General features: G+C 33.3%; 2 protein-coding genes across 4 annotated transcripts in view; one reads left to right on the forward strand and one right to left on the reverse strand.

The window, feature by feature from the left end:
* Positions 1-27,718: 27,718 nt before the first annotated feature.
* LOC111373529 (DBF4-type zinc finger-containing protein 2 homolog) lies at positions 27,719-28,543 on the reverse strand. The gene has a single exon (XM_022996068.1). It carries the CDS (start codon positions 28,541-28,543, stop codon positions 27,719-27,721), a length of 825 nt encoding a protein of 274 aa, XP_022851836.1.
* Positions 28,544-63,871: 35,328 nt separating this feature from the next.
* Positions 63,872-72,089, forward strand: part of LOC111373533 (serine/threonine-protein phosphatase PP1 isozyme 3-like) — a 14,182-nt gene continuing 5,964 nt past the window's right edge. For all 3 annotated transcript variants that reach the window (XM_022996076.1, XM_022996077.1, XM_022996075.1), the window contains exons 1-3: positions 63,872-64,281; positions 70,244-70,803; positions 70,882-71,103. In XM_022996076.1, the coding sequence (XP_022851844.1) occupies positions 64,107-64,281; positions 70,244-70,803; positions 70,882-71,103 (957 nt within the window). In that variant the 5' untranslated portion in view covers positions 63,872-64,106. The remainder of the gene's footprint in view (positions 64,282-70,243; positions 70,804-70,881; positions 71,104-72,089) is intronic.

The following is a 72,089-nucleotide window of genomic DNA, read 5'->3' on the forward strand; positions in this document are numbered from 1 at the left end:
TACTTGTTCGATGGGTAACTAATAACCTATGTTTTCTATATGACTCCACTCAGTTAAATGGTTTAGGTTTGAGTGTTCAGTTACCTATAGAGAACTTTCAGGACTTAATTGGATGTTTAGAGGTAGTACTGTGGAAAAATTGGGAAAATATATTGAGTATTTTCTGGAGTTGCTGATTTTTTTAGTCTCTTGATCTTGTTGTACTGTTGTAGCTGGTGAATTAGTGGTTACTACATCGTTAAGTATTGTTGGAGGTTGCTCATACTATTTAGAAACTTGGATGATTTGATTCTAAGTGTCTTTTGCAAAGATAGAACCTTGATTCTATGTGTTTTTGCAAAGATAGATCTCTCCTCCTGTAGGAGATGCTCAGGATCTCCCACTAAGTAGTAGAATTCACTCTTGAGAAAAGTAATATCTATAGTGACATAAAATGCCTCAGTAAAAGGGTGGAAACATTTATACCCCTTTAGAGTCTCCTATACCCAATGAAGACACAATGTAACGTACACAGATCGAGTTTGTGGGAATATTCCTGAACATAGGAAACACAACCAAAGACATGAGGTTCAAAGTTTGGTCTAGACGGTACAGTAAGAAGAATGGACAATGTCTGAAATGGAGTTTGACACTGAAGGGTACTAGATGGTGTTCTATTAATTAGGTAAGCTGTGGAACATAGAAATTCTCTCTAAAAATGATGTGGCATGTGGGCTACAAATAAAGAGGCGCAAACAACTTTCATGAGGTATTGATTCTTACGTAATGCTGCACCATTCTGTTGTGGTACGTAGGCACATGTAGTTTGAAGAATAAAACTACTATGACTTAAAAAAATTGGAGATTATTGTTGACATACTCTCCTCTATTGTAAGATTTAAATACTAAAATTTTCTAATCAAATTAAGTAGCAATATATTGATAAAATTGTTTGAAATTTGGAGTGACTTCACTTTTATGTTTCACGGGAAGAATCCAAGTCATTCGAGATCAGTCATTTATAAACCTCACAAACCACTTCAAGTCATGAATAGTGAAAACTCTTGACAGTCCCCAAACATCAGAATAGACAAACATAAACGGCATAAACTTTATTTAATCATAATGGGTGAGAAATATGATGGCCTTTTGCCAAAATGCAAGTTTTACAACGAAAATTTGATTCAGTAAATTGAGAAAATTAATAAGGAAATAAAAGTTTCAAATAACTAGGCATGTCCTAATCGTCTATGCTACAGCTAAATCTTTTTCATCCAAATAGGCATGTCCCCTCTTACATGATGAGCTTCACTTAATCTTTTACTGCAATCTTTTCTTAAGTCTAGATAATTCAACTTTCCCTTTCTAGTACCACATCCAATCACAATCTTGGTGAGGAGATCATGGAAAAGATAATACAATGGCAAAAACACATAGTAAAATTTAGAAAATCAATTGTTTGAGGAATAGATCACAATTCATAGTCAAGCGGCGAGACAACTAAGACATGATCTAAGCTTAATGATTATGTAAGAGATAGGAACCCTTATACCAAAATTGGAAAGGTAATTCTATTAGCACTGGTAACATAAGTTTGGCTAGATGGTTTTCATAGAGTGTAAACCAGTAAAATTGGAAGTCATGTGATTGGTGGTACCAGTGTCAATAATCCATTATCTATTACGAGTATGTGAAGATGTGCAAGAGAAAATACCTGAGGTTGCCACGGCCTTGGAGCCAAATAAACCTATGAAGGTTCTAATATGGTTTCTTGAGATAACTCGGCAAATATGCATCAGACTTTGCTTGAATCCCTCTATCATCCTTCATGGACCCATCCTTCTCGATAACCAATAATCTTATAACAACCCTTAACTGTATGGTTGTTTAGACCACAATTGGCACACTTCATTGGGGATCGATTTTGAGTTGTAATTGATTTCAGATTGGATGGTTAAGATTCCTTTAGCCTTGTTGTAACTAAGGCTACTACTTCAGATTTAACATTAACTTCAGACATGATTCCATGTCTCTCTCTCTCTCTTAATATAAGCATAGGTTGCCTCAAGTTCTGATTTAGGCTCTATTCTCAAAATTTCTCCTTGAATTTGATCAAAATTGTTGTCCAATATAGCAACAAAATATAAACTCAAAGGCAATCCATCTCCTTACATCTAGTTTCAATTGCTGATGGATGTTTCATTTGGCTCGGATTTAATTGGTCAAGTTCTTGGAAAATCTCTAAGAGTTCACTGTAGTAGTTGGCAATGGTCACTCCATACTGCTTTATGGTGAATGATCTTTTATGTAGATCATAAATCACTGCCTCATTAGAACCATCAGAATATGTTTTCTTGATTGCATCCCATACTTACTTGGCTAAGAACCATTAGAATATGTTTTTTCGATTGCATCCCATACCTACTTGGCTATGTCAACAACGAATAAACTGTTTCATCTAATTGGGTTGCATGGCGTCGAATACTTGTTACACCTTTTCCAATGAGGCTCTAAAGGGCCCAGGCTAGCTCTTCATGTCATCTACACATGTGGCAGCAGGCCAAACCCTCATGGATGAGGTGAGCAGAGCCAGATATAGGCACAAAAGTGAAGATCTTCATACAAGATCTTGTAGCAAGTGAGTAATGTGACAACTCAAAAAATTGGCAGCTCTACTCAATCAACAAGTCAAGTTTAGTCTAACATGTTAGGCTTAGGACTGCAGATGGTCATAACATTAAATGGATTGATGCCTATGACAAGAGGCCTCAGCTGCTAGGATGAGGCCGCATGTCTTTTCATCTAACGACTTATGCTCACCATCTTCTATTATAAAGCTCACACTTAGTGTCACTCAGGAGGTAATGTGAGTTTAGACTCTTAAACTTTAACTTTCTCATATCACTATTTGTTATTTCCAAAATCGATCCTTTTTCTTATATTGAAGGCTCATGCCCAGAGCCCTCCCACACTCGTATAACTATCTATATCTCTATGACAGATGCAAATATACAAGAATGCATGTGATTTTGTGAACACTTAAAGATTCACGTAAGGCATAGCGATATATCTCTATCTTCTATCGGACTCTACGATGATTTATTCCATGTCGAACCTATTCCACTACTCTCGAATGCAAGAACAAGTCACCAAACTCACACAAATTACGTGCACAATAATTGTGGAGAAAATAAGTGCATATAAATCATTCAAATTCCAAACACATGTTTTAATTGCCAAAAATGTAAAACTAAAGATTAAAAATTTATATCACAAAGTTCATCATTTTTGTAGCCCAGAAATATTTAGCCTAACATGGTGGAAAGAAGAAAACAAACTAAATCATAAAGGAAAGACATTACCGCTTTAAATCTTGAATTGAATCCTTGCATCTCAATGTCAATTTTCACATTCTTGCCTTGTTCTCTTTCTGAAAACCCTTATAAATGTGTTATAATGCGTGGTCCGAATCAACTATTGAATTGTTGCAATTTAATCCTCATACTTTGAATTTCCTTCCTTTTTTTTTTATCCTTTTTCGTTTCTTTTCTCTTGAATTCCGTCACATTAATCAATATAGTCCTACAAAACATAATTACATAGAATTAAGCCACAATGCAAATGCTTTGACCAATAATTAGTAATGTTTTGTGGCCAAATAAGTTTGTAAAAATGCACTTATCATGTGGTGTGAATGAAAGAAGAGAGCGAGTGGATGTAGGGTTAATGTTTTTCTTTTCTTAATTTTGGTATGAGTAAATTGGGTTAACTGATTTTGGGCTAGTTAATTGGAAGGGGATTTCTCTTCAGCAATGGTTAAATTGAATGTTGCAAATGCTATGAATGAGCATGCTTCAACAACGTTCATGTAAACATTGCAAAATGTTTAGTTTTTGCAATTTTCAACAAAACGTTGTAAAAAGTGTAGGTTTTCGCGAGAGGCAATGACCGTTGCAGAAAAAGTGAATTTTCGCAACGTTAAATAGTTAGTTTTTGCAATGTTTGAACATTTAACCAAGCATTGCAAAATGTGTAGGTTTCACAAGAGGCAATGACTGTTGCAGATAACAAGAAATATGTAAACTTTTTGCAACATTCATTAAAAAGCGATATTAACTACATGCATTTAAAAATTGTTGCCAAAACTCAATTATCTTCACCAACGGCAACATTCACTCATGAGAATGTTGCTATAGACCTCTTTAGTAACATTCAAGCAATGAATATTGCAAAAGGCCATTTTTGTTGTAATGAAACCATTAACCACTATAATCAACGAAAGGATCGCAACATGTTACTATAATAGTTGAAGGACCAAAGCATATGATCTTGAAAGTTGAACGACCCATGTAGCTTTTCTAATAGTTAAAGGTCCCAAATAGATGGTCCTGAAAGCTGAAGGTTCAAAATAGTGTACTGCAATAGTTGAAGGACTGAAATAGATAGTCTAGAAATTAGAAGGATCCAAATAGCTTTTTTAGTAGTTGAAGTTTCGAAATAGAAGATCCTGAAAGTTGAAGATCTAAATAGCTTTTTATTTTTCCATTGATTCATTTCAGAACTCAAAAGTCTTTTATTCCGTAATTTATGATGAAATATTCCTTGTGTTCCGAAGAATCCTTTATCTCAAATTGGATTGCAAAATTAAAACATGGATTTCTATACAAAAAATTTCAATATGACAGTTGGTTGCTCATATTCGAGCTCAGAATTAGTCTAATGGAGTAGATAATTTCCTTACTTAAAATGGATGTACATATCCCCCAATAATTTATAATGGAATATAAATAGCTCCCAGTTCACTCAATTTTTGGTTCACTATCTGAAGAACCAAAATGGGTGATCATGAAAGTTGAATGATCAAAATAGGTTACAAATAATAGTTGAAGATGATAATGAAAGTTGAAGGATCGAAATAGCTTTTAATATAGATGAAGGATCAAAATGAATTATCCTAAAAGTTGAAGGATCTAAATAGCTTATCATAGTATCTGAATGACCGAAATAGCTTTTCTAATAGTTTAAGGTTCAAATTAGATGATCAAGAAAGTGGAAGAATCGAAATAGCTTTATTTAATAGTTGAAGGACCAAATTTGATTATCCTAAAAGTTGAAGGATCTAATAAATTTTTTTTATAGTAGGTGGAGTATAAAAAAATAGCTCTATTTAAAAGTTTAAGGAGCGAAATTGATGATCCAGAAAGTTGAACCTTTATATAATAGTTGAAGGATTAAAATAGATTATCCTAAAACATGAAGGATCAATTTAGCTTTATATAAAAGTTGAAGGAATCAAATTGATGATCCTAAAAGTAGAAGGACCAAAATAGCTTTATAATAGTCAAAAAGCTTTATATTATAGTTGAAGGATTGAGAAAAATTATTGTGAAACTTGAAGGACCGAAATAGCTTTTTCATAATCAAAAAGCTTTATATTATAGTTGACAGATCGAGATAGATTATCATGAACGTAGGAGGACCGGAATAGATTAGCATGAAAGTTGAAGGATCGAATTAGCTTGTATAATAGTTGAAGATTAAAGTCAATTATCCTGAAAGTTGAAGAATCGGAATAGTTTATTTTTTAATAGTTGAAGGACCAAAATACGTTATCTTGAAAGTTAAAGGATCAATATATCTTGTTATATTAGTTGAAGGATCGAAATAGACGATTTTGAAAGTTGGGTTCGGATTAGATTTTTGTATTAGTAGAATAACTAGAATAGATGATAAAGAAAGCTAATCTAATTGAATGATTATGAAAGTCGAAGAATTGAATGGACTTTAGGTAAAAGTCCAAGGATCGAAATAGATGATCCAGAATGTTGAAGGATGGAATTATATTATTAAAATAGTTTAAAGGATGGAAATAGATTATTTAAGGGTTCGGATTAGATTTTCATAATAGTAGAAGAACCGAAATAGATGATAAGGAAAGCTAATCTAATTGAATGATTATGAAGGTTGAAAGATTGAATTGTATTTATGTTATAATCTAATGTCATCTCCAGCGTTGCACCAAAATTTGTTCAATTTTGTACCAAATCTTTCATCAAACTAAAATTCATTTCCAACCATTACATCAAAACTTACACCAAATGAACAGTATTTAACCATTTTCTTCTCTTTTTTATTATTAATAATTTATTTATTTGAAATGTTATTTATTTAATTATTTTATAAATACATAAATTACTAAATAAATAATTGCGTTAAATAAGGAAAAAATTAAATTCATTAATAAATATAAAAATTCATTATTTATTTAATTATCTATTATATTTCATGTTAACTTTAAGAATTAATTGTGTTTGTTATATTTTCAATTTTTTCTCCTTTTAATTGATTTATCAATTATTATTTTTTACATTTAAAATTTATTTTAAATGATGATGATGATGATGATGATGATGATGATCATAATAATAATAATAATAATAATAATAATTTATTGTATTAAAAAATATATAGCACAAACAACACAAATATCCTTAATCAGTTTATTCAGGAAATGAAAAGAAAGGGTAAAAATGACTTTGGACAAATTTGGTGCAACACTATTCACTTTGCAAGTATGGTGTTGCATTGGAGATGGCCTATGGATCGAAATAGGTGATACAAAATGTTGAAGGATGGAATTATATTATTGGAGTTGTTTTACACCAAAAATGATGCATTTTAGTATTTTAGGGATGCATTGGAGATGGCCTACGGATCAAAATAGATGATCCAAAATGTTGAAGGATGGAATTATATTATTAAAATAGTTTAAGGGTGGAAATAGATGATAAAGAAAGTTGAAGGATTGCATTGGATGATTCTGAAAGTTGAATGATTACAACTATTATTTGAATAGTTTAGTTGATCCTTTAACTTTCTTTATCATCTATTTCGGTCCTTATTATTACAATATAATTCAATCCTTCAACTTCAGTATCATTTATTTCGATCCTTCAGCTATCAGAAATAATTAATTTTCACTTTCAACTAATAGAAACATCAAATTCCATCCTCAAATTATTGGTAATATCTAATTTGATTTTCAACTATGTGAAAATTCTAACTCGTGGATTTTGATCATCAAATTTGTAGAAACATCTAATTTGACCCTCAACTTACTTAAACTATCTAATTTGATCTTTAAACTATGTGAAATATCTAAATTGATCCTTCAACTATTATAAATAACTAAATTGATCCTTGGATGATTAGAAACATTTAGCTTGATCCTTCACAAACTAGTACAATTTTAGAAGTTTCTGTTTTTGGTCCTTACAAAAAATCAACAATTTTATCTAACTAATGGTTGATGTCAATTTTATCTTCTTACCATAAACAAAATATATTCCAGTCCTCCAACCATGCTAAGGGGCAGTTTGGCAAAATGCTTATACAAAGGCAATAAATTTGTTCTCAAACTACTTGAAAGAGACAATTTTGGATCTACAACTATTTAAAATTTAAAAGTTGGTCCTCCAACTAATGCATGGACAAATTAAAATCCTCCATCTATTCTCAAGCGACATTTTGGTACTACAACTATTCAAAAGCAAAAGGAGGTTCTCCAACTAATGAAATACAACAAATTTATCCTCCAACTATTCCAACATGTCAATTTCATCCCCCAACTATGCTAAACTGGCAATTTTTGTCTCGAACTATTCAAGGGTGACAATTTGATCCTTCAACTATTTTGAAGCATACATTACAGGAACAAAATATAAATTACATAGATATTAGGTCCTCCAAGTCATAAATAAAGCATCAGATTGGATTAAATATATAAAAACAGAATGAACACAAATGCATGTAAGTTAAATTTTCAAAATGAATATAAAATTATTACTTAGTTATCATATTAAAATTGTTTGTAAGTGGATAAATTTATATTCTTACACTAGAATGCACACGCAATTAGAAAATTGGTCACAATCTTGAGTTACTAAAAATGTAGGAAAATTGAACGTAACAAAAAAATATTTAGGTCAAGGTAAGAATTGAATTTTTTTTTTCTAAAAATGATAATGACCCATACAGTTAGTAAAAGTTTTCCATACTTATTTGTAGAGACACAATCATCACATTTTGTAATAAAAGCACTTCAAATTACGAAAATTAGTGAATTTATTGATATTTTTAACTCTGTTCGAAACTATCCTTCTAATGGATGCAAAAATAACTTATGGACTATAATGATATATGCAAAAAGTTGACAACACAAGATCCAAAATGAAGTGATCATATAATATTGCACGCATATGGGACCTATATATAATAAATGTAAAGTGTTGAAAGGACACAACTTTATGGAACGACATATATGAAAATGTACATATCTAAAAAGACATGCCTCTGAAATGAAAATACATGGATTTCTGGAATGGTCACGTCCGAAAAGACATGACTTCTCACTCACAAACAATTACTAGAATTCTACTTTAAATATCCAACCATTTTCATGTCATAAGCGGCTCGAGTATGGCCCTAATTTCTCATTCAATCAAAATTAGTAAGTAATAAAGCTCATCCATGACACCACTAAACTCTCTGTTGGCTTTCTATCCGTCCAACACATTCAAAATATGATTGCAGGCAACATTCATGCCTAGTATGGTGGCTCATTACAATCTTCATTAGTATATGTCAAGCCTTATAGCCATTGAATCGATAAAATAAAGATGCCACTCGGTTACTAAGCTCTGAAATTCCAGTGTTTAGATGGGAAGGGCAATTCAAAGCAATATGTTGCTCATTTATGAGATGTGTAATAATACAGGTACTTACAATGACACGATGGTGAAGTAGTTTGTACGCTCCCTTAAAGGTGCTACATTTGAACGGCATACAAATTTACGAGCTGGATCAATTGAAAATTGGGATCAACTCGAGCGAAAAATCCTAACAAGCCTTCCAAAACTTGGTTGAACAAAATAGAGCAAGGAAGAGCCTGTTGTAGAGTATATCAAATGCTGGGGAAATCTCGTGCCTAATTGTAAAGAACAACTCAGGAAGCATCTTCCATCGATATCTGTATATAAGGCATGCATTGGGGATTATTCTATAATCTCCAAGCAAATATGCTCACTCCTTTGAAGAGTTGGCAACACGTGTTTATGACATAGAGCTCCAAATTGTCAGACATGGAAGTTACTTACCAAGTGATGACAAGAAAGACCTAAGATGGAAATAAAAAAGGACGTCGAGGCAGGTAAGTCCAAAGAAGCTATGACAATCTCCACTATCTCTGTAAAGAAAGGCTTCCAAAATTGGGGGTCAAATCTAAAATCAAAGCCAAAGTTCAGACCTAATAAAGGACAAGTCCAAAAGCAAAGGTCATGTAACCCTGAAAGAACTAGAAGAGAAGAAGTACCCATTCTCAGAATCTGAAATTTCTAGAATGCAAGATCAACTCCTTGAATAGAAAATAATCGAACTTCCAGCATCAAAAAGACCTGAGGAAGTTTGTGAGATTAATCATCCTAAGTATTATAAATTCCATAGAATCGTCATTTCCCCAATGAAAAAAATGTTTCGTCCTAAAAGATCTTATCGTTCGCTTGGATACAGAAATAAAATCAAACTTGAAAACAGGAAAAATCTAGCAATCGCTTGCTCAATGGTTTCATTTGGATTAAGAAAGAACGGACATTTTCTCGTATACTCGATTATAGTAAATAATCGATTGAAGAGTTCGGACCTCAACTTCCAAAAAGAGTCATCCTGGTGGAATTTAAGATAGACTGAGAAATCACCATCAATTACATCTATCCAGGGATGGATGGACCACATGTATCCAATCGTCCAACATTTTATGTAATTATGATAGATGACTCGGATGTTTGGAATTTCGATTTAGAGTCTGAAAATGTGGTAGTCCACCTTCAGAAGCAATAAGGAAAAATATAGACAAAATAGGTAAAATATCACATTTTATTCCTCTTGCAGAACCAAAATTATGAGCATTGAGTACAAAAGTCCAACCAAATAAAGATTTAACACTAGAAGAAAATCAGGAAACATGGAATCTTGTAAAAAAATGTCATCGAAAGGCTCTATGATTCCCAAGTTCTAGTGTTTATAATGAAAAGTCAAGACCAAGAAGGAGACTAAGAAACAACCAAATTAAAAGGTCTAAAGTCAAATCAAGAATATATACTGACTACTAAATCAAAGAATTAGAATTGGCTTCACAGGCTATTTCTGGACTACCAACCTTGGGTGATTATTTTTCCAAGGATTGTTTTGCCAAAGAATGTTTTACCTCCAATTTTATCAATTTAGAGGAGAAAAATGAAATGAAAAACGTATCAGGATAGAGATTAAAGCAGAATAAAACTATCTCATAACTCAACAATATTCCTTCCAATACGAGTTTAGTAGAGCCTCTTAGTCTTTCTTTTGATGATCAAATGGCTTTAATCATAGCATTGATCAATCCGAAAGAGTACGAAGGTAAAGTCTTTTAACATATTGAATCCACAACTTGACAAGACTTTATGGCTACGATCAAAGCTCTGCATATCTAGCTCATCCAAACATGATGGGCACTAAAGGAGCCGATAAATTAAAGTAGACTTTCAAAAGATGTTACAATCCTCAAGTCAAAAAATTATTTAAAAATGCCAGATTTGGGAAAGAAGAGCCTCGCAAATTAGGCAATCTTGAAGTTGTCATTTTGAATGGGCGTATCTCTTTTGATTCTAATGGATACCTCATGTCGCGACCTAAGTACGATTTCTAGATATGATCTAAATCTACCGAGAAAGATAAAAGTCAAGAAGGTTTTCTCAAGCCAATCATGATTCAAATATATGAAGTTACATAAAAGAAAACGGAAGAGCCAAAACTTTTAGAGTTCAATCAAATTAAAAATGAGAATGCTAGAGTTTCGATGTTTAAAAGATTAAAAGGATAACCTTTCACGATAGTTGACATAAAGGGTAAAGCGTCTATCTTCCAAAGGTTAAGCAAAGATCCTTCTTCATTTGCTCAACTTGATAAGATTGATAATAACTCAAAATAATTGAACTTGTGGACTGAAGAAGACCCGAGAACAGTGTTTATAAGTGCTTACCTCAGTCAAAAAGAAGAATTCGAGGACATCTATTTGCTTTAGGAATACAAAGATGTATTTGCATCGTCTTACAAAGAAATGTCGAGATTAGATTCGAAGGTTGTAGTGCATTACTTTGCAATAAGACATGGAGTTTGACCAATAAAGAAACCTCAAAAAATATTTCGGCCAGAACTGATTACTCAAATTGAAGTGAAAGTCAACAAACTTATTGAAGCAAATGTGAAGTCAAGTACCCAACTTAAATCTCGAACATTGTTCCTATCAAAAGAGGAATGGACAAATTACGAGTCTGTGTTCACTTTCGAGATTGAACCAAGAATGTTCAAAGATGATTTTCCACTTTTCAATAACAGAGTTGATGGTAGATACAACTATGGGATATGAAGTCTTATCTTTCATAGAAGGGTCTTTCGGATACGACCAAATATGGAAGAATCCAAAAGATGAAGAACTTACATCATTTCATGCTCCTAAGGACATATATTGTTACAAAGTTATACCTTTTGAATTAAAAATAAAGGGACAACTTACTAGCAGGTAATACAAAAGATCTTCGATGACATGTTACATAAAAATGTAAAATGCCATGTAGATGATCTTGTTGTTAAAATAAAGAAACGTGACAATCATCTACAATATTTACGGGATGTATTAAAAGGCTTCGACAACATCAACTGAAGATAAATCCACTGAAGTGTGCATTTGTTATCACATCTGGGAAATTTCTTAGATTCATTGTTCGACATCGGGGGTATTAAAATAGATCAATCCAAAATTGATGTCATAATCAACATGCCAAAGCCAAGAAATGTGCATGAGTTATAAAGCCTTCAAGAAAAACTTGCATACATTCAAAGATTTATTTCTAACCTTGCCGGACATTGTCATCCATTTAACAAATCAGTAAAGATGTACCATTTAAGTAGAATGATGCTTGTTGAGATGCTTTCCAAAACATTAAACAATATTTGTCCCATCTTTAAGTATTCACAGCTTCAATCCCATGGAAACCATTGACTCTTTATATTGCAGTATAAGAGTATTCTCAATTAGCACTTTTGTCCAAATCAACGATGAAGGAAAAGAGAAGGTTCTCTATTACTCGAGTCGAACACTGGTAGGTACTGAAATGAAGTATTCACCTATTTAAAAAATATGCCACGCGTTGATATCCACAACTAGAAAATTGAGACATTAGATGCTATCACATACAATCAATCTTGTTTTAAAAATTGATCCATTAAAGTACATAATATCCAAGCAGATTCTTTCTAGAAGGATTGGAAAATGGGCACTTTTATTGTTCGAGTTCGATATCAAATTCATTCCAGTTCTAGCAGATTTTCTCACCAACCATCCAAATCCAGTAGAATGAGAACTTCAGGAAGACCTTTCGGATGAAGAAGTTCTATTTACTGAAAAATATACCATCATGGAGATTATATTTCAACTGACAGCCTGAAATTATGGTGCCAAAGTAGGAATAGTCTTTGTCACTCCTCATGATCTTGTCATACCTTACTCTTTACCTTAATAGAGAAATGTTCAAACAACATAGCGAAATATCAAGCCCTTATCATTGGATTAGAAACAATAGTAGATATGGATATCCATCAGTTGGAAGTCTTCAGAGATTTTAAATTGATAATCAACCAACTTTTAGCCAAGTATGAAGTCTGTAATTCAGACTTGAATTATATCATAAATATCCATCAACGCTTATAAAACGATTTAATTTAGTAAAAATGAAATTATTGCCTAAAGTTGAATAGGGAAGCTGATGCCTTAACTACTTTGGCACTGCTTTAACTAGGTAAAATGAAGATTTTTACCACTCCATATCAATTGCTCAAAGATGGATGCTTCCGTCGTTGTTGCCCAGTAATTTGGAAGAAAACAATAATTTGTAGTAATCGAGGATGAGGAAAGAGAAGATTAGAGACAATCATTTGATGGAGTTTTTTTCGATATTTAAGTAATAAAGGAGCAATACATGTCGTAGAAGAAGTTCACTTTGGAATTTCAATCTAGACCTAAACTCCATTTTTGAATAAAAAGAATGAGATACTGCTGGCCAACTATGGTAACAAGATTTCAGGGATTATATAAGAAAATGTGAAGTTTGTCAAGTCCATGCAAATTTCATCCACCAACCTCCAGAATCACTACATCCAACAGTAGCATCTCGGTCATTGAATGCATGGGCTCTTGATGTAATTGGACTTATAATTTCAAAATTTTCAGTTGGGCATGAATACATCATCGCTAGGACCGACTACTTTTCTAAATGGGTTGAAGCCATACCATTGAAGGAAGTATAACAAAAAAAAATGTTAAGAATTTCATTCGCATCCAAATCATTTATCGATATGGGATCCCGCGACACATCATAAATGATAATGGCAAATCATTTTGTAATATTTATGTGTAAAGTTAGGATTCAAACAATACAACTCATTTTATATATAATGGATAACTAACGGGTTGGCACAGGTATTCAACAAAATATCATGCAGCCTGCTAAAAATGTTGTTTCCAAATAAAAAAGAGATTGGTATGAAAGAATCACCGAAGTCTTATGAGCTTATTGAATTGCTTATCATACTCCAACACAAGCCATTCCTTATGCTTTAGTGTATGGAGTGGAAGTTTTATTTCCTTTGGAGTGGCAAATCATTTCACTTTGAATTGCCATAAAAAAATAGGTTTGACAACAGAATAAAATGCCTACTTCGATTGGAGGAGATAAAAGCTTTGTATGAGAATATATTAGAGGCGTAAATTCTCTTGGAATGCCATCATGTTTGGATGGTGAAGTCCTTCAACAAAAAGGTATGACTAAGATAATTTCAAGTCGAAGATCCGATATTTTCTATATGCAAGCCAATCATAATCACAAGAAAAACATAGGTCAAGTTCCAACCTAAATGGATGATCTATTTTCTTGTTACTCATGTATATACTAATAAGCATACATGATTGTTGACAAAGATGGACTGGAAATTGGACTTATCAATAGAAAAATCCTAATGCATTTTTAAGCTTGAAGTTCTTTATCATGTAAAATTTTCACTGTAATAAATGTTGTACCCCTGGTCCGCAAGAGGATAAACTGTGAACAGCCCCAAATAAAAAAAGTTGTATTATTGTAATGAACTACTTTTGACTTGATCCTTTTTGGGTATGTAGATAGCTCGAATAAATTACAAATTCAAGTTCAGCTACAACCAATAAATTCATTCAATTGTTTATCAATTTTTTGCAATAAAAAAGTACACAAAAGACACGAAGAGGAACATTTCATTATAAAAATAATAATGATAGCAAGTCAAAGTTCATACAATAGGGTCTTAAAAAAGATTAGAAATTCTCAACTCTATCAAGATCACTTGCCATTGATCACTTGTAGGAAACTATCTTTAAGGTTGGTCTTACTTTTCTAGTTGATGGATGCTATGCCAATGACGTCTCTAGTCTGTGATTCTTCTAATACGATTTCGTAGTTCCAAGCATACTTTTTTGTTCCTGATGTGTTTGAAATTCATTATGAAGTCTATCTAGCTCGAAAGTTAGCTGACTAATTTTAACTTCCAACGAAGAACACGTGGAATCCTCTACTTCCAGCTGAATATTTAAAAGTTTCAATTGCTCAGCCTTTTCTTCAACAGTTGGACACTCCAAATATTGCTTTCTTTTAGATAAATGAAGGTCAACTTCCTCAAAAAACACATCCATATGGTTCATCAAAAGTGTCGGATTTGTGCGAAATGAGCTAGTAGTCATGTTTTGAAGAATTAGATTATTTTCATCCCATCATGAATGGATGCTGGAAACTCATGCTTCAAACGTCCCTAAAACATTTCTGAAGATAATTAGTTATAGCTTCTTGTATAGCAACCTTCAAATAAGGGGGCTCTTGAGTTATCCCGAAAGAGGACCAAACGTGGAAGAACAAATTGGGACTATTGATTGATCTCTGAAATATTAGCCCTCACGGTCTCAGAATTTACTTCATTTTCATTATTGAAGTCATTTACGTTAAGCGTCGAAGTACCTTCATTAATGGTGTTTGGGTATTTGCTAGGAAGGCCATGAAAAATCATGTGGCCGTCTATTTCTTGAAGTGCATCCACTCTCTAATCATTCCTGCTAGTCTGATCTAGCAAAAAAATTGGATTCATAGAGAAATTTAGTCATTTAGGGACGTTTGGAAAATCTAAAACAATGAAGTACGATCTCAAAAATAAATACATAAATAAATAAAAGAGAGATAGACAAAGACAAAAAAACATTGCCATATTTTAGTTCTAATCGACATGTCTAAAAATTCATCATCTGATGGTGTATTCGAGAGGCTGATATTGATGTTAGAAGCTTCAATTTACCTTTTGAAAGATTTAGAATAACTTGAAGCGGCTTTAATTTTGCCGATCGTTTAATTTTTTATATTTGGGGAAGAAGTGCTTGAAATTGAAGTTTGTTGTACGAGATTAAATATAGGTAGTATGTTTCAAAAAGGTATTTGATTTCTAGAGCTTTCATATTCCAGAGTAAGAGTTTTTCCAGGTATGTGGGATGCTCGATCTCTTGTACTACCATGGTCTAAAATCAGATTTGCTTCAAGTATATTATCAATAGGCTCAGAGGTGGAAGCAAACTTTGTTGAATGAAGTATAATTTTAATCTTCTTAATACCTCTTTCATTTTGAAAGTTTGGTTCTCTCTTTCGAGAAGTCTCTCCAGGAACAGTATTTGGAGGGTTTAACCCCTTGGCTATTACCGTTCGAAGCCAGATCAAGAACAAAGTCACGACTCTCACTAGAAGATAAAACTTGCACTTGAGCCTTGGTAAAGATTGGCAACACCTAATTATTCCACCAACCTTGGTACTTCGCATCAACGTTTTGATGTGTATCCTTCATATACTCTGAAATATGAAATTAGACCCACATATCATCTTGAGTCAAAGACAACTAAACGCGATACATGTTGCCTGCATTGGGAGCAATATCCTACTTTCTTAGTGAACCAGGAAGTTTATGTTTAAAGCCAAGTTGTTTAGCAAACCTGTGAGGATTATACACCTAAAAAATGAAAGGGATGTTTCCTCAGCAACAAGAAATAAATTTAAATCGAATACTCATCATAAATTCTAAGGTATCTATAAACTTTGGTTAGTCATCCACTCGTACATCAGGATGAGATAATGAGAGAAATAGATTCTAGGAAAAGTCATTCCATCATTCCATGGATAAGGTCCCGACAATCAAAAGCATTTTTCTCCCAAGACTGGAAAGCATTCAAAGTGCTAGCATATATTTGGATTATAAGACGATAATAACTCTTGCCCACATGAACATAAATACCTCGGACGAGATAAGCTGCAATCGAAGCATAAAAAAGTGCCAACATATCTTCGGATTATAGGACGAGAATAACTCGTCCGGGTTCAACTGATGGTTCAACGTTCGTGTAAGTTCTCTATAAATACTTGTTAATATGTGAGGATCTAGGCTATAAATGTACCTGCCCATCATCTTTAGAAAATATTTTAAAAGTCCTAACTCTTATACAGTAGTCCTCGGATGGAAGAACGAAATGACAAAACCATAGGAAGAGATAAGCTGCTATTTCTAATTCCTCTTCTTTTTTCATAAACAAAGTTATTAACAAATTGCTCCAATTAGCCAATCCCTATGAGAAATATTTCTTGGCTTGTCTACCACTACAAGCCTCCGTATTTCCTCTGATACTCCTTGATGACGCCTCTTGAATGGATTTGAATTTATAGCATTCATATAATTTTTGTTTTATCAAGGGTTCTGGGTACAATCATTCTCATAAAACCAAAAATTAACCTAATCTTCATGATTGGCGCAATTAGATTCAATCACATTGGCAATCAGTGCAAAAATATTGAAGAGGTACAGATAAGACTTGGGGAGGTGAGTCATAAAATCTGAAAAGCTTGATACTACTTCTTTATAATAGTGACCTATGATTAAAAGTCTACTTATCTTATGAATGTCCTAAAGAGAAATGCCAATTTCACCACTAGCAGTCACAAAAGTATTGGTTTCTGAATATCAAACCTCACAAAAACTTTTGTAAATAGAGTTTAGACGACGATAATGCAAATGCTAATTCGCGAAGATTCCTCTTGAGTAGGAGCATTTGGACCTATGAAAACCACTTCCAAAAATTTGGAAGAAAGGAAATCTCTCCACGACTGACAGATGCACTTCCACATTATATTTCTTTATTATCAGTCCTCTCACAAATTATGGCCCTTACGGTGCACTCCATGCTCTAGGAATAATGAGTCGAAAGACATTGAAAGGGAATATGACTGTTAGAGTGGTTGGACTTGGCAGCTTCTAATTTCTTGTGACATTCGCTAATGATGGGCATATGTAACTCCGACAAAGGCTCCAGAAGGTCATGAGAATGATTTGTCATTAGCTTATGGATGCCAAATTTAAGTTTGATGCGAACCCCTTAGTAACATTGACTACGAAACCCACAACGAGATTGACGAACCCAAGAAAGCCAAATTAATCCAAGTGTTTAGGATTAACCCAAAAGAAAGCCGAACCAAAAAATTCAACAAGAACGACGCTTGAAAGACCTCTTGATCATGCAATCCAAGAATTAAATCCAGTTGTTTGAATGCCACAAGTTAAGACTTGATAAGTTTGAAGTTGTTCAATGAAGAACAATGAAGAGAAGACAATACGCCTCACTTTTAATAATGTCAAAAATGTCAAAAGGTTTTTAACAATTGAATGAAAACTCCTACCTATACTAACCCTAAAACTAGGTAAAAATCATGCAAAAGTCGATCATAATCCCCAAAATATGGAAAAAAATAAAAAACTAACAAAATATGGAAAATTGCCAAAATTAGACAATTCGCCAAATTTTTTGCCTATGCGACTGCATAGTGTATTTCCATGCGGTCGCATGGTTCAACTAAAAATCTCATCTTGAGTTTCAGCATGCCTCCATGAGATCGCAAGCCTCATAAACTATGCGGTCGCATAGACTTATCATTTGCCTCCGTCTTCGGCCTTCAATATTAAATTGATCCAAGTTGATTCGGCGTTCGACCCGAACATGAAAGTTGCTCCATTTTGAGTCCCGAACATGGTTCCATCAATAGTTTCTTGAATGAGCAATCACATCGCTTGTTTCACTTGCTTTGCCCTTGATCGCGTCATTGGTCTGCCATCAACTATCAACGGGTCTCCTCTCGCACTTGCCTTTGTCGGGCTCGACTACTGGATCATATCAAAGTTCATCTCGTAGACCAGGCAAACGAAGGTAACTTTTGACTTGATTTTTAAGCTCAACAATTTCATGGATATCAGAAGTGTACTCTATCATTAGAATTTGTTCCAGCCATTCCTAAAAAAAGAGAGATAAAATTAGCAAACAAAAAAGGAGAGTAAATCTTCTAAATTCTTTTATTGTCTAAAATTACGAATCTCCCAAATATATAAATGGCTTCTACATAAAGTGCATTGGACAGTCGAAGAAGTCGATCCTTGATCCTAAACTTAAAGTACCGTAGATAGTTGAAAGAGCCGGTCCTTGGTCTCAACAAAAAGTGTATTGGACGGTCAAAGAAGCCGATCTTTGGTCCTCAACATAAAGTGTATTGGACGGTTGAAAGGGTAGTCATTTGTCCTCAACACGAAGTACATTGGATGGTCAAAGGATTAAGTCCTTGTCCCTAACACAAAGTGCCTAGTCAAAGGAGAAATTTTTGAGTCCCAACATAAAGTGCCTTTGATGGTTGAAGGAGCCGGTCCTTTGTCCTCAATACAAAATGCCTTGAACGGTCAAAGAAGACGGTCATTAGTTCTCAACATAAAATGCTTTGCATAGTGAAAGTTGACAGCCATTATTCCTTAATGGGTATGAAAAGGGTTGAAATTTTGAGCCTGTTCATAATTTTTGAACTCCTAAAATGGTTGCCCAAAAAAAAATTAAACTCTACACTAAGGAAATCTCAAACTTTAAAATTCTTGATTTGTTTCAAAAGTTGAGTCCCTGAATAAAAAATAATGAAGAATGTTAGTTTCAATTTTATTAAAACAACCATAATAATAATAATAATAATCAACCGAAAAATGGGTAAAATAAAATATCAATTAAAAAATATAAAAAAAGAAGAATAGAAAAGAATATAAATGAAAAGAAATTGAAAAAAGAAAAAGAAAAGGAAACAAAAAGAAAAAGAAACAAAAAAGATTGAAATTATGAAGGTTTCTTCCATGGCAAAAATCAAAGTGACCAATTGGATTCCAATTGGTTTTTGTTTCTGCCGATGACCAAAACTAAAAATAACAAAAATAGAGAGAGAGAGAGAGAGAGAGAGAGAGAGAGAGAGAGAGAGAGAGAGAGAGAGAGAAGTAACCTAATTTCTTGACCTTTATTTTTAAATTTAACATACTTATTTCTAAATCTCATAATTCGTTCATATGAATAGGTGTGTATCGGACTTCACTTAAACCTAACTTACTGTTAAGGATATAAGGCTTGTTCAAAAATTGAATTAGTTATTGATTGTATAAAATAAATAAATAATCAAATACAATTCACGTAAAAAAAAAATCATTGCTCTCAAATTTGAAGGATAAGAATTTTATTCTAAATCAAATTCATAGTTTATTCTCAAATTTTTATTTGTATTAGTTTACTAATGGAAGTTCAAGTTCAAAACAAATTCTAAATTGATTTTTTTTAAATCGAAAATCAAGATTTATTAATTAATTTATTTCATAATAAGTAAATAAATCTTCAAGGGGCATTTATAGACATAAAAAAATTAAATAAATTGGATTGCATTGATCTAAATAATTAGTCCAATTAAATTTAGAGGAAATTATAGAAAACCAGGTACTAAAACTTTCAAATTCAAAATTCAAGGGGTGAAATTTATTTATGCAAAAATCAGGTATTATATATAATTAAACCACCCAGTTCAATTAAAAACCCTAATCATTTCCCATCTCTCTTCATTTCGCTCTCACTCTTACTCTCCATCTCATTCTCTTCACTGACTCCTTCTCTTCATCTCCCAGACTCCATCTCACTTCCCCTTTCCGTCAGACGTTGTCGCCACTGGAGCATGTCATTGCTGGAGTGCCCTTCGCTGGTGCTATTGTAATGAAGAAGCACCATGTCGTCGCACTTTTTCCATCGCGAATCACCACGAGATGAGGTAATGAAGTGAAATCGCGAAGCAAATCCACTACTCTAGTGGTGAAATGAAATCGTCGGAACACTGTAACAACCCACGCGAAGCAGAAGTAGTTTGGGTTGGTGGCAATTTTGTGGGTTTGGACGGTGTTTTGTCTGGTGTTGGTGATGGCGATTTTGTGGTGATAGATCTGGCAGTTTGGGTGGGGTTTAGATGGTGTTTTGTGTGCTGATGGTGGTAGCGTTTGTGTGGTGGATGTTTTGTGCTGCTATGTGACCATCATTTAGTTATCTATGACCAACTTTTTAAGTGTGACCAATTAATTTGACTTTGAAGTAATCTGAGACCTGTAAATTTTGGATATGTGACCTTGAAATAATTTGTGACATATAAAATATTAGATTTGCGACCTCAAAATAATCTGTGACCAATTAATTTGGTGATATGTGACTAGAAAATAAATCTGTGACCTATAATTATGAATCCGTGACCATTAATCATATAACTGTGAATTTATTATATTTAATTAATAAATATTTTCAATTAATTATATAGATACCTGAATTTTGAATTTTTGAATAATGTACCTGATTTGTGAATAGGTGTAAACAATACACTTGAACTATGAAATTTTCCCTTAAATTTATTAAATTAAAGTCTACTAAAGCCCGTAAAAATTTTAAAGGCCCATCATACTCTTTTAAAATCCACAATTATTCAATTATTATTCTTTTTAATTAAAGTTAATTGGATGCTTACCAAATTGGTCACGAGTTTCCCCTATAGATAGGACCAAAAGTTCATAAAATTGGACAAGTGAAAGTGCATAGAAAAAATCACAAAGTGCTGAAAAAAATTCTAAAGTCAAAGAAAGAGAGTAAATCCGTTCAAGCCTAAGTCGGGTGATCATCAAGAAAATCAAAATCTTCTTCAAATCTAGCAAATTCAAATCAAGTTTTAGAAAATCAAAGTCTTCTTCAAATCAAATCAAATCAAATTAGATTTAAGTCCGAGCCTTGAAATCCGAGTGACAAGTCAAGTTCTCAACAAATTCTCAAAACCTAGAATTCAAACCACGAGGTCTCTCATCTTCAAACATTCAAATTATTAATCAGATGATTTTTGCAATTTTACAATTACAAGAAGATTAATATCCACTTGTATTTCTCAAAAAATACAATCTGTAACAATTTATGTATTTTAACACATGAAATTTGTCGTACCATGAATACACCACAATACTATAATTTTTTCTCATTTTTTGATTTTATTGAATTAGGAGTATAATTGTGGTTTTATTATGATGTACTTATTGAAAATATATTATAATTGTGGCATGATATTTTATAGTAATAATGGAGGATTTCTCCCGTATGGCCCTCATTTTTTGAAAATGAAAATGAGTAGAATAGTGTATTTTTTTTTTAAATGGATGGTTGGAAAAAAAGGAATTTTTTTTTACTTACCTATAATATTATTTTATGGAAAATTGTGAAGTTAAAAATAGAAGAAACAAAAATTGAATGTAATAAAATGTAACTTAGGACCTGTATGATTCCCATTATTTATCAAAAATGCATTTTGTAAGAGTGATTTGATTGAAAATGTGTGGTTAAAAAATAAAAATAATTTTGAATTTGCGTGTAATATATTTTAATGAAAAATATGTTATTAAAAATAAAATAGAGAAAAATATATTTTGAAAATAATGGGAATGAAAAAGAGAAATGAGATTTTAAATTCTCCTTTAAAATAGGGAAAATTGCAGCCGAGGTACCAAACCTTTCGTTTATCAGTGGACTTTGCCCAAACCTTTAGTTTGTGCCACCCACAATCCAAACCTTTCATAAATATGCATCAAGGGTCCAATGGATGGAAACCGTCCATTTGACCGTTAATTGACCAAGAAAAATAAATGTTGACCTATTTTGACTAAATTGAAAAGTATAAAATGGTAACTTGATAATTACCATATTAAATAAATCGACAAAAAATCAAAAAATCAAGAAAAAATCAAAAAATAAAAAATCTAAGAAAAAATTAAAAAAAGGGTTGTCTTCTTCAACCTCCCCACCCCACCCCCATTTGCGAATTTTAAGCTTGATATCAAGGAATTTTAAGCATTAACTTATCACTGAATTCTACTTTACATGTATTGAATTTGTTAATTATTATTATTATTATTATTATTATTATTATTATTATTATTATTATTATTATTATTATTATTATTATTGTCGTTGTTGTTGTTGTTATTTAATTTTGCAACAAATGTTGAGTTCAAAATAATTATATATCAAGCATCATCTAATGATTAACAGTTATAGTTCTGTTGGGCCTTGGTGTAGGACAAATATTATGGTGTCGTCTTATTATTAATAGGTAAGTCTCTTTTTACTAAGGGTTCGTTTGATTGCAAAGATAGAATTGAATTGTTTAGAAAACGAATTCCAGAGAATTGAATTATTTATAATTGTTTTCCTGGGGATTGTAAATCTGAAGTAGCAGCCTTAGTTACAACAAGGCTAAAGCAATCTTAACCATCCAATCTGAAATCAATTACCACTCAAAATCGATCCCCAATGAAGTGTGCCAATTGTGGTCTAAACAACCATACAGTTAAGGGTTGTTATGAGATTATTGGTTATCGAGAAGGATGGGTTCACAAATGATGATAGAGGGATTCAAGCAAAGTCTGATGCATATTTGTCAACTCATCTCAGGAAAACATATTAGAACCTTCATAGGTTTATTTGGCTCCAAGGCCGTGGCAACCTCAGGTATTTTCTCTTGCACATCTTCACATACTCGTAATAGATAATGGATTATTGACACTGGTACCACCAATCACATGACTTCCAGTTTTACTAGTTTACACTCTATGAAAAACCATCTAGCCAAACTTATGTTACCAGCGCTAATAGAATTACCTTTCCAATTTTGGTATAAGGGTTCCTATCTCTTACATAATCATTAAGCTTAGATCATGTCTTAGTCGTCTCACCGCTTGACTATGAATTGTGATCTATTCCTCAAATCATTGATTTTCTTAATTTTACTATGTGTTTTTGCCATTTTATTGTCTTTTCCAGGATCTCCTCACCAAGATTGTGATTGAATGTGGTACTAGAAAGGGAAAGTTGAATTATCTGGACTTAAGAAAAGATTGCAGTAAAAGATTAAGTGAAGCTCATCATGTAAGAGGGGACATGCCTGTTTGGATGAAAAAGATTTAGCTGTAGCATACACGATTAGGACATGCCTGTTTGTCTTAAACTTTTATTTCCTTATTAATTTTCTCAATTTACTAAATCAAATTTTCATTGTAAAACTTGCATTTTGGCAAAAGGCCATCATATTTCTCACCCATTATGATTAAATAAAAGTTTATGCCATTTATGTTTGTCTATTCCGATGTTTGGGGACTGTCAAGAGTTTTCACTATTCATGACTTGAAGTAGTTTGTGAAATTTATAAATGACTGATCTCGAATGACTTGGATTCTTCCCATGAAACATAAAAGTGAAGTCGCTCCAAATTTCAAACAATTTTATCAATATGGTGCTACTCAATTTGATTAGAAAATTTTAGTATTTAGATCTTACAATGGAAGAGAGTATGTTAAAAATAATCTCCAATTTTTTTAAGTTATAGTAGTTTTATTCTTCAAACTAAATGTGCCTAAGTACCACAACAGAATGGTGTAGCATTACGTAAGAATCAATACCTCATGGAAGTTGTTTGCACCTCTTTATTTGTAGCCCACATGCCACATCATTTTTAGAGAGAAGTTCTATGTTCCCCTGCTTGCCTGATTAATAGAACACCATCTAGTATCCTTCAGTGTCGAACTCCATTTCAGACATTGTCCATTCTTCTTACTGTACCATCGAGGCCAAACTTTGAACCTCATGTCTTTGGTTGTGTTTCCTATGTTCAGGTATATTCCCATAAACTCGATTTGTGTGCGCTACATTGTGTCTTCATTGGGTATAGGACACTCTAAAGGGGTATAAATGTTTCCACCCTTTTACTGAGGCATTGTATGTCACTATAGATATTACTTTTCTCAAGAGTGAATTCTATTACTTAGTGGAGATCCTAAGCATCTCCTACAGGAGGAGAGCTCTATCTTTGCAAAAACACATAAAATCAAACTTCTATCTTTGCATAAGACACTTAGAATCAAATCATCCAAGTTTCTAAATAGTCTGAGCAACCTCCAACAATACTTAACGATGTAGTAACCACTAATTCACCAGCTACAACTGTACAACAAGATCAAGAGACTAAAAAAATCAGCAACTCCAGATAATACTCAATATACTTTCCCAATTTCTCCACAGTACTACCTCTAAACATCCAATCAAGTCCTGTAAGTTCTCTATAGGTAACTGAACACTCAAACCTATACCATTTAATTGAGTGGAGTCATATAGAAAACATAGGTTATTAGTTACCCATCGCACAAGTAGAGAGATCCCTATCGCAAATCACATGCCCTACATAGGATCTCTTTATCATGTGCTTAATATGTATGCCAATTATCCACTTTTTTTATCCTAAGTAATGTGCAGGAAAGTCTAAAATATCCCAAATGAACACATGCAATAAATGAAGAAATAGAGGCCCTCTAAAAAATTCCACATGGAAAATGACTAACCTTCCTACAGGAAAAGGAATAGTAGGTTGCCGATAGATATGTAAAGCAAAATTCAGACAGCACCATTGATCAATATAAAGCAAGATTGGTGGCAAAAGGATATACTCGAACTTATGGGATTGATTATGGTAAAACCGTTGCTCCAATGGTAAAGATCAATACAATTCTAGTACATTAATCTTTAGCAACAAACATGGATTGGCTATTACACTAGTTCAAAGTAAAAACAAAAAAAAACAAAAAACAAAAACAAAAAACAAAACAAAACAAAACAAAAATCCTTCCTACACAGAGACTTAAAAGAAGAAGCCTATATGGATTCCTCTTTAAGATTCAAGATAGTACTAAATTAGAGCAATATAGTGTGTAAACTGAGAAAATTCCTTTATGGATTGAAACAATCACCAAGAGCATAATTTCAGAGGTTCAGCAAGTCAATGAAGAATTTTGACTACAAGAAAAGTAACTCAAATCATACCCTTTTCTTGAAACATAGAAAAGATAAGGTCACTATCTTTATTGTATATGTTGATGACATGGTGGTTACAAGGAATGACCCTAAAGAAAAGATAGTGTTACAATGTCAATTAGAAAGTGATTTTTTGAGATGAAGAACTTCAGTTCTCTGAAGTATTTTTTGGGCATTGAAGTAGCTTGTTCGAAATAAGAAATATTTCTCTCATATAGGAAGTATAACTTTGACATTTTGATCGACACTAGAATGCTAGTTTACCAACTAGCAGAGACTCCGATGGAAGATAATCATAAATTTGGTGAATATCCTGGCCAGGTTCCACCAACAAAAATGATATCAACGCCTTGTGGGTAAGTTGATATATCCATTACGTACTAGACCTAACATTGCATATATAGTAACTTTGGTCAGTCAATTCATGCATGCGCCAAGTGAAGCTCACATGGATGTTGTAAATAAAATTCTTAGAAATTTGGAGTTAGCTATCAGAAAAGGATTAATATTCTCACTTCATGGTCATCTAGATGTTGAAGATCATAATGATGCAGATTGGGCAAGTTTTGCTAATGATAGACGATCTACATTTGGATACTTTATTTTTGTACGAGGTAATCTGGTCACTTGGCGGAGTAAGAAACAAAATTTGGTGTCAAGAGCCAGTGCTTAAACAAAATATATGAGTATGGCATATAGAGTATGTGAGATACTCTGGATTAGGAACTCGATGATAGATTTGGGGTTCGAACCTAAACATGCAATGAAATTACATTGTGACAACAAAGCTACAATTGTCATTGCATATAATCTAGTGCAATACGATAGAACCGAACATGTTGAAGTTGATAGACATTTCATTAAAGAAAAGCTTGAGGCTAAGATTATTAAAGTACAATTTGTTGAGTCCAAAGATCAACTTGCAAATGTCTTCACCAAAGCACCTAAAGGAAGAGTTTTTCATAGCTCAATTAGCAAGTTAGGAATGGACAACATATATGCTCCAACTTGAATGGGAATGTCAAATGAGTTGTATTGGCCTCAAATGGAAATAATCAATTTCTTATTATGCAAGATTATAGGATTTTAATTATTCCCTTTATTAATTCCTTGCTATAGTATATTTCTTAGAATAGTCATTTACTTGTTGTATATAACATCTGCACCATTACATATTCAAACATTTCTTTTTCTCCCACTTTATGACATAATTGACAAGTCAAATGTGATTGCACTATGTCAACTGTCATTTTTACCCTTCATTGTTGGGCAAGCATGAAATATTTGAGGAGCATTCGTTTCATTTTGCTAGAAATGTGAAGGGTAAAATAGTCACATAAAAAATGCAATCCTAACTTGCAACATCTAGTCAAATGGTCACCGTATTGGATCAATTATTTTATTACGAAAACTCTCTGACCAATCTATCAAAATCGGATAGAATTGGGATTAAAAGCGTTTTCAGAAATAGTCTAAAGAATATAGTGCACTCGAAAAATCTAATTTATTATTATTATTATTTTAATCATCATAGTCCTTGTTTGGTACTATTAAAAAATTTGATTAAAATTTAAGTCAAAGTTAACAATTAATTTTAACTTCACATTTTATAGAACCTACAACTTTTTAATAATACATTTCATCAACTTTTATCAATATCAACTAAAAATTTGATTTCAATCTTTATCAAACGGGACTTAATATTTCGAAAAAATTGTTTTGCAATAAAAAGAACACTATTTTTCTTTCTTGTAATAGTATATATAGACTATGTTTGGTAAGGATTAAAATCAATTTTTTAGTAAATTTTGATATAAGTCAATGAAATTTATGATTAAAAAGTTGTGGATCACATAAAATTCGTATTTAAAATTAGTTGTCAACTTTGACTTAAATTAAAGTTAAAATTTTAATTTCCACGAAACATGAGCATGACATATAATATGCATAGTATGTCTTGATCGGCAATCTTCACTCAAATAACTTATTGTTTGAGCTTTAATGACAACTTGAGTAAATCAAGAATCTCGTACATTTTGTCCAAAAATGATCTATTAACAATATTTGCACTAAAATAAGGTCGAGCACCTTATGCATTGATTTCGTCATATAATTGTTCATTTACTAAAAACATGAATTTTTTTTTTTTTTTGCAAAAAAAAGGACCTTGTGAAATGAACATAACCAAAACATGGCAATCAAGATATTTTAGAAAGCATTTTTACGGTAAGATATCATTTAACATAGATTGCAATAAAAGTTTTCCATGATAATATTATGTTGTTTGTAGAAACTACATTGTTGACAATATTACAGAAGTCGTCAATCACTTCCCCCTTTTGGTATTGAAGCCGGGTTATGCCCTTTCACCACAGCATCGGAGCCGTTTGCTGGCTTAGGTGGTTTCTCCCATTCATTCACGGAGGTTGCTTTTGGTGGACAACCTGCGAGCTTGGACTTAGGTTCTTCTCCCGCTGCATTCATAAAGGTTTCTCCCGGTGGACAACCAGCTGGTTTAGCTGGAAGTTCCGCTTGATTCATGGCGGTTGCTGCTGGTGGGCAACCTGCTGACTTGTGCTTAGGTGATTCCTCCTCAGCATTCATGCAGGTTGCTCCTGGTGGACAACCAGCTGGCTTAGCTGGTTGTACTGCTAGATTCTTGGTGGTTGCCGCCGGTGGGCAACCTGCTGACTTGTGCTTAGGTGATTCCTCCGCTGCATTCATGCAGGTTGCTCCTGGTGGACAACCAGCTGGCTTAACTGGTTGTTCTGCTAGATTCGTGGTGGTTGCCGCCGGTGGGCAACCTGCTGACTTGTGCTTAGATGATTCCTCCGCTGCATTCATGCAGGTTGCTCCCGGTGGACAACCTGCGGGCTTAGCTGGTTGCTCCGCTCGATTCATGGCAGTTGCTGCCGGTGGACAACCTGCTTGCTTGGACTTAGGTTCTCCCTCTTGGTTCATGGTGGTTTTCCTGGATGCTTCCTCTGCTAAATGAATGGTTGTGGGCTTGTTCTTGATTCTAGCATAAAAACGATCTACAAGAGTTTTCTGCCTCTCCTCGTCATAGGCAGAACCACCATGGGCGGCCGCGGGAATCGCGAGAACCAATAGCCCAAGGAAGAACACTAGAAAGTATGCAGTAGACATGGTTACTAAATTGTTTGATGATGAAGTGAAAGTGGAGAGATATTAGGGCTTTATAGGAGTGTACTAAAAGGGTGCATGTCCATGCACAACCTGCATTATCAACGTGGCCGTCTTGAAGATATGCACCACCACGGTGGCCCTCATGAAAACATGTTTGGTGTGAACTGACACATGATTTTTGTTATGAATGTTGCCAAATTTACCTTGTACACAACAAATCATGTTAGGTGAATTCAACTGCACAATTATCGTGTTATGGAGTTCTTGTTTGGTTCTAATGTCTTGAAATTTATTTTTTTCCTCCAAATTCATCTTCAATTACATATTTAGGGCTTGTTTGAGCCACAATATTTTCAAAAAAATACATTATTTAACAGTGATTTGATATCATTTCAACCACACATTCTTCAATAAAATAATATTACACGTAAATCTAAAAAAAATTCTTATTTTTTAACCACACATTTTTCATTGATTTGACATGAATAATACATTTTTTTCCCTAGAATGTGGCTCAAACATGGGCTTAATAGGATCCACAACTTTAATCAACTTTTCTGTCACACATTTCCCTAACTTTTATTAAAATTTATTAATAATCTATTACCATCCAAACCAAATGGGGGCATATTAAAACTTGTTAAGTACCCAGTGATTTATAGTAGATATTAAATGTAGAAATATGAATCCCATTTAGCATGTATAACAAAGTTTAGATTTTAATTTAAGTTGATCAATCATATGTTTTCTCCACACAGCCACAATTACTATCTATTTATTAGGTACAAATTTCACAAAACCAACTATAAGATCATCTTCAAAAATAAAACTCTCTAAATACAAAATGCTCTATATTTAAAAGATATAATGCTTAAAAGTGAGTCTAAGAGACTTTCTATTTAATTTAGAGAGTCAAACTCACTCTCCATCCTTAATGTACCATGATTGCATTTAATAAGTCATAGATATCAATAATCTATTTCTTAAACTATTTAGAACACATTTAAATTAATTGACCATTGACATATAAAAATTTATGTTAAATAAAATATAAGAAGAAATTGATAAATATTTCTTGAGGAAAAAAAAATAAAGAGATAAAATAGAGAGTATTGTTGGAGCTCATAAAATTTTTGACTCTCTAAATTTATTGATATCCTCTATAATGTATAAGATGCTCTTTAAAAATAAAAAGCATATTTGAGATGCTCTACGTACTTAAAAATAAAAATACTACCAAACAAGAACTAAATTATTTCATCAATTAATGTCACATTTATATATATATATATATATATATATTTCTTGAAATGTTTCTATTTTGGGGATCTTAATAATTAAAATTAAATGGAAATTCAAGCCTCTAATTCAGTTTAAAAGATATATAAAAATTATAAGTTTAATGTAAGTTATTTAAAAAAAAATTATTATTATATTAAAATAATTGTGTTATGATAACTAACATCTTAATTTCATAGAGTTTTCCAGATATGAAAACTACAAATAATAAATGAATTTTAATTATTTTTGAAATAATTGTCTCATGATAACTTAAATAAAATATTATTTCACAGAGATTGCCGGATATGAAACTATAAATATTATTTATGAAAAAATTTATGAGATGTACAGAATAATTAATGCTTAGTTAAATAAATATGTATTTATATAAAAATATTTTTACAGATATGTTGTTAAATAATCAGCTTAATATTCACAACACTTATTTGATTTCATAATCAAACACTACACCAAAAAGAGTCTTTTGCAGCGGTCAAAAAACGTTGTCAATCACCTTTTGCAGCGTTCACACGTATCTTGTGGGATGCGATGTTTCCATAGAATCTTTGGATACGGTAACATTTTTTGAACGTTGCAAATAACATTTTTACAGCGTTCCATGAACGTTGCTAATAATCCTTTTGCAAAATTGCTAATAACCTTTTTGCAGCATTTTCTGAACGTTGCTAATAACTTTTTTGCAACATTCTATGAATATTGCGAATAACTTTTTGCAGTATTTTTTGAACGTTGCAAATTTTTTTAACAACGTTCCCTGAATGTGGCTAAAAACATTTTACAACATTCCTTGCCTATTGCCTATACTTATATTCTTAGTTTTTGTTACATTTTTTTATCGTTGCCGTAGGTCTCTCTCCCTTTTTTTATTTTTCTTTTTGACCGTTGCATACACGCGCACACACACACAAATTAACCTACAAAATTGATAATAATTTCATTACAAATTTTTGAATCATACACTAAAACATTAAATGTGATACAACACCACCTAGAAAAGGGAACACAATTTCTCAAATGTTTGTTCTCAATGGGTACCTGCAAGCTTTCTGGTCCTCTGAGATCTAAATTTGACCACGACTGCTAATACCTCTATTGTCCTCTACCATTTCATTTGTTCTCTCTTTGCCTCTTTGTATTAGCTGTAATACTCTCGGCATGAGAAACTTTCTGCCATGTTATTAACAGATCCATAGACAATCAAAATTTGGATCCCCATATTTAAGCTAAAAGCATCAAAGTGTGAAATAATTTTGTTTCTTCAATTCAAGTGACTAAAGAAAAGAAATTGAAGAAAACATTTTGAACTCACTTTAATGACCTGTCCAAGATCCCATAAGGAATATCTTCCTGAAAATTCTCGATGTCATGGTTTGGCAAAGTATCTTCCTCAACAAAAAATGACTCTTCCGGAGGACCTTGAGCATTTGTAAAAACAAGTATTTTCGGTGAGAAATCAGTAGATACTATGAAAGTTATTTCAATCCCAAATTAACCATATTCCTAAGAAAATTATTGCATCCTTAAAATTTCTTGTGGCAACTAGTACAAAAACAAAGCAGGAAAATCCCTTTAAAAGCATGGTTAAACACTAAATTGTCAGTAGCACATCTACAAAGGAAGCTAATGTAAGTATTATGTCCTAGATCCAATCGATTTAGGTTGTAAACACTTTTAATATGTTTAATGTATTTATTTTTTACAAGATCTATTATTTATTTAAATTAATATTCTGATAAATAACATTATATAATAGAGTTCAAAGATTCAAGTTTAAGTGATTTGTTAATCACAAGGAGTTGTAATTGTGAGATACAAATTACATACGATTGGATCTTGAATAATACATGGCCGTAAGTAATAACGAAATACGGATATCGTTATTATGGATAGACCATAAATAAGCCCTGAAATACGAAAGGGGACTTCGTTATTGCAGTTGTCCTTGGTTCCCTAGGTACTCGGGAGGAGACCTCCATGGCAAATATGAACGCTGCGGCTACCAACCCAGCAAAGCAACACTGCGACCGACGCTGGTTCCATACTGGGCATAAAGACCGGGTGGGCTAGGAATTCATTATTAAAAGCTTTCTTCGAAAAAGCGTTTACGTAATAAATGGATTTTCAGTCCATTCTGGGGTACCCAAGTGGTGAAGCAGAGGGAATAGGATGCCCTCGCCCCGGGGGCTCGTGTAGGCTGGACAAACTAAGTGCTTAGGGCCGGACTATTGCACGAATCCATCATATTTAAGGGATAAGACTTAGAACTCTTGAATGACTCAGAGACCAGAAAGAGGAAACTTGATCGAGTAAACATGATCCGGCTAGGTACTTCTCTGGTTGCTTTATTCCTTGCAGAACAGGAAATGTGAGGATCGCTTACCTGACGCTTTATTCCGGTATAGGGAAAGACAAGGGACACACGAAACAAGATAACTATTCGCTACCAAAAGTATTCCCCGTCTCCTGAATCAAGAGAGGCTCACATAACATTATGAAATGATCCTACGGAAATTATGCCAACCCGAAACCATACTCAGAAAGAGATTCATCCTACAGCACAAAAGTGCCAACGCCCGCCAGACACAGACTCCAGGAATGATTCAAGAGTTCGGACTTGTTTAATATTGAATTGGGTGAATTCTGCCTTTTTCCTCTCAGCTTCCTCGACCAGTGGATAATAGCTCTTTTTTACTTCTCTACTGGAATAGAAATGAATGGATTCGCACTGGAAGCTGTCTATCAAACATAGGTACAAAAGCGGGTCAAAGGTTTTACGCCCTGATACACTGTTTCATTTCGCAAAGTTTCATTCTATATATAGGGAAAATTAGTCAAGCCCAATTCTGCCTTGAGAGGCACCTTCGATTGTGAAACTTTGAGTCCCACCTAAGTAGTAAAAAAAGCTACTTTTGGCACCTCGCTTAGGGTGGAATTCGCTTTGCTACGAAAAATCCCGTGTTCACTGGATTGGTTGCAAAACGAGACCCCGTTTAGGGCTACAAGTAGGTTTTGTCCAAATTTCCCAGGTTTCATGAAACGCACCACTTCTTGTTCTTGGTCGGTAAGTGGTCAACCAGCGCTTAGTCACGTGAGGGAGGGCGGAATGAACCTGGCGGGGAGTATTTCTTCGCAGAGGACGAATTGTAGTTTCATTCGGCATTGTAGCTAGGAGATATCTTTCTTTTAAACGAGACTCTATCCAATGGGTTGCAACCCTATGAAAGCATATGCAGGAACTGTTCAGTCCCACGTACGTTCAGCGAGACATCGAGAAAGCTTCCGTAAAGAAGTTCAGGGGTTCGTGCGAAGTGTACCGTTGCTTCTTCGATCCTGGGCCCTATGTCCTGTTCAAGCTCTCCCTCTCGAGTCGGGCTTGGAATGGGCGTGTGCTTTGATGAAACCATTCTTTGGGACCCATCACCGACCTCCGCCTTGCTAGCTTCACCTGGTATCGTGCCAGTCTTTCTCTCCTACGAATAGGTTCTCTACAAGTGGACTAGCCGAAGACTCGCTAGGTTTCGTTCGTTTCTGTCTATCTCTCTGATGTGCTATCGGCTTTCCAGGGGCTTTCGCCTTTCAGGCCCGGATGGAATAGAGTCCAGGGCAGCCGGGTAGTTCCCAGCCCAAAATTACTTATCTTCGGAAAGGGACATTTATTACCTGTGAAGTAAGTAGCTGATCTCATGAGTTAAAGTGTGGTGACACCTAAATGAACGCGTGGATGTTTTGTTATAGAATGAAACATTGGAGACCCGCTAAGAGATTCCACATGAACAACCATTTGAGTGTCAGTGGTTAATCTCTAACATTCGATAATGGAATTGGTTCTTTGACTTGAGTTCGTCATAGTACCTTGTATGAGGACGGTCAGGCTTTGACGGTGTTGGATGTTGCTCTGCCAAGAGCCGCTAATACGGCATCATTCGGGTATGTTAAGAGTCATATGAAGGTTGTGAATGACCAATAGAGGATTCTTCACCCTTAGATAGTAAGGGATTGTGATCTGCATTTCGTTCAATTAAGTCAATAACAAAATCCTTGGTCAAGGTATACTCATAAGTCGAAAAGGAGTTTTTCGACTCACGTTGACTTAATAGTAGAATGAAAAATATGATCGATAATCGAGATTGACACACTTTCATATCTCGTAATTGATCGGATCATATTGACGAAAGGATTATAGTTTCATGGTAAACGAATAAGTTTGGTTTTGTCATACCACGTGACATTTTTCGTCACATGTGTTGCCCTGATACATTGCTAGATGTCAATTTGGGACAGCGAGTGTGAATTGGTGATAAATTAAAATGGCGTTTTAATTTATCAATTTTGATTAGATCAAAATAATATTTCAAATCATTAGATATCGTGGTCGGGAACCTAATGGATCGTACACAAAAGAGAATTGAAATATTGCAATTTTTCAATTGATTAATTTAACAATCGTTGGATAAATTAATTAATTGGGTTGGTTATTTATAAGCTCAAATCAATTAATTGATTGATTAATTCACGGACCGGATTTATTTAAATGGATTAGTTAAATATTTGACCGGATCAGGCCATGCCCATTTGGGCTTACATAAAGACATGGCTAGGGTTTTCAATCGGTAGATATTTCTCATAATTCTTGCTAGCACAATAGGAGAAAACCCTGGTAACTGCAATCTACTCTCTGTGTGGAATTCATTGGAGGCTGAACAATTTGACAGCTGTGGAAAATAGAGCTAAGTTGTTGGAACAATAATAACGCAAAGGAGTTTGCAAATCTAAGAAAAGGTATAACTTTTATCACAGATCCTATCTAAATACAAAGATGAATCATGGTGGAAATTGAAATTGTTTTTATTTTCACTGCGCATATTTAAGTAAATTATCTACAGTGGTATCAGAGTCAACTTTGTATTTATTAGGAATTGATTTACATGTTTATGAAATCAAAATGTGATTTTCCATCATATTCTTGAGTCTACCAATTATGGTATTAATTTTATCTTCAAAATTTGATTTTGAAAAACGAAAAAAATATTTTATTATTATTTTTAGGTCGTTGTCGACGGGTAGCGGCGACGAGGTGCAGCAGCAGGCACTACGGTTGCTGCAGCAGAGCTATGGCACTGCTGTGGGACGGCATGGGCTACCGCCTTCACGGCAATATGGGCGGCGCCGCCAAACAAACCATTTAAAAAAAAAAATTGTTAGGGTTTGAGGGAGTTGGAGACTGGGGCCTTTCATGCAATTTATGAAATTGCAGGCCCCCGTATGTAAATTGTTTTGGGAGTTGTCTTGCAATTTTTTAATAGAGGGTCTGTCATGCAATTTACGAAATTGAGGGACTTATGTTTTAATTTTGACTTGGGTCAAATTGCAATTTTTGAAATGGGTTTTAAATTTGAATTCAAAATGGGTTTTGAAATTATGATTTTATTGGGTTAGACTTATGTTTCATTTGGGCCACAAATTAATGATTTATTTAAAATTTGACGACTTCTATATTTTTGCTAAAATTAGATTTTAACTTAAATATTTAATTTTGACCCTAAATTGAATTTTTTGTTTTATTTAGGGGGTTTTGTCCTAAATTAAAATATTAATTCAATTTTATTAGAGTTGGACTCTAATATTATATTAATTAAAATTTGATTATAATTAATACTACTTCCCCAATACATATTGAGAGTAGGACTCTAATTTAATAATTAATTAAATTTTGATTTTAATTGAATTATCACACCCTAAATTTTTTATAGAATTAGAGTTGGACTCTAATCCGAAATTTAATTAAAATTTGATTTTAATTAAATAACTTCCCCCAATAGTTATGGAATTAGAATTGGATCTAATTCGGGATTTAATTAAAATTTGATTTTAATTAAATAGGGCCAATTAAGTTAATTAATTAATATGATTAATTAATTATTTCGATCCATTTATTTAAATAAGTTTTGACGACTATAATTGCTAGATTCTTGAGACATTGCATATAATATTAAATATTGTATAGGAAACATTTATGTGATGAATGTTTATTTATGGATGATTATAAACTCGACCATGTGGATGTGTTGAATGGTTGATTTAATTCTTGTCGTTTTATGGACCTGCGAGCCCTTAATTGTTTTGGACCTGCGAGTTCATTATCATCATCATCATCATCATCATCATTATGGGCCTGCGAGTCCAATTTCATTTAGGTCTGCGTGCCAACTAGTATAGGATACATGTTGCAGCTGGACTATTTGAAGGCGCGAGAAAAGGAGGAAACCATGGAGATGGTGCATTGATATTGATTTAATGTTGTCCCCCTAGGAATTGACCAATTAGTCTTCCATTTGGCTCGGGAAAACTAGATAGAATAAATTCATAATCATCCATACTATTATTTGTATATTTATTCGCATAGTTGATGCATGATTAAATATATATAATTATTTTATTAGACCATCGCATGTTAAATCCCTTGTTAAAATATTAAGTCAGTATTATTTGCCTTTCGTCATTATAGTGAAAAACGAGAATCCTGAATCGATCTCAACTTATTGAGTACACTTAAGACTGGTCTATTAGGGATATATTTGACACTATGAAATATTTGATGTTTCTGAATGATGGGTTTGACTTAACTAAAATTTATCTTTTGTTGAGTACATTAAAGAAGATAAGTTTTAGAAGCGTGTTAAGCTAACACATAAGATATGTAAAGACAAAGAGTTGTCAGCTTAATGATCTGGGAGTTATATGGAGATACAATTGATAATAGTATCTACCCAGATGTTTTCTTAAGATTTATTGAGTACACTCAAGATCTTGATATAACGAATGGGATCCCAGCCCACTAGGAATCAAATATGGATTCCAATAATATATGTTTCAGGGTCATGAATTTATTTTAAACAGTGGGAGCACGTTTAATTAAAGTCCATATTGAATTTGTGCAAATGCATTATAATACAAATTGATTCTATATTTTATGTCATTTACAGTTTTTTGAATCATGAGTAATCATATGAATTTGAGAGGCATATTGAATGCCAACAAACTAACCGGATCAAATTTTCTCGATTGGCACAGCAATTTGAGAATGTTTCTCAAACATGAGAAAATTGGGTATGTCCTTGAGCAGCCCCTTCCAAAGGTACCTACTGAAAATTCCATTGAGGAAGAGGTGGCTACTTACAACAAAATAGTGATGACGATAACACTGCAATATGTGTGATGTTTGCAGTTATGTCACTTGAGTTGCAGGAGCAACATGAGGGTATAGATGTTTACACTATGATTTTTCATCTCAAGTAGTTATATGATGAATAATCTCGTGTAGAGAGGTATGAGACCTCCAAAAAACTGTACCGGTGCAAAATGACAGAGGGATCTTCAGTCAGTGCTCATGTGCTAAAAATGATTGGTTTTATTGAGAAATTGGCTCAATTGGGTTTTATCATGGATCACGAATTAAGTATTAACTTGGTTCTACAATCTCTACCAGATAGTTATTCACAGCTCATTATGAACTTCAGTATGAATAAGATCGAATACAGACTCCCTGAGTTACTTAATATGCTTAAAATTGTGGAGCCCAATGTCAAGGCTAGAACTGGGCATGTCTTAGCCATTCAATCCTCTAAAGGCACTAAGAGGAAAATCAAAGGAAGTTTTAAGAAAACATCCAAAAAAGCTAAGGGTAATAACAAAGCAGTTAAAACAGGCAAGGACAATACCAAATCTGATGGCTCGTGCTATGACTGTGGAGTGAAAGGTCATTGGAAGAGGAACTGCAAGACTTACCTCGCTAGCTTGAAGGAAAAGAAGTCTTCTAAAACTTCTACTTCAGGTATTTTTGTTGTCGACGTTAATATGTCTACTTCATTAGCTTCTTGGGTATTAGATACCAGATGTGAATCTCATATTTGTATAAATATGCAGAGACTAAAGAGAAGTAGACCACTGCAGAAAAGAGAAATTGACTTGTGCGTGGGGAATGGAGTAAGAGTTGCTATATTAGCTGTAGGGATATACTTCTTACCACCACCTTCAAGCTTAGTATTAGAATTAGAAAATTGATATTTTGTTCCCGTCATTACTAAAAACATTATTTCTATTTTGTGTTTGGATATGAATGGTTTTTCAATTAATGTTAAGAACAATCGTTGTTCATTTTATAAAGATGAGATCTTTTATGGTTGTGGTGTGTTACAAAATGAAATTTATATTCTTGATACTGAGTCATCTATTATGAGTATAGAAAATAAAAGGCATAAAAGTAATAATCTAAATAATACCTATCTTTGGCATTGTAAACTGGGTCATATTAGCGACAAATGCATTTTCAAGTTACAAAAAGATGGATACTTGGAGTTAACTGATTTTGAATCATTTGACAAATGCGAGTCGGGCCTGTTAGACAAAATGACCAAATTTCCTTTTACTGGAAAAGCAGAAAGAGCTACAGAATTGCTGGGACTAATACATACTGATGTATGTGGACCCATGTCAATTTCCACCAGAGGTGGTTTCTCTTCATCACTTTTACTGATGATCATTCTAGATATGGTTATGTATATTTGATGAAATTCAAGCATGAAGCACTTGAAAAGTTCAAGGAATCAAACTTGAAGTAGAAAAATAAACCAGTAAACATATTCTTACACTAAGATCATATCGAGGTGGAGAATATTTAAAGGGAGAATTTTTACATTATCTAAAAGAGAACGTGATTCTCTTGCAGTGGACTCCGTCAAATACACCGCAACATAATGGTGTATCCGAACGAAGGAATCGCACATTGTTAGACATGGTGCGATCAATAATGAGCCATGCAAATATCCCAAAATCATTTTGGGGTTATGCACTAATTGCTACGTGCTACATAATAAATCGTGTCCCATCTAAATCGGTCGACAAAACTCCATACGAGCTATGGAGAGGAAAAAGACCAAACTTATCTCACATGAAAATTTGGAGCTGTGACATTTATGTAAAGTGAAATGAATCAAATAAGTTTGAGGCTAAATCTAATAAATGCATATTTGTGGGATATCCAAAAGAGACAATTGGATATCAGTTCTATAATCTAGTTGAGAAGAAGGTGTTCATCTCAAGACATGTCATATTCCTAGAGAAAGAGTTTATTCTAGAAGAGAGTAGTGGAAGCAAAATAGAACTTGAAGAAGTTCAAGAATCTACAGATACTATTGGCCAAATTAGATGAACCTGAGTCTGATCCCACACTTACTAATGGACAGACTCTTGATCAGGATGTAGAGACTCTTGAGGACACTCCAGCTCAGTATAAATCAAGTAGGATCATTCAACCTCCCAGAAGGTACGAATTCAAGATTACTAACCAAGTATTATTAATCAAGGAGCATGAACCTACAAATTATGCAGAAGTGAAGTCGAGTGTTGACTCAAAAAGATGGCAAGAGGCCATGGAATCCGAAGTGAATTCAATGTATGAGAACAAGGTTGAGACCTTTGTCAACCTTCCGGTGGGATAAAACCCACAGGTTGTAAATGGGTTTACAAGAAAAATGTCGATGTGGATGGAAACGTTTATACATAAAAAGCAACACTAGCAGCAAAATGTTATACACAAAGACAAGGTGTTGACTTTGATGAAACATTTTCGCCTATAGCCATGCTGAAGTCTATTTGAATTTTGCTTGCAATAGCTGCATACCATGATTATGAGATATGGCAAATGGATGTCAAAATCGCTTTTCTTAATGGAGACTTGCAAAAGAATGTGTACATGACACAATCAGAAGGTTTTGAATCCAAAGAAGCTAACAACGTATGTAAGTTTAATCGATTCATTTATGGATTAAAGCAAGCCTCTAGGAGCTGGAATCTTCGTTTTGATGAGACAATCAAAAACTTTAATTTTATCAAAAATGAAGATGAACAGTGTGTTTACAAGAAGACAAGTGGGAGCACGATCGTATTCCTAATATTATATGTCGATGACATATTATTAATGGAAAACGACATCCCAATGCTTCAATTGATAAAATTATGGTTGTCAAAGAATTTCTCCATGAAAGATATGGGAGAAACAACGTATATCTTGAGAATCAAGATCAATAGAGATAGATCTAAAAGATTGCTTAGATTATCCCAATCTTCATACATAGATAAAATCTTGAGAAGATTTAACATGAAAGAGTCGAAGAGAGGTTTGTGTCCTATGTCACATGGGATTTATCTCTCAAAAGATATGTGTCCTAAAACACATGATGAAAGAAATCGTATGGATAAGATTCTTGATGCTTCGACGATAGGATCTATCATATATGCGATGCTATGTATGAGACCAGATGTTTCATATGCTCTAAGTATTACGAGCAGGTTTTAAGCAAACCCTGGTGAGAAACACTGGATAGTGGTTAAGAACATTCTTAAGTACTTGAGAAGGAATAAAGATGTGTTGTTGATCTATGAAGGAGATAACTAAAGGTTCATGGGTATTCTGATGCCAGCTTTCAATCTGACAAGGATGATAGCAAGTTTCAATCAGGATATATGTTTACTTTCAACAATGGAGCGATTAGTTGGAAAAGTTCTAAACAAGAGACAACCGCTGATTTAACAACAGAAGCCAAGTACATTGCTGATTCTGAAGTAGCGAAGGAAGCTATCTGGATTAAAAATTTTATTAATAAACTGAGAGTCGTTCCTAGCATTGTTGATCCCGTACCTTTGTATTGTTATAATAATGGAGCCATTGCACAAGCAAAGGAACCGAGGTCTCATCAACGATCCAAACATGTGCTAAGGTGAAGAGATTATACAAAGAAATGAGGTAAAGATAAAGCGACTTCCCACATATAACAATATTGCAGATCCATTGACAAAGTCGTTGTCATAACAGGTACATGATCTTCATATGGACGCTTATGGTATTAGATACATGAGTGACTGGATCTAGTACAAGTGTGAGTTTGTAAGTGTTATGCCTTATATTCAATCGATTTAGGTTGTAAACACTTTTAATATATTTAATGCTTTTATTTTTGGCAAGATCTCTTATTTATTTAAATTAATATTCTGATAAATAACATTAAATAATAGAGTTCGAAGATTCAAGTTTAAGTGATTTGTTAATCACAAGGAGTTGTGATTGTTAAATACAAATTACATACGATTGGATCTTGAATAATCCATGGTCGTAAGTAATAACAAAAAAGGGATATCGTTATTACGGATAAACCATCACGTGTGACATTTCTTACCTGTGAAGTAAGTAGCTGATCTCACGAGCTAAAGTGTGGTGACACCTAAATGAACGCGTGGATGTTTGTTATAGAATGAAACATTGGAGACCCGCTAAGAGATTCCACATGGATAACTATCTAAGTGTCAGTAGTTAATCTCTAACGTTCGGTAGTGGAATTGGTCCTTTGACTTTAGGTCGTCATAGTGCCTTGTATGTGGACAGTCTAGCTTTGACAGTGTTAGATGTTGCTCTGCCAAGGGCTGCTAATACGATATCGTTCGGGTATGAAGGTTGTGAATGATCAATAGAGAATTCGTTACTCTTAGATAGTAAGAGGTTTTGATCTGCATTTCGTTCAATTAAGTCAATAACGAAATCCTTGGCCAAGATATACTCATAAGTCGAAAAGGAGTTTTCGACTCACGTTGACTTAAAAATAGAATGAAAGATATGATCGATAATCGAGATTGACACATTTCCATATATCATAATTGATCGGATCATATTGATAAAGGGATTATAGTTTCACGGTAAACGAATAAGTTTGGTTTTGTCATACCACGTGATATTTCTTGTCACATGTGTTGCCTTGATACATTGCTAGATATCAATATGGGACGGCGAGTGTGAATTGGTGATAAATTAAAATGATGTTTTAATTTATCAATTTTGATTAGATCAAAATAATATTTCAAATCGTTAGACATCTTGGTCGGGAACCTAATGGGTCGCACACAAAAGGGAATTGAAAAATTGCAATTTGTCAATTGATTAATTTAACAATCGTTGGATAAATTAATTAATTTAGTTGATTATTTATAGGCCCGAATTAATTAATTCACAGACCGAATTTAATTAAATGGATTAATTAAATATTGGACTCGATCAGGCCAAACCCGTTTGGACTTATATAAATACATGGCTAGGGTTTTCAATCGATAGAGATTTCTCATAATTTTTGCTAGTACAAGAGGAAAAACGCTAGTAGTTGCAATCTGCTATCTGTGTGGAATTCATTGGAGACTGGACAATTTGATAGCTGTGGGAGGCAGATTTAAGTTGTTGGAACAAAGATAACGTAAAAGAGTTTGCAAATCTAAGAAAAAATATAACTTTTATCACAGTTCTTATCTAAATACAAAAATGAATCCTCGTGAGAATTGAAATTGTTTTTATTTCTACTGCGCATGTTTTTATTTCCACTTTCCTGATCATCAAATTAGATGATCAGGAAATTGGAAGAATCAAAATAGCTTTATATAATAGTTGAAGGACCAAATTTGATTATCCTAAAAGTTGAAGGATCTAATAATTTTTTATAGTAGTTGGAGTATAAAAAAAAAGAGCTCTATCTAAAAGTTAAAGGAGCAAAATTGAGGATCCAGAAAGTTGAACCTTTATATAATAGTTGAAGGATTAAAATAGATTACCCTAAAACCTGAAGGATCAATTTAGCTTTATATAAAAGTTGAAGGAGTGAAATTGATGATCCTAGAAGTTGAAGGACCAAAATAGCTTTGTAATAGTCAAAAAGCTTTATATTATAGTTGAAGGATTGAGATAAATTATTGTGAAACTTGAAGGACCGAAATAGCTTTTTCATAATCAAAAAGCTTTATATTATAGTTGACGGATCGAGAGAGATTATCATGAAAGTTGAAGGATCGAATTAGCTTGTATAATAGTTGAAGATTAAAGTCGATTATCCTAAAAGTTGAAGAATCGAAATAGTTGTTTTTTGTTAATAGTTGAAGGGCCAAAATACATTGTCTTGAAAGTTGAAGGATCAATATATCTTGTTATATTAGTTGAAGGATCAAAATAGACGATTTTGAAAGTTGGGTTCGGATTAGATTTTCGTATTAGTAGAATAACGAAAATAGATGATAAAGAAAGCTAATCTAATTGAATCATTATGAAAGTCGAAGGATTGAATGGACTTTAGGTAATAATCCAAGGATCTAAATAGATGATCCAGAATGTTGAAGGATGGAATTATATTATTAAAATAGTTTAAAGGATGGAAATAGATTATGTAAGGGTTCGGATTAGATTTTCATAATAGTAAAAGAATCGAAATAGATGATAAGGAAAGCTAATCTAATTGAATAATTATGAAGGTTGAAGAATTGAATTGTATTTATGTTATAATCTAATGCCATCTCCAGCGTTACACAAAAATTTGTACAATTTTGTACCAAATCTTTCATCAAACTAAAATTCATCTCCAACCATTACATCAAAACTTACACCAAATGAACAGTATTTAATTATTTTCTTCTCTTTCTTATTCTTAATAATTTATTTATTTGAAATATTATTTATCTAATTATTTTATAAATACATAAATTACTAAATAAATAATTATGTTAAATAAGGAAAAAATTAAATTCATTAATAAATATAAAAATTTATTATTTATTTAATTATTTAATATATTTCACGTTAACTTTAAGAATTAATCGTGTTTGTTACATTTTAAATTTTTTTCTCCTTTTAATTAATTTATCAATTATTATTTTTTACATTTAAAATTTATTTTAAATAATAATAATAATAATAATAATAATGATGATGATGATGATGATGATGATGATAATAATAATAATAATAATTTATTGTATTAAAAAATATATAGCACAAATAACACAAATATCCTTAATCAGTTTATTCGGGAAATGAAAAGAAAGGGTAAAAATGACTTTGGACAAATTTGGTGCAACACTATTCACTTTGCAAGTATATTGTTGCATTGGAGATGGCCTATGGATCAAAATAGATTATCCAAAATGTTGAAGGATGGGATTATACTATTGGAGTTGTTTTCCACCAAAAAATAATGCATTTTGGTGTTTTAGGGATGCATTGGAGATGGCCTACGGATCGAAATAGATGATCCAAAATGTTGAAGGATGGAATTATATTATTAAAATAGTTTAAGGGTGGAAATAGATAAAGAAAGTTGAAGGATTGCATTGGATGATTCTGAAAGTTGAATGATTACAACTATTATTTGAATAGTTTAGTTCGATCCTTTAACTTTCTTTTTCATCTATTTTGGTCCTTATTATTACAATATAATTCAATCCTTCAACTTCAGTATCATTTATTTCGATCCTTCAACTATCAAAAATAATTAATTTTCACTTTCAACTAATGTAAACATCAAATTCCATCCTCAAATTATTTGTAATATCTAATTCGATCTTCACCTATGTGAAAATTCTAACTTGTGGATTTTGATCATCAAATTTGTAGAAACGTCTAATTTGACCCTCAACTTACTTAAACTATCTAATTTGATCTTTAAACTATGTGAGATATCTAAATTGATCCTTCAACTATTATAAATAACTAATTTGATCGTTCGATGATTAGAAACATTTAGTTTGATCCTTCACAAACTAGTACAATTTTAAAAGTTTCTATTTTTGGTCCTTAGAAAAAATCAATAATTTTATCTAACTAATGGTTGACGTCAATTTTATCTTCTTACCATAAACAAAATATATTCCAGTCCTCCAACCAGGCCAAGGGGCAATTTGGCAAAATGCTTATACAAAGGCAATAAATTGGTTCTCAAACTTCTTGAAAGAGACAATTTGGATCTACAACTATTCAAAATTTAAAAGTTGGTCCTCCAACTAATGCATGGACAAATTAAAATCCTCCATCTATTCTCAAGCAACATTTTGGTACTACAACTATTCAAAGGCAAAAGGAGGTTCTCCAACTAATGAAATACAACAAATTTATCCTCCAACTATTCCAACATGTCAATTTCATCCCCCAACTATGCTAAAGTGGTAATTTTTTTCTCGAACTATTCAAGGGTGACAATTTGATCCTACAACTATTTTGAAGCATACATTACAGGAACAAAATATAAATTACATAGATATTATGTCCTCCAAGTCATAAATAAAGCATCAGATTGGATTAAATATATAAAAATAGAATGAACACAAATGCATGTAAATTAAATTTTCAAAATGAATATAAAATTATTACTTAGTAATCATATTAAAATTGTTGGTAAGTGGATAAATTTATATTCTTACACTAGAATGCACATGCAATTAGAAAATTGGACACAAACTTGAGTTACTAAAAATGTCGGAAAATTGAACGTAACAGAATAATACTTAGGTCAAGGTAAGAATTGAGTACTTTTTTCTGAAAATGATAATGACCCGTACAATTAGTAAAAGTTTTCCATACTTATTTGTAGAGATACAATCATCACATTTTGTAATAAAAGCACTTCAAATTATGAAAATCAGTGAATTTATTGATATTTTTAACTCTGTTCGAAACTATCCTTCTAATGGATGCAAAAATAACTAATGGACTATAATGATATATGCAAAAATTTGACAACACAAGATCCAAAATGAAGTGATCATATAATATTGCACGCATATGGAACCTATCTATAATAAATGTAAAGTGTTGAAAGGACACAACTTCATGGAACGACAAATATGAAAATGTATATATCTAAAAAGACACACCTCTGAAATGAAAATACATGGATGTCTGGAATGGACACATCCAAAAAGACATGACTTCTCACTCACAAACAATTACTAGAATTCTACTTTAAATATCCAACCATTTTCATGTCATAAGCGGCTCGAGTATGGCCCTAATTTCTCATTCAATCAAAATTAGTAAGTAATAAAGCTCATCCATGACACCACTCAATTCTCCGTTGGCTCTCTATCTGTCCAACACATTCAAAATATGATTGCAGGCAACATTCATGCCTAGTATGGTGGCTCTTTACAATCTTCATTAGTATATGCCAAGTCTTATAGTTGTTGAATCGATAAAATAAAGATGCCACTCGATTACTAAGCTCCGAAATTCCAGTGTTTAGATGGGAAGAGCAATTCAAAGCAATATGTTGCTCATTTTATGAGATGTGTAATAATACAGATACTTATAATGACAAGATGGTGAAGCGGTTTGTATGCTCCCTTAAAGGTGCTGCATTTGAATGGCATACAAATTTACGAGCTGGGTCAATTGAAAATTGGGATCAACTCGAGCAAGAACTCCTAGCAAGCCTTCCAAAACTTGGTTGAACAAAATAGAGCAAGGAAGAGCCTGTTGTAGAGTATATCAAATGTTGGGAAATCTTGTGCCTAATTGCAAAGAACAATTCAGCGAAGCATCTTACATCAATATCTGTGTACAAGGCATGCATTAGGGATTATTCTATAATCTCCAAGCAAATATGCCCACTCCTTTGAAGAGTTGGCAACACGTGTTTATGATCTAGAGCTCCAAATTGTAAGACATGGAAGTTACTTACCAAGTGATGACAAGAAAGACCTAAGATGGAAATAAAAAAGGACGTCTAGGCAGGTAAGTCCAAAGAAGCTATGACAATCTCCACTATCTCTGTAAAGATAGGCTTTCAAAAGTCGAGGTCAAATCCAAAGTTCAGACCTAATAAAGGACAAGTCCAAAAGTAGAGGTCATGTAACCCTGAAAGAACTAGAAGAGAAGAAGTATCCATTCTTAGAATCTGAAATTTCTAGAATGCTAGATCAACTCCTTGACTATAAAATAATCGAACTTCCAGCATCAAAATGACCTAAGGAAGTTCATGAGATTAATCATCCTACGTATTATAAATTCCGTAGAATCATCATTTACCCAATAAAAAAAATGTTTTGTCCCGAAAGATCTTATCATTTACTTGGATACATAAATAAAATCAAACTTGAAAACATGAAAAATTTAGCAATCGCTTGCTCGATAGTTTCATTTGGATCAAGATAGAACGGACATTTTCACGTATTCTCGATGTTAGTAAATAATCGGTTGAGGAGTTTGGACCTCAACTTTCAAAAAGAGGCATCCCGGTGGAATTTAAGGTAGACTGAGAAATCACCATCAATTACATCTGTACAGGGATGGATGGACCACGTGTATCCAATCGTCCAACCTTCTACGTAATTATGATAGATGACTTGGATTCCGATTTAGAGCCTAAAGAGGAGGTAGTCCACCTGCAAAAGCAATAAGGAAAAATACAGTCAAAATAGGTAAAATATCACATTTTATTCCTCTTGCAAAACTAAAATTATGAGCATTGAGTACGAAAGTCCAACCAAATAAAGATTTATCGCGGGAAGAAAATTAGAAAACATGGAATCTTGTAAAAAAATATCATCGAAAGGCTCCATGATTCCCAAGTTCTAGTGTTTATAATGAGAAGTCAAGACCAAGAAGGAGACTGAGAAATAGCCAAATGAAAAGGTCTAAACTCAAATCAAGAATATCTACTGACTACTAAATCAAAGAAGTAGAACTGGCTTCACAGGCTGCTTCTGGACTATCAACATTGGATGATTATTTTCCCAAGGGTTTCTTTGACAAAGAATATTTTACCTCTAATTTTATCAATCTAGAGGAGAGAAATGAAATGAAAAATATATCAGGATAGAGTTTAAAGCAGAATAAAACTATCTCATAACTCAACAATATTCCTTCCAATACGAGTTTAGCAGAGTCTCTTAGTCTTCCTTTTGATGATGAAATGGCTTTAATCGTAGCATTGATCAATCTGGAAGAATACAAAGGTAAAGTCTTAGAACATATTAAATCCACAACTTGACAAGACTTTATGTCCATGATTATATTTGACGACGAAGATTTACAACTGAGTTCTCGTTTACATAATAAACTATTGTATGTCAGTGGTTATATTAAAAAATGTAGAATAAATCGCATAATAGTCGATTGTGGATTTGTTGTAAACATTATGTTGTTTCAAATGATGAAGAAAATTGGAGTTAATGTTGGTGATCTGTCTAAGAGCGAGATCATGATTTAAGGATTCAACTAGAACGAGCCATTGGCATGATTCAACTGAAGCTACAAATAGAGAAGTTAATTTCCTCTTTTCTTTTCTATGTCATTAATGCTAAAACATCTTCTAAATTACTCCTTGGACGTGTCCGCTACATGAAATTGGAGTGTTACCTTCGACTTGGTACCAATGCTTAAAATATAGTCGAGATAGAGAAATCAAATGTGTGGTAGCTGACTCCAAACCATTCATCTAAGAAGAATCTTATTTTGCTGATACCAAATTTTACATGGAAGATGAAGAACGTAGTTCTGTAAGATTGACCATGTCTAGATTCAAAATTAAAAATAGATGCAGACGATAATGATACATCTAGTGTTGCTTCACCTCATCAGCTTATCAAAGGTAAATCAAAATTTACATCTGAAGGATTATCTAGCGGAAAAAAAACTCAAATAGAACCAATTGATGTTGAGGTATTGAAAAAAGAGTTAACTCTCCCAAAAGAACGTAAATCTACATCGAAAGCTTCGATATCCATTCCAAACATATCAAAGTTCTGAATATCTAGCTCATCTAAACATGCTGGGCACTAAAGGAGTCGATGAATTAAAATAGTCTTTCAAAAGATGTTATAATCCTCAAGTCAAAAAGTTATTTAAAAACACCAGATTTGGGAAAGAAGAGCGTCGCAAATTAGGCAATCTTGATGTTGTCCTTTTGAATGGGCGTATCTCTTTTGATTCTAATGGATACCTCATGTCGCGACCTAAGTACAATTTCTGGATATGATCCAAATCTACCGAGAAAGATAAAAGTCCAAAAGGTTTTCTCAAGTCCAATCATGATTCAAATATATGAAGTTACATAAAAGAAATCGGAAGAGCCGAAACTTTCAGAGTTCAATCGAATTAAAAACAAGAATGCTAGAGTTTCGATGTTTAAAAGATTAAAAGGAAAACTTTCCACGACAATTGACATAATGGGTAAAGCCTCCATCTTCCAAAGGTTAAGCAAAGATCTTTTTTCATTTGCTCAAATTGAAAATATTGTGGATAAATCAAAATAATTGAACTTGTGGACTGAAGAAGTCCCGAGAACAGTGTTTATAAGTGCTTACCTCAGTCAAAAAAAAGAATTCGAGTACATCTATTTGCTTCAGGAATACAAAGACGTATTTACATCGTCTTACAAAGAAATTTCGAGATTAGATCCGAAGGTTGAAGTGAATTACTTTGCAATAAGACATGGAGTTTGACCAATAAAGAAACCTCAAAGAATATTTCAACCAGAATTGATTACTCAAATTGAAGTGAAAGTCAACAAACTTATTGAAGCAAGATTCATTCGTGAAGTCAAGTACCCAACTTGGATCTCGAACATTGTTCCTATCAAAAGAAGAATGGACAAATTACGAGTTTGTGTTGACTTTCGGGATTGAACCGAGCATGTTCAAAGATGATTTTCCACTTTTCAATAACAAAGTTGATGGTAGATACAACTATCGAATATGGAATCTTATCTTTCATAGAAGGGTCTTTCGGATACGACCAAATATGGAAGAATCCAAAAGATGAAGAACTTACATCGTTTTACTCTCCTAAGGACATATATTGTTACAAAGTTATAAATTTTGAATTAATAATAAAGGGGCAACTTACCCGCGGGTGATACAAAAGATCTTCGATGACATCCTACATAAAAATGTAAAATGCCATTTAGATGATCTTGTTGTTAAAATAAAAAAACATGACGATTATCTACAAGATTTACGGAATGTATTGCATCCCGTATTTGCTTCAGGAATACAAAGACGTATTTGCATCGTCTTACAAAGAAATGTTGAGATTAGATTTGAAGGTTGTAGTGCATTACTTTACAATAAGACATAGAGTTTGACCAATTAAGAAATCTCAAAGAATATTTCAATCAGAACTCATTACTCAAATTGAAGTGAAAGTCAACAAACTTATTGAAGCAAGATTCATTCGTGAAGTCAAGTACCCAACTTGGATCTCGAACATTGTTCCTATCAAAAGAAGAATGGACAAATTACGAGTCTGTGTTGACTTTCGGGATTGAGCCAAGCATGTTCAAAGATGATTTTCCACTTTTCAATAATAGAGTTGATGGTAGATACAACTATTGAATATGAAATATTATCTTTCATAGAAGGGTCTTCCGGATACGACCAAATATGGAAGAATCCAAAAGATGAAGAACTTACATCGTCTCATGCTCCTAAGGACATATACTGTTACAAAGTTATACCTTTTGAATTAAAAATAAAGGGGCAACTTACCAGCAGTAATACAAAAGATCTTCGATGACATGCTACATAAAAATGTAAAATGCCATGTAGATGATCTTGTTGTTAAAATAAAGAAACGTGACGATCATCTACAAGATTTACGGGATGTATTAAAAGGCTTCGATAACATCAACTGAAGATGGATCCACTGAAGTGTGCATTTGTTATCATATCTGGGAAATTTCTTAGATATATTGTTCGACAACGGGGAATTGAAATAGATCAATCTAAAATTGAAGCCATAATCAACATGTCAGAGCCAAGAAATGTGCATAAGTTATAAATCCTTCAAGAAAAACTTGCATACATTCGAAGATTTATTTCTAACCTTGCCGAACATTGTCATCTATCTAACAAATCAGTACAGATGTACCATTTGAGTAGAATGATGCTTGTTGAAATGTTTTCCAAAATATTAAACAATATTTGTCCCATCTTTCAGTATTCATAGCTCCAATCCCAGTGAAATCATTGACTCTTTATATTGCAGTATAAGAATATTCTCAATTAGCACTTTTGTCCAAGTCAACGATGAAGGAAAAGAAAAGGTGCTCTATTACTCAAGCCGGACACTGGTAGGTACTGAAATGAAGTATTCACCTATTTGAAAAATATGCCATGCGTTGATCGCCACAACTAAAAAATTGAGACATTAGATGCTATCACATACAATTAATCTTGTTTTAAAAATTGATCCATTAAAGTACATAATATCCAGGCAAATTCTTTCTAGAAGGATTGGAAAATGGGAACTTTTATTGTCCGAGTTCGATATCAAATTCATTCTAGCTCTAATAGATTTTTTCACCAACCATCCAATTCCAGCAGAATGAGAACTTTAGGAAGACCTTTCGGATGAAGAAGTGATATGATCCAGGAGTCGAGCCCGACGAAGGCAAGTGCGTGACGAGATCCGTAGATAGTCGATGGCGGACCAATGACACGATCAAGGAAAAAGTAAGTGAAACAAGCGATAGGATTGCTCGTTCAAGAAACCATTGATGGAACCATGTTCGGGACTCAAAATGGAATAACTTTCATGTTCGGGTCGAAGGCCGAATCAACTTGGATCAATTTAATATCGAAGGTCGAAGATGGAGGAAAATGATAAGCCTATGCGACCGCATAGGCTTATGAGGCTTGCGGTCACATGGAGGTTTACCGAAACTCAAAGGGGAAAACTTACTTGAACTATGCGACCACATAGAAAAGAACGTCACAGCTGCACAAGCCAAAAATTTTGGCGAATTTTCTAATTTTGGCAATTTTTCATATTTTGTTAGTTTTTGATTCTTTTCCATATTTTGGGGATTATGATCGAATTTTGCACGATTTTTACCTAGTTTTTAGGTTTAGTATAAATAGGAGTTTTCATTCAATTGTTAAAAACCTTTTGACATTTTGATATTGAATTAAAAGTGAGGCGTATTGTCTTCTCTTAATCGTTCTTCATTGAACAATTTCGAACTTATCAAGTGTTAACTTGTGGCGTTCAAACAACTGGATTTAATTCTTGGATTGCGTGATCAAGGGGTCTTTCAAGGGTCGTTATGCTAATCTTAAGAAATGCACGTTTTGTATGGATAGAGTTATTTTTCTTGGTTTTTTTATTAGTGCTAATGGGGCAGAAGTAGACGATGAAAAGATAAAAGTTATTAGAGATTGGCCGACACCTAAAAGCATAACGAAAGTTAGGAGTTTTCATGATTTGGCTAGTTTTTATAGGCGTCTTGTGAAGGATTTTAGCACTATCATCACACCACTCACAGAAATAGTTAAAAAGAGTGTAGGTTTTCATTGGGGTGATGAACAGGAACTTGCATTTAATACCATTAAAGGTAAATTGTGTGAAGCACCTGTTTTGACATTACCTAACTTTGATAAAACATTCGAGATTGAGTATGATGTATCAGGAATAGGGATTGGGGCAGTTTTAATGCAAGATCGGAGGCCTATTGCATACTTTAGCGAGAAATTGAGTAGAGCTACTTTAAATTATCCTACACATGACAAAGAACTTTATGCACTTGTTCGAGTTTTGGAGACTTGGCAACATTATCTATGGCTGAAGGAGTTTGTAATACACACCGATCATGAGTCACTAAATCACTTGCGGGGATAAGGTAAATTGAACAAGAGGCATGCACGGTGGATGGAATTCATTGAGACCTTTCCATACATCATTCGGTATAAATAAGGTAAGAAAAATGTGGTGGCGGATGCGTTGTCACGAATGTACGTATTGCTAACTATTCTTGATTCTAAGCTACTTGGATTTGAACATATTAAGGAATTGTATGAAAAAGATGTTGAATTTTCGGATATTTATTTGTCATGCATAAAAGGGACGGTTGATAGGTTCTTTAGGCATGAGGGGTATTTATTTCGAGAAAATAGGTTATGTGTTTCTAATTGTTCTATTCGGGAGTTGATAGTAAGGGAGGTACATAGTGGTGAATTGATGGGACACTTTGAGGTTCAAAAGATTTTAGATGTATTGAAGGAGCATTTTTATTGGCCTAAGATGAAAAGTGATGTTGAGCAAATTTGTAGTCGATGCATAGGTTGTAAAAAGGCTAAATCTAAGGTTTTACCACAAGGTTTGTACACACCTTTACGTACACCTAGTGAGCCTTGGGTTGATATCTCGATGGACTTTGTTTTGGGTTTACCTAGGACTAAGAGAGGTAGTGATTCTATTTTTATGGTTGTAGATAGGTTCAGCAAAATGACACATTTTATACCATGTCACAAAACTAACGATGCTACGAACATTACTGACTTATTCTTTAAAGAGATTGTGCATTTACATGGGGTTCCTAGAAATATAGTGTTGGATCGAGATGTCAAATTTTTGAGTCATTTTTGGAGAGTTTTGTGGGGTAAGTTAGGCACTAAGTTACTATTTTCCACAACTTGTCACCCACAAACGGATGGACAAACCGAGGTAGTGAATAGGACTATGACACAATTGTTACGCACAGTAATCAATAAAAATTTGAAGAGTTGGGAGGAGTGTCTACCATTTGTTGAATTTGCATACAATTGAGCTGTTCACTCTTCTACGTCATATTCTCCATTTGAAATTGTATACGGTTTTAATCCACTAACCCCGTTGGATTTAATTCATTTACCTGTGAATGAACGTGGTAGTTTAGATGGCAAAAAGAAGGCGAAATTGGTTAAGTCACTCCATGAAAAGGTAAAAGCGCAAATTGAAACAAAAGTAAGTTGGTTGCGTTGCAGGCAAACAAAGGTAAGAAGCGCGTGACATTCGAACCAGGAGATTGGGTTTGGGTTCACCTTAGGAATGAGTGGTTTTCGGAGCAAAGGAAGTCCAAGTTGCAACTGAGGGGCGATGGTCCATTTCAAGTTATTGAAAAGATAAACGACAATGCTTACAAGTTGGACTTTCCAGGTGAGTACAATGTTTCGACTACTTTTAATGTATCTGATCTCTCTCTATTTGATGCAGGTTTAGATTCGAGGACGAATCCTTTTGAAGAGGGAAGGATGATATGATCCAGGAGTCGAGCCCAACAAAGGCGAGTGCGAGACAAGATCTGTTGATAGTCGATGGCGGACCAATGACTGATCAAGGGAAAAGCAAGTGAAACAAGCGATGGGATTGCTCGTTCAAGAAACCATTGATGGAACCATGTTCGGGACTAAAAAATGGAGCAACTTTCATGTTCGAGTTGAAGGCCGAATCAACTTGGATAAATTTAATATCGAAGGCCGAAGCGGAGGAAAATGATAAGCCTATGCGGTCGGCTTGCGGTCGCATGGAGGCTTACTGAAACTCAAAGGGGGAAACTTACTTGAACTATGTGACCGCATAGAAAAGAACGTTGTGGCCGCATAGGCCAAAAATTTTGGCGAATTTTCTAATTTTGGCAATTTTTCATATTTTGTTAGTTTTTGTTTCTTTTCCATATTTTGGGGATTATGATCGACTTTTGCACGATTTGTACCTAGTTTTTAGGTTTAGTATAAATAGGAGTTTTCATTCAATTGTTAAAAATCTTTTGACATTTTGATATTGAATTAAAAGTGAGGCGTATTGTCTTCTCTTCATCGTTCTTCATTGAACAACTTCAAACTTATCAAGTGTTAACTTGTGGTATTCAAACAACCGGATTTAATTCTTGAATTGCGTGATCAAGGGGTCTTTCAAGCGTCGTTCTTGTTGGGTTTTTTGTTCGACTTTCTTTTGGGTTAATCCTAAACTCTTGGATTAATTTGGCTTTCTTGGGTTTGTCAATCTCGTTGTGGGTTTTATAGTCAATGTTGCTACGGGGTTCGCATCAAGAAGTTCTATTTACTGAAAAATATACCATCATGGAGATTATATTTCAATGGGACAGCCTGAAATTACGATGCCAGAGTAGGAATAGTCTTTGTCACTCCTCATGATCTTGTCATACCTTACTCTTTACCTTAATAGAGAAATGTTCAAACAACATAGCGAAATATCAAGCCCTTATCATTGGATTAGAAAAAAACAGTAGATACGAATATCCATGAGCTGGAAGTCTTCAGAGATTCTAAATTGATAATCAACCAACTTTTAGCTAAGTATGAAGTTCGTAATTCAGACTTGAATTATATCATAAATATGTATCAACGCTTATAAAACGATTTGATTCAGTAAAAATGGAATTATTGCCTAAAGTTAAATAGGGAAGTTGATGCATTAGCTAAATTGGCATCGCTTTAACTAGGTAAAATGAAGATTTTTACCACTCCAGATCAATTGCTCAAAGATGGATGCTTTCGTCGTTGTTGCCCAGTAATTTGGAATAAAACAATAGTGTTATAGTAATCGATGATGAGGAAAGAGAAGATTAAAGACAACATTTGATGGAGTTTTCCTTCAATATTTAAGTAATAAGGGAGCAATACATGTCGTAGAAGAAGTCCACTTTGGAATTTGTGGTACTCATCAATCTAGACCTAAACTCCATTATCGAATAAAAAGAATGAGATACTGCTGGCCAACTATGGTAACAAGATTTCATGGATTATATAAGAAAATGTGAAGTTTATCAAGTCCATGCAAATTTCATCCACTAACCTCCGGAACCATTACATCCGACAGTAGCATCTTGGTCATTTAATGCATGGGCTCTTGATGTAATTGGACTTATAACTTCAAAATTTTCAGCTGGGCATGAATACATCATCTCTAGGACCGGCTACTTTTCTAAATGGGTTGAAGCCATACCATTGAAGGAAGTAAAAAAAAATGTTTAGAATTTCATTTGCATCCAAATCATTTATCGATATGGGATCCCGCGACACATCATAACTGATAATGGCAAATCATTTTGTAATATTTATGTGCAAAGTTTGGATTCAAACAATACAACTCATTCTATGTACAATGGATAACTAACAGGTTGGCAGAGGTATTTAACAAAATACTGTGCAGCCCCCTAAAAATGTTGTTTCCAAATAAAAAAGAGATTGGTATGAAAGAATCACCGAAGTCTTATGAGCTTATTGAATTGCTTTCATACTCTAACACAAGCCATTCCTTATGCATTAGTGTATGGAGTGGAAGCTGTATTTCCTTTGGAGTGGCAAATCATGTCACCTTGAATTGCCATAAAAAAGGTTTGACAAAAGAAAAAAAAATGCTTACTTCGATTGGAAGAGATAAAAGCTTTGTATGAGAAGATATTAGAGACGTAAATGCTCTCGGAATGCCATCATGTTCGGATGGTGAAGTCCTTCAACAAAAAGGTATAACCAAGATCATTTCAAGTCGAAGATTTCATATTTTCTGTATGCAAGCTAATCATAATCACAAGAAAAATAGAGGTCAAGTTCTGACCTAAATGGATGATCTATTTTCTTGCTACTCATGTATTTACTAATGACGCATACATGATTGTTGACAAAGATGGACTACAAATAGGACTTATCAATAGAAAATTCCTAGCGCATTTTTATGCTTGAAGTTCTTTATCATGTAAAATTTTCACTGTAATAAATGTTGTATCCTTGGTGTGCAAGAGGATAAACTGTGAACTGCCCCAAATAAAAAAATTTGTATTATTGTAGTGACTTGATCCTTTTTGGGTATGTAGATAGCTCGAATAAATTATAAATTCAAGTTCAGCTACAACCAATAAATTCATTCAATTTGTTTATCAATTTTTCGCAATATAAAAGTACACAAGAGACACGAAGAGGAACATTTCATTATAAAAAAATAATGATAGCAAGTCAAAGTTTATACAATAGGGTCTTAAAAAAGATTAGAAATTCTCAACTCTAGCAAGATCACTTACCATTGATCACTTGTAGGAAACTATCTTTAAGGTTCGTCTTCTTTTTCTAGTCGATGGATGTTATGCTAGTGACATCTCTAGTCTTTGATTATTCTAATACGATTTCGTAGTTCCAAGCATACTTTTTTGTTCCTAATGGGTTTGAAATTCATTACGAAGTCTGTCTAGCTTGAAAGTTAGTTGACTAATTTTAACGTCCAATGAAGAACACGTGGAATCCTCCACCTCCAGCCGAATATTTAAAAGTTTCAACTGCTCAGCCTTTTCTTCAACAGTTGGACACTTCAAGTATTGCTTTCTTTTAGATAAATAAAGGTCAACTTCCTTAAGAAATACATCCATATGGTTCATCAAAAGTGCTGGATCTATGCGAAATGAGCTAGTAGTCACGTTTTGAAGAATTAGATTATTTTCATCCCACCATGAACGAATGTTGGAAAACTCATGCTTCAAAACGTCCCTAAAGCACTTCTGAAGATAATTAGTTATAGCTTCTTATATAGCAGCCTTGAAATAAAGAGGCTCTTGAGTTATCCCGAAAGAAACCAAACGTGGAAGAACAAATTAAAGCAGCTAGATGGTTGTTTGTCTTCCAAGACAGAATGTTAATTAAAGCTAATGAAGATGGAACAATTGGGACTATTGATTGATCTTTGAAATATTAGCCCTCACGGTCTCAGAGCTTACTTCATTTTCATTATTGAAGTCATTTATGTTAAGCGTCGAAGTACCTTCATTAATGGTGTTTGGGTATTTGCTAGAAGGGCCATGAAAAATCATGTGTCCGTCTATTTCTTGAAGTGCATCCACTCTCTAATCATTCTTTCCAGTCTAATCTAGCAAAAAGATTGGATTTATAGAGAAATTTAGTCATTTAGGGATGCTTGGAAAACCTGAAACAATGAAGTATGATCTCAAAAATAAATACATAAATAAATAAAAGAGAGATAGACAAAGATAAAGAAAACATTGCCACATTTTAGTTCTAATCAACGTGTCTAAAAATTCATCATCTGATGTGTATTCGAGAGGTTGATATTGATGTTAGAAGCTTCAATTTACCTTTTGAAAGATTTAGAATAGCTTGAAGCAGCTTTAATTTTGCAGATCGTTTAATTTTTTATATTTGGGGAAGAAGAGCCTGAAATTGAAGTTTGTTGTACGAGATTAAATACAGGTAGTATGTTAAAAAAGGGTATTTGATTTCTAGAGCTTTCATCTTCCAGAGTTAGAGCTTTTCGAGGTATGTGGGATGCTCGATCTCTTGTACCACCGTGGTCTGAAATTAGAATTGCTTCAAGTATCTTATCAACAGGCTCAAAGGTGGAAGCAAACTTTGTGGAATGAAGTATAATTTTAATCTTCTTAATACCTCTTTCATTTTGAAAGGTTGATTCTCTCTTTCAAGAAGTCTCTCTAGGAACGATATTTGGAGGGTTTAACCCCTTCTCTATTACCGTTCGAAGCCAGATCAAGAACAAAGTCACGGTTCTCACTAGAAGATAAAACTTGCACTTGAACCTTGGTTAAGATTGGCAACACCTAATTATTCCACCAGCCTTGGTACTTCGCATCAACGTTTTGATGTGTATCCTTCATATACTCTGAAATATGAAATATGGACCCACATATCATCTTGTGTCAAAGACAACTAAACGCGATGCATGTTGCCTGCATTGGGAGCAATATCCTACTTTCTTGGTGAACCAGGAAGTTTATGTTTAAATCCAAGTTGTCTAGCTAACCTGTGAGGATTATACACCTAAAAAATGGAAGGGATGTTTCCTCAGCAACAAGAAACAAATTTAGATCGAATACTTATCATAAATTCTGAGGTATCTATAAACTTTGGTTAGTCATCCACTTGTACATTAGGATGAGATAATGAGAGAAATAGATTCCAGCAAAAGTCATTGATATCCATCATTCCATGGATAAGGTCCCGACAATCAAAAACATTTTTCTCCCAAGACTGGAAAGCATTCAAAGTGCTAGCATATCTTTGGATTATAAGACAATAATAACTCTTGCCCACATGAACATAAATACCTCGGACGAGATAAGTTGCAACCGAAGCATACAAAAGTGCCAACATATCTTCGAATTGTAGAACGAGAATAACTCTTGTCCAGGTTCGACTAATGGTTCGACGTTCGTGTGAGTTCTCTATAAATACTTGCTAATATGTGAGGATCTAGGCTATAAATGTACCTGCCCGCCATCTTTAGAAAATGTTTTAAAAGTCTCAACTCTTATACATTCGTCCTCAGATGGAAGAACAAAATGACAAAACCATAGGGAGAGATAAGCTGCTATCTCTAAATCCTTTTCTTTTTTCATAGACAAAGTTATTAACAAATTGCTCCAATGACGCCAATTACTTTGAGAAATATTTCTTGGCTTGTCTACCACCACAGGCCTCCGTATTTCCTTTGATACTCTTTGATGACGCCTCTTGAATGGATTTGAGTTTATAGCATTCTTATAATTTTTATTTTATCGAGGGTTCTAGGTACAACCATTCTCATAAAACCAAAAATTAACCTAATCTTCATGATTGGCGCCATTAGATTCAATCGCATTGGCAATCAATGCGAAAACATTGAAGAGGTACATATAAGACTTGGGGAGGTGATTCGTCAAATCTGAAATGCTTGAGACTACTTCTTTATAGTAGTGACCTATGATAGAAAGTCTACTTATTATTTTTTTAAAGATAAATGCCAATTTCACCACTAGCAGTCACAAAAGTATTGGTTTCTGAATATCAAACCTCACAAAAAACTTTGTAGATAGAGTTTAGACGATAATAATCTTTTGTAACAGAGCTGAATGCAAATGCTAACTTATGAAGATTCCTCTTGAGTAGGAGTTTTTGGACCCATGAAACCACTTCCAAAACTTTGGAGGAAAGGAAATCTCTCCACGACTGACAGGTACACTTCCACATCGTATTTCTTTATTATCAGTCCTCTCACAAATTATGGCCCTTAGGATGCACTCCATGCTCTAGGAATAATGAGGTGAAAGACATAGAAAGGGAATATGACTGTTAGAGTGATTGGACTTGGGAGCTTCTAATTTATTGTGACATTCACCAATGATGGGCATATGCAACTCCGACAAAGGCTCCAGAAGGTCATGAGAATGATCTATCGTTGGCTTATGGATGCCAAATTTAAGTTCATCTCATATGCCAAGTAGACGAAGGCAGGATTTTCAAGCTCAACAATTTCATATATATCATATGTACTCTATCATTAGAATTTGTTCCAGCCATTCCTAAAAAAGGAAAGATAAAATTAGCAAACAAAAAAGGAGAGTAAATCTTCCAAATTCTTTTAAGGAAAAATTGCAGCAGAGGCTCCAAACCTTTAAAACATTAGCAGACTTTTTTCAAACCTTTAATTTATTGCAACCGTCACCCCAAACCTTTCAAAACGTTGCGGCGGAGGCCCTTTTTAACGATTTTCATCCAAAAGTCTGTTAGTTGACCAAAAATTTTGACTTTGACCATTTTTAATATTTTTGAAGGGGTAAAATAGTAACTTTTCATTTATTACATTAAAATAAGTTAGAAATTAAATTAAAAATAAAAGAAATTAGAAAATAAAAACCAATCATCTTCTTCCTCCCACCCCACTCCACCCCACCCCACCCCCAGCCCAAAAATCAATTCCCGACCACCACCACCTCCATCTCCACCTCCATTCCCAGCCATAAAAACCCAAATCCACAGAAATAAGCTTGGAAGGGAAGAATGAGGATTATGAAGAGATTGAGATTTTATGGGTGGTTGACTCTCTTCAAAGCCGATGATTTTTTCCCATTACTGCAACAAAAAATCAGCAGCCCTTGGAAAATTGCAGAGGAAGTAGCATATATGATTGTGAAACATTCCATTGATTTTAGCGTACATCCTTAATATTTGAAGTGACCTTCAAAAAATCCATTTTTTGAACCATAGATCTTTGGCCTGTGGGTTACATTTTGGTTTCTTTGTCTTTATATTTCTATGGGTTACATTTTGGTTTGGATTTTTATGGTTGGGGATGGATATGGAGGTGGAGGTGGAGATGGCGGTGGTCAGGAATTGATTTTGGGTTGGGGGTAGGGGTGGGTGGAGTGGGGTGGAAGGAAGGAAGGAAGGAAGAAGATAATTGGTTTTTATTTTCTAATTTCTTTTTTTAATTTAATTTCTAACTTATTTTAATGTAATAAATGAAAAGTTAATATTTTACCCTTTCAAAAATATTAAAAATATGGTCAAAGTCAAATTTTTTGATCAATTAATGTTTCTAAAGGTTTGGGGTGACGGTTGTAACAAATTAAAAGTTTGGGGAAAGTCTGGTAATGTTTTAAAGGTTTGGGGCCTCTGTTGCAATTTTCCCTTCTTTTAATGTCTAAAATTACGAATCTCCCAAATATATAAATGGCTTCTACATAAAGTGCATTGGACAGTTGAAGGAGTCGGTCCTTGATCCTAAACATAAAGTGTCAAAGATAGTCGAAGGAGTCGGTCCTTGGTCTCAACAATAAGTGTATTGGACGGTCGAAGAAGTCGATCTTTGGTCCTCAATATAAAGTGTCTTGGACGGTTGAAAGGGCAGTCATTTGTCCTCAACATGAAGTGCATTGGATGATCGAAGGATTAAGTCCTTGTCCCTAACACAAACAAAGTGCCTGGTCAAAGGAGACGATTTTTAGTCCTAACATAAAGTGCATTTGATGGTTGAAGGAGCTCGTCCTTTTGTCCTCAATACAAAATGCCTTGAACGGTCAAAGAAGACGGTCCTTAGTTCTCAACATAAAGTGCTTTGCATAGTGAAAGTTGAAAGCCATTATTCCTTAATGGGTACGAAAAGGGTTGAAATTTTAAGTCTGTTCATAAACAAATATTTTTTGAACTCCTAAAATGGTTGCCCAAAAAAAAAATAAAAAAAATTAAACTCTACACTAAGGAAATCTCAAACTTTAAAATTCTTGATTTGCTTCAAAAATTGAGTCCCTGAATAAAAAATAATGAAGAATATTAGTTTCAATTTTATTAAAACAACAACAACAACAATAATAATAAGCAACCGAAAAATGGGTAAAATAAAATATCAATTAAAAAAAAAAAGAAGAAGAATAGAAATGAAAAGAAATTGAAAAAAGAAAAAGAAAAGGAAACAAAAAGAAAAAGAAACAAAAAAGATTGAAATTATAAAGGTTTCTTCCATGGCAGAAATCAAAGTGACCAATTGGAATCCAATTGATTTTTGTTTCTGTCGACGACCAAAACTACAAATAACAAAAATTGAGAGAGAGAGAGAGAGAGAAGTAACCTAATTTCTTGACCTTTGTTTTTAAATTTGACATACTTGTTTTTAAATCTCATAATTCGTTCATATGAGTAGGCGTGTATCGGACTTCACTTAAGCCCATTTACCGTTAAGGATATAAGGCTTGTTCAAAAATTGAATTAGTTACTGATTGTATAAAATAAATAAATAATCAAATAAAATTCACATAAAAAAAATCATTGCTCTCAAATTTGAAGGATAAAAATTTTATTCTAAATCAAATTTATAGTTTATTCCCAAATTTTTATTTGTATTAGTTTACTAATGGGAAGTTCAAGTTCAAAACAAATTCTAAATTATATATATATATATATATATATATATATATATATAATCCATTTATAGACATAAAAAAATTAAATAAATTGGATTGGATTGATCTAAATAATTAGTCCAATTAAATTTTGAGGAAATTACAGAAAACCAGGTACTAAAACTTTCAAATTCAAAATTCAGGGGTGAAATTTATTTATGCAAAAATCAAGTATTATATATAATTAAACCACTCAATTCAATTAAAAACCCTAATCATTTCCCATCTCTCTTCATTTCACTCTCACTCTCACTCTCCATCTCATTCTCGTAACTGACTCCTTCTCTTCATCTCCCTCTCTTCATCTCCCTGACTCCATCGCACGTCTCCGCTCTATTAGACGCTTCCGCCATCGGAGCATGTCGTTGCTGGAGTACCCTTCGCTGGTGCTACTGTAATGAAGAAGTACCACGCCGTCGCACTTTTCCCTTCGTGAATCACCACGAATTGAGGTAGTGAAATGAAATCGCGAAGTAGATCCACCACTCCAGTGGTGAAATGAAATCGTCGGAACACTGTAACAACCCACGCAAAGCAGAAGTAGTTTGGGTTGGTGGTGATTTTGTGGGTTTGGATGGTGTTTTGTGTGGTGGTGGTGATGGTGATTTTGTGGTGATAGATCTGGCGGTTTGGGTGGGGTTTAGATGGTGTTTTGTATGCTGATGGTGATAGTGTTTGTGTGGTGGATGTTTTGTGCTGCTATGTGACCACTATTTGACGCATGTGACCAATCATTTAGTTATCTGTGACCAACTGTTTAAGTGTTACCAATTAATTTGACTTCGAGGTAATTTGAGACCTGTAAAATTTGGATCTGTGATCTTAAAATAATTCGTAACCTACAAAATTTTAGATTTGTGATTTCAAAATCATCCGTGACTAATTAATTTGATGTTATGTGACCAAAAAATAAATTTGTGACATATAATTATGAATCCGTGACCATTAATCGTATAACTATGACTTTATTATATTTAATTAATAAATATTTTCAATTAATTATATATATACCTAAATTTTGAATTTTTGAGTTATGTACCTGATTTGTGAATTGGTGTAAACAATACACCCTGAACTATGAAATTAATATCCACTTGTATTTCTCAAAAAATACAATACAATCTGTAACAATTTATGTATTTTAACACACGAAATTTGTCGTATAATGAATATACCACAATACTATAATTTTTTCTCATTTTTAGATTTTATTGAATTAGCAGTATAATTGTGTTTTTATTGTGATGTACATATTGAAAATATATTTTAATTGTGGCTTGATATTTTATAGTGATAATGGAAGATTTTTCCCGTATGGCCCCTATTTTTTGAAAGTGAAAATGAGTGGAATAGTATTTTTTTGAAAAATGGATGGTTGAATAAAAAGGAAAAATTTTCGACTTACCTATAACATTATTTTCTGGAAGATTGTGAGGTTAAAAATAGAAGAGATAAAAATTGAATGTAATGGAATGTAATTTAGGACCTGGATGATTCCCATTATTTATCAAAAATGCATTTTGTAATGGTAATTTGATGGAAAATATATGGTTAAAAAAATTTGAATTTGTGTGTAATATATTTTAATAAAAAATATGTGATTAAAAATAAAATAGAGAAAAATGTATTTTAAAAATAATGGGAATGACATAGGAATGGAATTTTAAATTCTCCTTCGTAATATTAAAGAGACGACTCGTCTGCATTACGGCTGCCGGTCCACCCCTTTATTTTCCACAGACGTCCATAAGCACGAATCACGAATGTAACCCCCAAAAGCATCTTCTAAACCATAGCTAAAATTTCCACAAAAAGGGCTACACCACAAATCTAAACCGTAAACACTCCAAGAACCCACAGATGACAGACCCTTGTTCTCGATGACACACAACATCAAGAAAACTATAACTTTTCTCTTCGTAGAAACATAGTAAAGGAAGAGAAGGAAAAAAATGGATTCTGCCGCTCTTGATTATGTAATTAATCATTTGCTTGAGGTTAAAGAGAAGCCGGGGAAGCAAGTGCAGCTCTCGGAGTCAGAGATCAAGCAGCTTTGTTTGCAGTCTAAAGAGATTTTCTTGCAACAGACTAATCTTCTTGAGCTTGAGGCACCCATTAAGATCTGTGGTAAATTTTCCTTCAACTTTTTGCTTTTCTCCATGTTCTTAAAGTTGAGTTTTGTTTTGTTGTGATTTTGTGATGTTCATTTGGGTTAAAGTTGAATCATCATTATTATTATTTTTTTTATTTTTTGAGGGGGAGCTTTTCTTTTATTTTATATTTTTATTTGGGTAGTTCACTTGAATGATCTTTGTTATTTTTAGCTTGTATGTCCGGCAGGGGAAATTCCTAAGTTTGTGCATATAGAATATGCGCTTTCAGTGCGGGTAATGATGCTATAGGATGTTAAGGGCTATGACTGAAAGTGGGATTCTAGAAATATTGGGAATTTCTAAATATTCAAGCACATGCTGGAAATATAAAATTGCTTTTGATGGTTATTTTGAGCTAAGAGAGCCCCTTTTTAGTTGTAAATGCTTGGTAGATCGGAGATAGTTGTTGAAGGAGTTTAAATGAGCTTGATTCTGTAATTGTTCATTCACCATTTGCTTGAAGGAACTATAATTAGTCTTTTCATGTTAAACTGGAATCTGGTACATGGAGTCCATGTGTTATGCATACATGTTGGCCTGAGGATAGAATATGATAGGACACTTGTCTTTGATCACCTTGGTCAAAATATTTGGGTAACATCTCCTTTCCATTACTATTGAATGCTTATCTTGCTTAGTGCACTCTATGTTGTCAAATAACTCCATTCCTGTGCATCGGCTGGCTTATGTGGTATGAACCACTATTACATGTCACCATGGTTAGTCGTGAGTAAGACAAACAATAACTCTATGTTGAATGCTTATCTTGCTTAGTGCACTCTATGTTGTCAAATAACTTCATTCCTGTGCATCGACTGGCTTTGTGGTTCCTACCACTATTACATGTCACCACTGTTAGTCATGAGGAAGATAAATTAAACAATGACTATGACAGTCATTAAAGTCCAAATAGAAAGGTGAGTGACAAGCTTGAAAAAAACCTTGGGTGCTTGGGGTTTGTAAAGATTGAATGAGGAGAGAGTCTTTTGGCAAACACTTAACAATTCTGTTCCAGGTTGTCTGACAGTAGGTTGCCTTCTTTTATTTTGATAACTCCTAATTCTTTCGTTATCGTACATTCCTATTGGGCAATTTACTTGGATGCACCAACACTCTCCACCTTTCTGCCCCCACCGAGTTGCTGTCAAATATCGACACATTGCAGACGTGTGTTGGAATGCCCGGTGACATGTACAGTTCGACATGTCACCAACACGTCAAGAGATACATTGCTGACATGTTGTAGTTTCATTTGTCAACATGCCAGTATTAACCAAAAAGAATTCACTTTACATTATAAAAAAATTAATATTATTTCAATCAGCTTGTCAGCCTGTCAGGACGTGTCATGTTATTACTTTTTTGAAAAATTGCATGTTGTTTACTCATTGTCCATGTTGGTGCTTCCTAGGTGAGGGTAATACTGCTAATGTTTACAACTATCTTGAAACAAAGCCACAAAGGTTTAACTTGGATACATTTTGACGTCTACATGAATTCTTTTTTGCCTTTTCATTGTTATAACTACTGTAAGACCCAAACTACTATCCTCGACAACCACAATAAAATTTGGTTTGGTCCTCCTTATAATCTGTTCTGTACGATTGCATCGCCCTTGTGGAGTACAAAAGACATGACATAACCTCTTTAGTTAACAAAGACGTGTCATAACCTCCACTTGTTGGCATGTTTTCTTATCATTTATTGCATCAAATATGAACTTATTGTCTTTTCACTGAATTCTATGTTATACATGCTGAAGTTGTGAATTTTATTTATTTTTATTTTTATTTTTATTTTTATTTTTTTTCCAATTTTGCAACAAATGTCGAGTTCAAAATAATTACATATCAAGCATCATTTGATAATTGTAGTAGAATAATTGTTACAGTTCTCATGAGCCTTGATGTTGCAATAACCTAACCTTGTTGGCCTTTTTTCTCATTATTTGTTACATCAAATGTGAACCTATTGTCTTATCACTGAATTCTACTTTACATGTATTGAATTTGTTAATTTCTTTATTATTATTATTATTATTAATATTATTATTATTATTATTATTATTATTGTTGATGTTATTTAATTTTGCAACAAATGTTGAGTTCAAAATAATTATATATCAAGCATCATCTAATGATTAACAGTTATAGTTCTCTTGGGCCTTGGTGTAGGACAAATATTATGGTGCCGTCTTATTATTAATATGTAAGTCTCTTTTTATTAAGGGTCTGTTTGATTGCAAAGATGGAATTGAATTGTTTAGAAAACGAATTTCAGGGAATTGAATTATCTAGAATTGTTGTCCTGGGATTTGTAAATTATTGAATTTGATTGGTATAATTTTCCACGTGAAAAATGTTGAAATGAAAGTGATTTTTGGTGTTCGTTTGACTCTGTTTTATATAAAAATTGTTAATTAAAGTGATATAATTTACTGGTATTGGGGATAGAATTTATTTTCATTGCCAAAAAAATAAATAAATAAATAAAATCAAAAATCATTTATATTTTAGTATTTGTTTGACTTTGTTTTACATGAAAATTGTCAATTAAAGAAAAATATTTTTTTTACAATCATGGATAAAATTTGTTTCTATTGGCAAAAAAAAAAAAAAAAAAAAAAAAAATGAATGCCATAGAAGAAAAATGTATCAAACACCTAAAGTTGGAAAATCCAATTCCAATTCCATTTTCAATTCCAATTCCACCCTATCAAACACAACTTAATAGTTAAGGCTGATATTATGGGTGAAATCCATTCCACAAAGTGATGGAATGGATTTGACCCATACAAGATTATATGGTAAATTATAAGCTATAAAATTCATATTAAAAGGAGCTATTTTATTTAACCTAGAGAAGTGATGATATAAAGAATGCAAAGATGGAGTTAGAAGAGCTGCATAATGATTATTCTTCCTGTGTGAATGGTGCTCCACAAGTAATACATTTTATATGCATTCTTTTTCTTTAATTGTTAGTGGATTTCTGTGAAAGCTTGGCATTTATGAGATTGTCTCTCTGTGTGTTTGTGTTGTTTATTTGAACAATAAAGTTTGTTTATTGTAATTTTGATGAACAGGAGAAATTTTTTTTTTTAACGTATTATTTTGTTCTGTTTGGAGGACTACTTGTCTTCAAGTTTTTTACAGTCTTTCTCTTTCATAACTCTGGTTTATTGAAAAGACAAGAAGGAACAAATGAGGGGAGGAAGGAAGAACTTCGGAAGAAGAATAGAAAAATTCTCTGTAGGAATAAGCGACATACTTTGGTCATGGCACCAGCTGTTGTACACGAAATTCTTCTTTTAGATTAGTTTAATGAATATCTAATGTTCCTAAATTTTCTTCAATTGTTTAAGCAATGCCCAGATAAGGGAATTGAACGTTTAATGACCCATTCCACATGGGTCAAATCCATTCCACGAAGTGACGGAATGGATTTTACCTATACAAGAATTATATGGTAAATCATAAGCTATAAAATGCATATAAAAAGGAGCTATTGTATTTAACCCAGATAAGTGTTATGATATAAGGACTGCAAAGATGGAGTTAAAAGAGCTGCACAATGATTATTCTTCCTGTGTGAATGGTGCTCCACAAGTAATACATTTATATGCATTCTTTTTCTTTAATTGTTAGTGGTTCTCTGTGAAAGCTTGGCATTTATGAGATTGTCTCTGTCTGTGTGTGTGTGTTGTTTATTTGAACAATAAAGTTTGTTTATTGTAATTTTGATGAACGGGAGAAACTTATTTTTTATGTATTATTTTGTTCTGTTTGGAGGACTACTTGTCTTCAAGCCTTTTACAGTCTTTCTCTTTCATAACTCTGGTTTATCGAAAAGAAAAGAAGGAAAAAAATGAGGGGAGGAAGGAATAACTTCGGAAGAAGAATAGAAAAATTCTCTGTAGGACTAGGTGACATGCTTTGGTCATGGCACCAGCTGTTTTATACGAAATTCTTCTTTTAGATTAGTTTAATGAATATCTAATGTTCCTTAATTTTCTTCTATTGTTTAAGCGATGCTCAGATAAGGGAATTGAATGTTTACATAACTTTGAACAATCCCGGAATAGTGTAATTATGAGTGAAGTTTATATTACATTATGTAGATAATGCAAGATGTTGGATTTTTCATTTCAGATTCTTAATTATTTCTCTACTTAAAGATGAAAAGGAATCATTGGAGATAAAAATAATTGCCATCACCGAATTATTATTATTATTATTTTAATTCATAATTTCATTGTAAACTCCACCATATTACTTCAATTGGGTGATAAAATACCTTTTGGAAAAAATAAAGAAAAATAAAAATAAATCTCTTGATAGTATAGCTAATGTTTATAGCGGTCATTTCATTTTTAATCCACACATGGGATCCACAAGTACGAGCTCACTTATCCACTCATTTCTATTTATTTATATACACTTCTCAAAGAAGCTTATAGTTTCTTTCCCTATCTCATTATCAATTTCTGTCTTCCCATCCTGTCATAATTTACCAGATACTCCAACTTTTTAGGTTCATTGCATTAGTCTAGCCGCCTTATCTAAGATCCCTCACCACTATCCGCGTCAACTAACAAGGGAATCTTTTCTGTCATATAGAGAGGATACATTATATGGATTTTAAGTATCATAATATTTCTGCTGCATTTCTTTTCTTAGACAATAAATATAAATCCTGAGAACTAATCATTACCTTTAAACCAAAAACATGGAAGTGATTCCAGTATATTAAAGTTGATTTGTTTTGAGTATGAATGATTGTCCTATTTCTTGACTGCAAATGAATATATATATATATACACACACACACACACACACACATAATCCTTTAAAAGAAATTTTAATGAATGAGTTCCATTTTTAGTAGTGATGATCAGAATTGATTTAAAGATAGGTGTTAAAGAGAACTCAACATCTTCATAGGCAAACTGAAACTACGATAAGGGTGCTTTGAAAATGTTAGGTTTGAGGATCTGGTGAAGAATGAAATCAAATTCAAGTTCTAAAGCCATTCTCTTCTCTCAATAAATATATATTCACAATGTAGATAAAGTGGGCAAAAACCCATTTTGAGAAGTTGTCCGGGGAAATAGACAATAGAAGTAGTTAACATGAACCAGAATTTTCATAAATGGCAAAAGGCGAGGGAATGTATTGATGGTTGGTCTGGTCTCATCTGGTAATGATGACCAAAAGAAATGTTGATGGACTCTTCAGGAATCAGTTTATTGCTTTAATCAATCTTTGAGGATTTTCAATTTTCTTGAAGCCAATGTGAAGAAATATTGTTGAAAAGATTTATTGATGCTACATATTCTACTTTCTTTGGATTGTAAGAAAAGCTTTTTAGTTTCTTGATGCTTGTCACAGGCAGAGTTCATGAAAGACTAGTTATAAGGCCCATTTATATTAGCTTCTTTTCTTTGAAAACAAAGCTAGATGCTGCTTGATATATTTTTACGAGGGTCTTTTGCCAATGGAAAAATGGAACTTAAATGCTTGTGTTTGTGAATTAAACTGTACTCTATGTGCACAAATTAATATGGTTCACATGGTTTACTATGCAGGGAATTCCCAATATGTATGATGTCATTGCCAGATTGGCTCATCATAATGTGATTATCATTTATTACACTCCATTGGCCCAAAACTGAATTTGTTTTGACTTTTCACAGTTTCTCAAATGGTATTCCTTCATATTCTGTATTGGTGTTTTTACATTTTAGTTTGTATGGAATAAGGTTTTGCTGGTTGTTTTATATTTAACTTTTAGTTAAAAGCTTCCAAATGGGACAAACATCTGTTGTGGCTTTAATTGATCTACATCTGCTTATGTTGATTGAACTAATATTTGTACTTCTTATCAAACAATTTGAATTTCAATCTAATTTGACTTTTAAATTAAATATTTTGCAGGAGACATTCATGGTCAATATTCTGATCTTCTTAGACTCTTTGAATATGGTGGATTACCCCCCAAATCTAATTACTTATTCTTGGGGGATTATGTGGACCGCGGGAAGCAAAATCTGGAAACAATCTGTCTTCTACTTGCCTATAAGATTAAGTATCCTGAAAATTTCTTCCTTTTGAGGGGAAACCATGAATGTGCATCAGTAAATCGTATATATGGATTTTATGATGAGTGCAAAAGAAGATTTAATGTGAAGCTATGGAAAACATTCACAGATTGTTTTAATTGCCTACCTGTGGCAGCTGTTATAGATGAAAAGATATTGTGCATGCATGGAGGACTCTCTCCTGATCTGCATGATCTGAATCAAATTAGAAATATGCAACGTCCAATTGATGTTCCAGAAACTGGTTTACTTTGTGATCTACTATGGTCAGATCCCAGTAAAGATGTCAAAGGGTGGGGAATGAGTGATAGGGGAGTTTCCTATACATTCGGTCCTGATACGGTAACCGAATTCCTTCAAAAGCATGATCTTGATCTTATATGCCGTGCCCATCAGGTTAAATGTTGATTTTTCATACTATTCTACACTAATATACAATCTTTGTGACTAATTTAGCCGCTTAATTTAGTACAGGTTGTTGAAGATGGTTATGAGTTTTTTGCTGATAGACAGCTTGTCACAATATTCTCAGCCCCCAATTACTGTGGAGAATTTGACAATGCTGGTGCCATGATGAGTGTGGATGAAACTTTAATGTGCTCATTTCAAATACTGAAGCCTGCAGAAAAGAAGCCAAAATTTGGATTTGGGAGCACTGCTACGGCTAAACGAGGAACTCCTCAAACAAAAACAAAGGTAAATTTATTCTCTGTCTAGAGATATATCTATAATGTCCATATAATTGAACATGCATGAAGAATGTTTGAGCAGATATATGCAAATGAAGCATAGAGCCCAAGAATCGAGGTTATGCGAACAAAAAGCATTTTGGAATGTATGCTTTGACAAACGATTTATCACTAAATTCAATATTTGCACTGTAACACCCCGCTTTTTTTTACTATGTGAACCTGAACTTATTATTTAGCAAATGAAAATGTGAAGATTTGTCATTATATTAAAAGTCCAAAGTTGAAGTGGTAGACTCGACTCGCGTATTCGTATAAATAATTTATTTGCTTACGAGTTACGAGCACTTTTAGAAAATTATTTGAATAGAATATTTAAGTATTTTTAAAGTTGATGAAAATATAATGATGTTATACTCATTTTGTAGCTCGTGTTAAACAATATAATTTGAGCTTAAGAAAAAGTAATTTCGAGCTAGTTATGCCCGAGTTATTCTAATAGAAAGAAAATTATCATTCTCAAATATTATATTAATATATCAAAGTATCATAACATAAACATAATCATTAACTTAAAACATAAACATACCTAGGCCATAGGATGAGATTGATGGATGGATGCATGATACCATGGAATACCTTAAACTTTTCATTTTTCTTTTGTTTTTAAAAAAAAAACATACTTGGTCTACAGAACCGGCTAAACTTTGCTCTGATACCACGCTGTAACGCCTCGAACTCTTTTTCATTATTATTGTTATTTTTAAATAAAAATGAGTTCAAGGTGTTACCAAAACTTTTCTCTATCTAATTTAAGCGGAAATATATCGAAAATATTCGATTTCAAATTACTAAACAACATAATAAATATCGTGCATAAATATTAACACAAAGATATTCTTTATATAAATTGACGATTGTCTTTTCTATAAATTTTACTTGACGACCACATTAGCATCGCTCCGTCAATCTTCCACGCGTCCTCACGACCCG

The sequence above is a fragment of the Olea europaea genome, unplaced genomic scaffold (assembly GCF_002742605.1).
Source record: "Olea europaea var. sylvestris unplaced genomic scaffold, O_europaea_v1 scaffold1140, whole genome shotgun sequence".
Taxonomy (NCBI): domain Eukaryota; kingdom Viridiplantae; phylum Streptophyta; class Magnoliopsida; order Lamiales; family Oleaceae; genus Olea; species Olea europaea.

Excerpts from the sequence above, each read along its gene's own strand:
- LOC111373529 (XM_022996068.1), bottom strand. The coding sequence starts at position 28,543 with ATGTCTACTGCATACTTTCTAGTGTTCTTCCTTGGGCTATTGGTTCTC.